Source organism: Mauremys mutica, chromosome 1, assembly GCF_020497125.1.
Source record: "Mauremys mutica isolate MM-2020 ecotype Southern chromosome 1, ASM2049712v1, whole genome shotgun sequence".
NCBI classification, from domain to species: domain Eukaryota; kingdom Metazoa; phylum Chordata; order Testudines; family Geoemydidae; genus Mauremys; species Mauremys mutica.
This window is the reverse complement of record NC_059072.1, coordinates 91,883,804-91,943,163: the sequence shown is the minus strand read 5'-3', so window position 1 is coordinate 91,943,163 and position 59,360 is coordinate 91,883,804. Positions and strand designations below refer to the sequence as shown.

Genomic DNA, 59,360 nt, shown 5'->3' with positions numbered 1-59,360 from the left:
GAAAGTTCATTATACAGTTCCATGTACACTTATGGCACCATAACAAGTAAGTAAAAATATTTTAAAAGCTACAGACACATTATGTACTTTGTTACAGCATTTTTGTGGCACTCATCACTGTAGTATCTGAGTGCCTCACAAATTTAAAGGTACTTCATCACCTCTAGAAGGTAGATCTCTTCTCCTTTCTCTAGGTAAGTCAATTTCTCATGGGAGACTGGGTGCTAGTGGCTCATTTTACATCATGGTTATTTGGGAAAACTCTATAGGTGAAAATCTGTAGTTGAAAGCCAGTGGGCAGAATCCTTCCCTGTGCTGATTCATAGGGGCTGTAAGGCAGCTGGGTCTGCCCCTGGACATAGGGTGAGTCCCCAGCAGGCACAGCTTTACTCTCCAATCCCACAAGAGCACCCAGTGCAGAAAGCGTGTCAGGATGAGAGCGGGGGTGTCCAATGCATTCCTATGCCTGGTTGTTCCCAACTGCTACGGTGGCCATTGCAGCTGGATCCCAAGCTAGGAGAGCTACTCGGGCTTCTGTGATCTGAGATGGGAATCTGACCCCAGGGAATACGGTGACCTAGGTGCCTTCTCTGTCCTCTTTGTCCCTGCACTGGGCTCAGCACCCGCATAGGGATAAATTCAGCCCAGTGTGTCTCGCAGCACGCTGAGTAGGGCTAGGGGGTTGGTATGGTCAGTTGTATGGAAAGCCATAGTCTGAACACAGGGGAAAAAGGCAAAAGTCACAAATCTATCGTTTAAAAAAATGCCCAAAGGGATGGTTTTATTTTAAAGCCGTTTAATAGTATATAGATAATAGCTTAAAAACATGTTGGACCACAGTCCCAGTGCCTCCTGGTTCAGCCCTGCAGCAGCAGCAGCAGAATGAGGAGGCAGGTGAGAGCCCACAGCTCTCCTTCCTTTAGTGCTGCTTTGCTTCCTCAGCTCTGCCAAAGCAGCAGGAGCAGCAGCAGGTACAGACACTTCCTACCCAGCCACATAAACTTGAGGACAATGAGATTTGGGCTCACTCCGATTTCCTGAGGATGCCTTATAAGCTGAGCTTTCACAAGTAGAAATCTAGGCTCTGCCCACTGAAGTGGCTCTCTTGGGCATAGCAAGATTGGCAAAGGTATGGCCCCTGCAGTAACTGGGGCCTCACCCAGCCAGGCCTTTGAAGAGGGGGACCTTGAAATGCACCTGAAATGCAAATGGCAGCCAACACAGAGTGCCAAGCCCCTGGTGTGATGAGCAGATGTCATGTAGCTCTGCTTAGAAAGCATGGTGGACCATGCAGCTTCTGGGTATCTCCAGGGGTTGTCAGCCCCAGGTGGAGCGAGTTGCTATAGTTCAGCCTGGCAGTGACAGAGTCTTAGATCTCTGTGGCTAGGGGGCTAGCAATGAGTATTGGTAGTTGGCCAGCTGAAAGTGAACCGAGATTTCTGGTTACTACATCTACCCAGGCATCCTGGGGCAAGCAGGTCCCTGAGGCTGGGGGAGGGGGAAGGACCTTGGGCCAGCGGCTGGGATGTCCCATTTTCTCTGTGGGAAATATGGTCACCCTGCAGCTCCCAGCTGCCATGGGTGGAGGGGGAACCCCACAGCTCTGAGTCACCACAGTTGTGGGGGAAACCATGGAGCTGCAGCAGCAGAAGTCACAGCCAGGTCATGGCTTCCATGATTATTAATTTTTTTTTATTGCTCATGACCTGTCTGTGACTTACTAAAAATAACCATGACAAAATCCTATCCTTACCCATGATTGTTGAAAAGATGGCATCAAGCAGAGTGTCATCTGCCTACTGCAAGCAGCAGAGCTTATAGCATTTCACAGTCTGCCCCGGGGACAGGTATTGAGGAGGCAGCAGGATAGGGTGGATAGGACTAAAGGCCTTGGGGAAGAGAAGTTACCCTTCACTACTCTCTGGGGACCTATCCAAAAGGAATAATAGAATCCCAGGACTGGAAGGGACCTCCAGAGGTCTTCTACTCCAGTCCCCTGCGCTCATGGCAGGACTAAGTATTATCTAGACCATTCCTGGCAGGTGTTTGTCTAACCTGCTCTTACAAATCTCCGAAGATTTTTAAGAGCTGATTATGACTGGGAATGACTAGAAGCAGCTTAGAGCAAGTCTAGCTACACTTACCAGAGCCAATGAAATAAATGCCTGCCCCCTCCTTGAATCCCAGCTTCCATCCTCTGCTATTCTTGGGTCATTTTCTATTCCTCATAATCAGCCTCTTTCCCGGCAGTTTTCAAGGCTCCCCGTCTTATGTCATGTGTCATCTCTCTCTCTCACACCCCCAGCACGAGTCATGTCTGAACTCTTGAGAGATGTGCTCCAAATCCCACCCCCGCGCGCAAAAAATACATGTCTCTTTAAATCCAGAGTAGCAGTTATCATCCTAAATCCCTCCCGCCTGCCCCTCTCTCAGCATCCTGACGTCAGGAGGAAGGAGTGTATAACGTGCGAAGCTCAGGGTGCAACATCACACACGCCAAATATTTTCAATTCATCAGGAGCCTCCAGCAGCCCGACGAGAGGCGGGAGGGGAGAGAAGAAAAACCCCGGAGTGAGGCTGAGCGTGAGAGGACCGCTGCTCCCCGCAAGGTAAGAGCGGAGCCTTCATCCACTCTAGGCGCTGAAGCTTTGTAAATTACAGCTGCAGGAGGGGAGGCAAAATGCGTTTGGTATCCTCTGGAATCCTGCCCTAAGAGACGTAGGTGTGCAGTGACTCATCCTCGGAGATTAAACAGCTGTGCTGAGATTGTGGAGAAGGTGTAAAATGAAATGTGAATTAACTTTCCCTTCCTATTTCTCTCTCTCTCTCTTCTCCCCCTCCCATACCTTTAAAAAAATCCTTTGGCATCAGGAGTAGTATTGTGTGTGAGACTTTTTTTTTTTTTTTTTGCTGTGGGTGAATAGCTGTAATTTTGCCATCGAAGACTGGGATCAGCTGGGCTACGTCTCGTATCTACTCTGTCATTTTCAGAGGGGGGGTGCGATTTGTTAAAACCGCTCCTTGATGATGTTTTAAAGAGGGTTTGTTTTGTTTTTTGACTGACTAAAATTGTTGCCTGCAAACAGCAAGTCAGACCTCCGAAGGAGGAAGGAAGAGGGTGTATAGAGACATTAGCTTGAGGTATTAAAACAGCCACTCTTCCCATTAAAAACAAGCTGGGTATCTTTTTTATTATTATGGTTTTTTGTTTTTTTTTTAAAGGGCTAATCAAGACTCCATGATGGCTTCTCTTTCCAACCCCCACCCCTTTGGCACCGATAGCTTGTTTGTTCTCTCTTCCATCACCAGCCCCCAAATCCAGTAGCCTAGCACTGACTGAGGCGTTTATAATCTAGCTTAAAGGTGACATTTCTATTTTACCACTAATCGGGCTGTTCTGTTGTAGACGTGGCTGCTTCTCGGAGGGGTAAGTGTGCTCAGCTCAAGGGAGGGGAGCTTTAAATCTGGAATCCAGTAAATGGCTGATTTATTTATCTTATTGTGATTCATCTCCCTAAAGGAGCAGTTAACATCTAGGACATGTAAGTGAAAGTGCATTGCTTGTGATGTGATTTCACTCTTGCTTGCAGGACACTATAACCAACCCAGGCAGGGATAAGAGGCTTTCATTAGCATTGGGTAGAGACAGCATTTATAAAAACCTGCCAGACACCAGAGCTCTGATCTGACGAGGAGGGAGAAAGGAAGAAAGAATAAGGGCAATCTGTAAACCAGTGCAGCAGACCTGTTTATAGGAACCTATTTATTTGATCACTGCGTTTCCCAGATTAATATCCGTTAGAATAATCACCCATGGGAGCAGCCCATTCCGGCTCTCGGACCAGTGACCTTAAGTGGGTGTGTATATAAAGGGGGGGGGGGTTAAAATGTAATTTTGTTACTGAACTCTGAGGACAAACTAATTTTATGTGTGTGTAGACTTATATCAAGAGAGATCTGTCTGTCTAGACAATTTGTTTTTTGGGGGTGTTAGACCAGCTTCATGTGTGGCTACAGGCCAGAATGCTTCTTTCACTTTTCTCTGCCCATACTACCGCTATCTCCTTGCCTGAGTCCAGGGTGTGTCAAGAATGCTTTCTAGGGTGAAGGAAATACACATGGTGGTCTCCAGTTTGGCAGCATGCTCCCTTTGATGCAGTAGTGGGGGGGGGGGGGGGATTTTCAGTGAAATGTTGCAGGGATCAGCCCCTTCTTAAAACGTATCATCTTTATTCATGATCTGGAAGAGGTGGCAAATAGCACAAGGAAATGCGTGATGGTTCTAAACTGGGAGGAGTTGCAAACACTAGCGACCTAGATAAGTGAGAGAGATGTGCAGGAAATAACTAAATGAGATTCCAGAGGAAAAATAATCTGAAAGCAGCTAGTCTCTGGAAGGGAGAAGCTAGGGAAGCAGGAATGCTCAAACAGACCAAGGTGTGAGAGTGGACAGCACATTAGACGTGAATTTGTGATGGGCTATACCCACTGGAAAGCTGATGCAACTTGGGGTTGGATGTGCAGAGGCATCCAATTAGAGAGCAGGAATGTAGCAGTCCCGTTTATTAGATGTCTTTGGTGCAACCACCCCTGAAATATTGTTGCCTTCTGGGCACCTCCTTACCTGAAAGATCTTGACAAATTGGAGGAAATATGAAGAAGAGCAACAGAGATGATTAAAGGGCTGGAGGCACTGATTCACAGGGGCAGATTAACCAAACTAGCTATGTAGACAGTAGCTTGGCTGAATGACATCTGAGGGATTTTCTTTCTCCCTCCCCTCAGTACAGGAGCAAAGGGGGCTATTATCTTTTCAAAAGCATCCTTGCCATATTTGGAGGCACCCAAAGGGTGTTTAGTTAAAGGAGGTCACAGCCAGCTCCCAAATGAATGTGTCTATATTTAAAAGAGAGATTTTTTGTTTGATAAATTGTGGGCCCTTCCGATGAATGGGACACAGGGAGCTCTGGATGAAAGCTGATGTGTCTATAGCCTGTCTTGAATAATTGAACTAGGTTTTTGCATATTCTTTGGTAGAACAGTCTCTTTTTATGTCAGTGATGCTTGGAAATGTTCCTTTTTCCTTTCTTGAAGTAGCTACGGTAGCTGTCACTCATGCTGCTGCAGGAGAGAGTAAAACTGCAGGGTTCTGGACTATTGCACTGTTTTTAATGAAATATAAGGGTTGTTTGTTTTTAATTAGAACACAGGCTGCTGAGCCTGCACCGCCAAATGAGCTCCGAGTGCGAGGCCTGGACACTCAGGTCCTGGCCTCGGATGGCTTTCACCTACTCCTACTGTCCAAGCAAAACCACTGAGTTTCTGTTCTCCTCCAAAGGGAAATGCCTGGGGGGAATGAGTCTGTCAGCCCTAGGCAGGGAGCTGTACTGGAAAACCTCTTGACTTCTTCCATTTCGTGGAGCTGCGTTGGTGCACACAGCACTGTGCCATGGGAGTGACCTGGATTCCCTTCCCCTGGGCAGGTCTGTTGTTCAGATTTCCATTGCCAAGGCTGGTAGAGGTTGAAACATTTGTGAAGGAAGCACTGTTAGCCCCATGGCAGAGGGGAGCATGGCTGTTGGGGGTGTAGAAGAGGAGCAACACAAGGTGTTTTTCTCAACAACTCTCCTCCACGTTGCCTGATACAGCTCTTACGCGCAAGAATGTGGCTGCTGGGATCTGAAGGGGAATCTTGCTGGGGAGGGGTATGAAATAGGCTTTCTCTGTGCTCCCAAGCCCCTCTGCATCTCCCTCTGGCCAGATGGGAAGAGCAAGGACTCTTGTGCTGATACATTCACAGCTTTTCCAATCCTCTAGTGCAGGAGTTCTCAACCTTTTTCTTTCTGACCCCTGCCCCCTCCCAACATGCTATAAAAATTCCACTGCCTACCTGTGCCACAACTGGTTTTCTGCATATAAAAGCCAGGGCTGGCATTAGGGGGTAGCAAGCAGGACAGTTGTCTGGGGCCCCATGCCACAGGGGCCCCCACAAAGCTACGTTCGGCTTCAGCCTCGGGTGGTGGGGCTCATGGCCCCGAACTTCAGCTCCATGTGGTGGGGCTTCGGCTTTCTGCCCTGGGCCCTAGAGCGTCTAAAACACTGGCCCTGCTGGGTTGACCCCCTGAAATCTGCTCATGGCCCCCACAGGGGACCCCAGACCCCTGGCTGAGAACCACTGCTCTAGTCCATCTTTGCCATGGCTTTAATTTCCTCCGTTCCTTTGTTTGTGGTGAGGCTTCAGATTAGGTTGCGGTCAGTATGACTATCCCATAGTGACCCATTGTGCTAAGGTTTCCACCCTGCTTGACTTTTGAGCAGACTATCCCATGTCTTGGGACCCTTAACTGGTCTCTGGAATGGGGGAGGGCTCTCCTGTCTCTCTGAAACAGAGAGTGTGGATTGCTCCCTTGCAGCAGAGATGGATGTGGAAAGGAGGGTCCCTTCCCTGCTTGTGATGCCCACAAGACAAATACTAGGACTGCTGTCATGAGGTGTCTTGGCATCAGTGGTGCCTGAAATAAACTCAGGGCACTTGAATGGGCCAGTGGGCATTAGCTTCATGACACTGCTGTGTGAAGCTGGATGCTGCCCTGTGGATTTGGGGATGTACGGGGAACACCATATGTAATTGCAGATGAGGTGTAACATAATCATACCTGGCATTCCCACCTCAGCCCTGCCAAATGCCCACACTCCTCAAAAGGAGACCCTGAGATGCAATCTCTCATGGTGGGAAGGATGGACTAGGTGATGCCCTTTGGGCCCTGTCAGTGTTGCTATTTGACTGGCCCTGGTGTCTTGCTAATCTCAGGAGCTGGTGGATTGGAAGTTGCTGGGAGCTGCACAGGCTGTGGGAGCCAGGACACTGGCTGGCTGCCTGGCATCCCTCCCTGCCAGACTGCCTCTGCATGGCCGGGCACTCCCCAGGTAGGGCAGGCAGCACAGCTCTGAGCTGCACCCAGATGCATTTTTGCCTCTCTCCTGAAGGAGCCCAGCCCTACCCTGTGGAGGCAGGCACCAATGAGATGCTCCCTGAGGAGCTTGCTCGCTGCTGCCCTGGTGCTCCTGACTTTGCTGCTGCTCCTTAGCCCAGAGGCAATGGGTGGGATGGTCACATGCCACCCCCCTCATCTTGAAATTGTGCTCCCTCCCATCATCAAGAGTTATGTGTCATCTCTATTGGTAGATGACACCTGGGGGAATTCTGTGTGTGCGCAGAATTCATGTGCCATGCAGAATGTTTTTTCCCCACAGAAAATACATTCTGCTGGAGAGGTGCTGTAGTTATGCCTTTCACCCACCAGGGGCTGCTGTGGCACCAGAACAGAGAGCAGTCACTCCCCAGCCAGTCCCAGCTGTGGATAGGGGAAAGAAGAAGTTGCCTTCCTCTCAGTGCCCCGCTCGTGGGGCCAGGTCAGGAGGCCCAAGATATGGGGGGTGGGGGACACATGACAGACAGCGTGGGGCACATGGGGCTGCTGGGGAGTCACAGACTGGGGTTCAGAAGGGCTAGTGGGGGCATTGGTGCTGGAACAATTTGTACTGGGGGGCGAGGAGCTGAGAGCCATTGAATCAAACCGTAAACCCTGTATATGATGGAAACCTCTTCAAGCCAGGGGGTGCTTCAGCACCTATGTTTGAGCACTGTAAGTTCACACCCAGGCTCCTTCCCAGCAATTACTTGCATCTCCCTCAGCTCCTCCGTTATCCCTGACTTCCCCAAGCCTTTACACCGCTTCTGAGGGATGCGGGAAATATGGTTCTGTACCGGAGTTTAAATGAATTATTACCCAGAGTTCTGTATGAATAAGCCTAGCAGGGAATCTACTTGTCAAAAAACATTTCCTGAATCTCTTGTGTTGTCTGTATTGTTACAGATGTACTTGCTGACAGGTATTTAGAAATAAATTACCAAAATAATTGAAACTGGCATGATTATATTGTTTTGACAAATAAAATATGCAGAACTTTGCCAAATTTTAAAATACTCTGCACAGAATTTTTAATATCTTGGTACAGAATTCCTCCAGGAGTAGCAGCTGTAGAGTGCCATGGGAATGCTGAGCGCTACTTTATATCCCATCAGCTGCCTGTGTGGCTCTTTCTGTGACAGCCTCAATCTCTGCCTCCAGTGTCTCTTCCATGTTCTTACAAAATGTCCCTTCAGCCCATCCACTTAGGCTAGGGACAAGAAGCTTGTGTGGGGGAATCTTGGTTGTCATGGGTCTGCCCCACGGCCTCATAAAACAATTGAAGAATCCCAAAGAAGTGACAACACAGAGATTGACGTGTGGTTGCGTGACGAGGCATCAAGGAACAGGTGGGAGATGCTAATGGAAAACAGCATTGGCTCTGCCAGCAACTTCCTGTGTTTCCTTCTTGGCTAATGCAGATATTTGTGCCTTTTGGAATGAGATTTTTTTTTTCCTCCCCAACACTTGGCTTCTCTTTCTGCTGGAGCTTGCTTACGATGTTCCTCTCTCACGGCCACAGAAGTGGTTGTGATGTTACAGGCATTGTGTTGGGTGACTGACTGCCCTCCAGGATTGACTGGGGAAGGCAGAGAAGGTGGGACCCCAAGGGAGAGGAAGAGACTTGGGCGGTGGGGAAGATAATCCCTTTAGTTTCAAATGCCAATATCTGAGCAAAGGGAAATGATGCTACAATAATCCCAAATGCTGAGCAGGCGGAATATACAGAGATTGTTTTATATAAATTTCAGAGTAGCAGCCGTGTTAGTCTGTATCCACAAAAAGAACAGGAGTACTTGTGGCACCTTAAAGACTAACAAATTTATTTTAGCATGAGCTTTCGTGAGCTGCAGCTCTTTCACGAAAGCTCACGCTAAAATAAATTTGTTAGTCTTTAAGGTGCCACAAGTACTCCTGTTCTTTTTAGATAAATGTTAAGCTTTGTCATTCTATTGGGGTGGGGGTTGCGTGGCTTGAGGACTGTGACTGCCAGTGACAATCCAACAATGCCTTAGGCGGGGGAGTGACAATTAGAACCCATAGGAGATGAGGTTAGGCCAACAGAATATTATCTGATTTGGTGTCTGGCCAGGATCTTATTGTGAACAACCCTAATTTTGAGAAGTGCCCTGGGATCTATAATGACCGCCAGTGACCAGAGCCCTGGCTTCCCGTCCTTTGTAAAGGACTGGGGCAGAGGTGAGCAGGCTTCTACCGTGGTCCAGTCCATTTTGGAGCCCGTCTCTTGAGTCCCCAGCCCCCACCTCTCTGCCTGTTAGGTGGCAGCAATCCCTGGCTGTGTCACGCAGCGGTGCGGCTGGGGGGTTGGCACAGATTCCCCTCCTTCAGCCTTCTGTGTTGTTTTTCAGCACGCTGGGTGGTGTTTCTCAGATAGGAAGCTGTCCCTCTGCCAGAGCTGCGCTCAGTGCTGCGTGTGGGAGGGGAGGGGAGCACACATAGGAAGGGTGGAGGGGCCGTCCAAGGCCACAGGAGCAGACAGGAGAGAGGCAACGCAGTTGCTGGGGCACAAACAAGCCTGGGGGATTGACCCTTGGATCCAGCAGCAAGAGCCTGGCAGAGGCAGAGGAGGTGAGAAATCACTGCTGCAGGGGCTGATCTGGAAACCAGGGGCAGCCAGGAGGAGGGGGAAAGAGAAAGGCAGGTGTTGGCTTTGGCTTAGTCTAGGGACAAAGAGGATCATCCAGTGAGGCTTGTTTGCAGACTCCCTTAGGGATGGAGTCTCCAAGTACAAGTGTCTGATAGACAATTTGATGGCACCCCTGTGAGACTCTTGGCAGGAAAGGGCAAGCCCTCAATGGGAGTGGGTCACTGGAGGGCACCGACAGCCCAAATGAGAGCTTGGGGACAGGTCTGAGGCAGGCTGCCTAAGCTGGTCTGTGGTACAAAGTAATGAAGTGCCATTCTCCAGCAATGAGAGACATGCCACTTCTTGGAGATCACTGTACGTCCCAGGGGAAATCCAGCTTGCTCTTCTGATCTGTCCTCCCCACCTCTTCCCGAGTCTGAGGGCAGGATCTGAGTGTGGGGGCGGACGGAGCCCTCGGACATTGTTAGAGTTCAGATGCCAGAAGAAGGGCAGGAGCTGTTAGTTTATTTCAGACTGATCTGAGTGATCTCCCATTGTGGGAGATCTTGGGGCATTTAATGGTCCTTCATTTAGTCTGACATCCCCCATGGGGCTGCTTCTTGCACTGAGGGACTTTGGGCAGGGGGTGTGTGTGCCCAGTCCCTGTACCTGCCTCCAGTTAGTTCTGGTCCCTGCATGCTGGAGGCGTGACTCACTAGCAGAGAGGGTGGAGGGCGGGGGTAGAAGGGGGACGGGACATGTCTGTACGTGGACAACACTATTTCAGCCTTGATTACTGCACTGCCTTGCTTCCTGCAGGGATTAGGGCAGGCCGGGAAGGTGCTTTGTTGGGACTGTGCCACTCGCTGCTGCGCACGTCCTCTCTGACGTCGCCTTTTCCAGCACACGGATGTTTCTGCCTCTGCTGCCCAAAGAGCAGGTCGCACGGTGTCTGATATGACACCCAGCCTGTCGCTTCTCAGCCGCTGGCTCAAGTGACCCCTGAACTGGCAGTGACTCAAAGCTGCTGACTGTTCTGTGGTCCATGTGTAAAGACTTGTGGTGGGTTGGAGGGGGTGTCGGCTAATTTCCTAACAGACAAGGGTCCTTGTTGTAAAGAGCCACTGACACAGCTGGCTCCCTTCTTGACTATTTGAGCAAAGAGGCCAGAGATTGCCATGAACAGGGCCAAAACTGAGCATGGAGACAGACTCCTCCTCTAGGCCAGATCAGGAGGAAGGCCTGGTCCATGTGGGTAGGGAAGCCAGCAGTGCCACTCCCCACAATGTATCTGTTCTGTGGCTATACAGGGTACTACTCCAATGCTACTACCCCAAGTGCTCAAAGCAGGAGCGTGGCTTAAAAAATTCAAATAATAACAAATACTGGGGTCTTGTTCTTTGCCATCTGAGTTTTGAGCCTTTCGGTGACACTATCGTCATGTTTTCGCGCATTTCTCCGCAACCAGGAAAGCTAGAAACTTTCTTTTTAAAGGAGAGCTGAGATTCTCCTGTAATCCCTTGGCTTCATCAGCTGGAGCTTTATGCAAAATGCCAACTAGTGCAAGTCATCTGATAAAACCAGGTGTTGGCAACACTGCCATGCTCTAGGTCTGGACAGCATTCAATTCATACCCAAAAGCTGCTGCTGCGTTGTCTCCTGAGAACTTCCCCACCCCTCTTCCCATTCACTACGTGAGAGGCAGGGAATGGATCTGTCACTAGATCTAGTGACATATGACCCTACGTTCCCCAAAGATACAGCACCCAAAATGCCAGCTGTATCCTAGCAAAGACCTACGGTGACGTGCTTGCTTCTTCCTGGAGGCTGGTCACATGCCTTCAGAGAAGGCAAACATGGCATATCTGGAGGTAAAATCAGGGTTAATCACTGTCCTTAACTGGATTGAAAGCACTGGTCTCAAGCAGGCACAATACAGGTGCTGGGCAACCTTCCTTGCACAACTCTGTCAATACATTTCACTTGTGAGCTGCAGTATCTCCTGCTACTGCAGACCTGACCCTGTCCTTGCATCTGCCAATATACCTCCGTCTAGACATCTGGAAGGTGCAGATCACTGTGGTGCTTGGCACCAGAATAGGAATGAAGTGATGCAAGAAAATTAGCATAAGAGCCTCCAAAGCAGAAAACTCTGCAGTGCAGCTTACTATGTCCCTTCCTGCTGTTCTAGCCCTGAGGTCCTGCTCTTCCTCCACCCAGCTCTCTCAATGCATTTTGACTAATTTGTTTTCCCTACTGGGGCTCTCTCTCTCCCCCCACCCCCCAGCTCTGCAAGTGTGCTGCTGTTTTACCCCAAGCAGGGCTGGTCACAGATGGTTGATCAAAGCTTTCTTTTGACTAAAAGAAAAGGGGGCTCAGCTAGAGGGTTCTGTCTTGGGCCCAAAGAGGGCTGGAGTAAGGTATTGTGCCCTGATATGAGAGGCCCCATGGCCTGGGGCTATGTCTGACCCTGTGGCTCCATCCCAACTTGGATTGGTGATAGCAGGAGGACACCCACTCCCTTCCTAGAGAGACAGAGGCAGCATTATGGGGCCTCTTCTTCCCTACCCTCCGGAGGACAGCAGGGATTCTGTTTTCTTGGCCCTCTGGAGAAGCAGGGGTGGCAGACTGGGATTCCCCTAGTACTTAACTCAGCAACCAGGATCTACCTGCTTGGGTGAAAGGGCAGGGCCCCTTACACTCTGTCCTGTCATACCCATAATCCCTTACTGGGGTGATTTTATCTGACTTTGGAAGAACCCTGCTAACAAGCCGGTGCAGTTCACACCTCTCAGAGCCACTGTTCCAGGCTGCCTGCAGACTCCAGCAGATGGCTCTAGATTGCTAAACGTGACCCAAGCATAACTAACCATAAGGGCTGGAAACTCTTATTAAAAAAAGCTGCCCTGCTGATGTAATCACATGACTCCAGAAACTGGGGCCCTAGATGCATCTCTGTAGTGCTGTTCTCTTAATCAGGCTGTCTGGCTAAATCCAGATCTGATCCAGGTTTCAGAACTGGTGTGCCCTGGGGTCTCTGTGTGTGTCCTGTAGGCTGTAGCTCTTAGAATGGAGCGGGCCAGAGGAGGATGTATGGTACCATTTTGTAGCAACTGCTGCTTCCCCTAGGGGAGAAGGAAGTGGAAATAGTCCCCTCTACTGAATATAGGAGCCAGAGGGCTCTGGTGCAATCGTTGGAGTGATGGTGCAAGAAGTTACCTAATCCTGACGTTTCGTTTCAGTGGAACTAGATGACATTCTACAAACAGTCAAAAAGTCCCATTTTCCCCCCCCCCCCACGCCCCCCCATGCTATGATGTGAGCCAGTCTGGTTCCAGTGAGAGGAGAACGGTAGGAGGCAGGAAAGGTGGATGGGGCTGGGAGAAGGGACAGTATAGCAAATTTGTGGCCATTTGGAACTTTGATGTCTCTCTGCTGCCCACTATGACTGTTCAGACCTTCCCCTGGGGATGATGGGTGAAGAAGGCTGATCATACTGCTCCAAAAGCACAGCCCCCTATGTCGAAGTAAACGAGAATCTCCACAGATAATTAGCAGTATAAGGCCTATGATGCATCATCATACTCAGAGCTTAAGGCCAGAAGGGACCCTCAAGGTCTCAATAGATGCTTTGCTGTATATCACAGGCCACCAGCAACCCCTCCCCCCTGCCCCCACTACATCTACCACTGAAATTAGCCCAAAGTATTACCAATCCCACAGGAGACTGGCAGAGACCTGGGGGGTGGGGGGGGGGGGAATCACCTCCCTCTGCAGCATGGGGCACAAATCATTTTCAGGTTTAAACTAGAGTAAATGGTGGAGTCTCTGTAACTTGAAGCCTTTAAACCATAGGGTGACCAGATAGCAACTGTGGAAAAAATGGGACGGGGTGGGGGATAATAGGTGTCTATAAGAAAAAGTCCCAAAAATATGGGACTGTCCCTTTAAAAATGGGACATCTGGTCACCTTATTAAACCATGATTTTAGGACTTCAGTAACTCAGCCAGAGGTTAAGGGACAGTCTATTACAGGAGTGGGTGGGGTGAGGTGCTGTGGCCTGTTATGTGCAGGAAGTCAGACTAGATGATCATGCTGGTCCCTTCTGGACTTAGTCTGAGAGTAGACTCTTATGTGCCATAGGCAGAGATTAGGAGAGACCGAGGTGCTGAGGCTGAGGCCCCCACAAGGGCAGGGAAATGATTGTGAGGTAGATACAGATAATCCTGGCAAGTGACCTGCACCCACACCACTACAGAGAAAGGTGAAACTCCCACCCCCAAGCCTCTCGGTCCCTGTCAATCTGACCTGGGGGAAATTCCTTCCCGGTTCCACAAATGGTGATCAGTTAGGCCCTGAGCATGTGAGCCAGAACCAGCCAGGAGAGAGGGAGAGAGGGAGTGGGTGAGAGAGAGGGGGGGTGGGAAAAAGAGAAATATGCTCGGTACCACCTCAGAGCCTGGCCCCACCTATCCAATGTCTCATCTCCAGTGGTGGCCATCCTTGTTGATGCTTCAGAGGAAGGACATTAAAATAAAACCCTCACAGAATTCATTGTGGGAGTGTGTGTGTGGGGGGGGAGAATCCCTTCCTGAACCTGACAGGTGACCCACTGACACCCTGATGCATGAGCTTTAGGAACATAAGGCATCAACTGGAAGTGAGCCCCTGGGGCAGCTGAGCCTTCTCCCCGGCCATCACAATCAGCCCCGTCTTATAACTGCACTAAGAAATTTGTCCAGCACTTTCTTAAGGCTAATTAAGTGGTTTGCCCCCCACAGTTCCTAGTGGGAGGCTCTTCCAGAACCTTGCCCCTTGGCTGGTAGAAGCCTTCTTCTAATCTCTAGCCTGACCTTTGTTCGTGGCAGGTTTATACCCGTTTGTTCTTGTGTCATCATTGTCCTTTAGCTTAAATAGCTCTTCACCCTCCCTGGTATTTACCCCTTCCCTCTAGCAGTGTATTGATAGAGATCAAGCATATTCGCTCTCAGCCTTCTTGCTAGATGCAGCAAGCCAAGCTCTTCCAGTCTCCTGTCATCAACTAGGCCCTCCATTCCCCTGACCATCCTGGTAACTCTTCTCTGCACCTGTTCCAGCTTGAATTCATCTTTCCTGAACGTGAGTGACCAGAACTGTACATGCTATTCCAGATGAGGTCTCACCAGAACAATGGCATTAATGCTTCTCTACTGATCGGTTCTGTTTCCACCTAGCAGAAGGCAGCGTTAGGCATCGGCACTAGCCGGTTCATCACAACAGGAAGTCAGTGAAGGGGATGAAGGATGTGGAAGGGGTCGGGGGCTGGTGAGGAAGCCGGGGAAGGACCCAAGGATGGTTTGAAGTGGTTAGGAACATGGCGAGGAAGCCACCAAAGAGAGTGGGAGTGATGATGAGTTGTGATCTCTGCTTGCCATAGCTGTGCTGGCAAAAGCCTCTCTTGTCAATGTGGCTATACCAGTGAAAGCACGGCTTTGCCAGTACAGCGGTGCCCACGTTAGAAGCGCTGTGCTGGTATATTGGGAAAGCGCTCCTAGCCTAGGCCAGTCCCGCTTCCTAGAATGAGAGCAGCATGGCCTTGGTATTCAGGACCCACGGAAGCTGAGTAAAGGGTTTGGGGGGATCCCAAGTGGCAATGGCAGTTGTTCAGATGGGAAATGGCTAAGGTATGGATACAGGCGTCGTCTAGGCCAGAGCCAGGATGAATGCTGGCAGCATTCTGGGCTCAGCAACTTGCAGAGAAAACAAAACCTGTGGGAGGAGGGTGGGAGTCTTCTCAACTCGGCTTCTTTCTTCCTGAAACTGGAACTGATCTAGAAAACTTCCCCAAAGCCCTCTGCACCTTCTCTTTTCAGAGTGGAGGGAGGGGACCCCCTTTATCTGTGCACCAAGGACTCTGTTCCTTCCTCAGGAGGCTATGCATGAGATTGGAACTGAATTTCAAATCTCTGGCTTTCCTGGGGTGTTAAATGAGCCCAGCTGGAGGTGGTGGTGGTTTAATTACAAATTGGGGGCATGGCGCTAAGCTAGCCTTTCAAAGCTTCATTCCCCAACACATGCAAACCGCACCTACCCATGAGCCCCGCCAAGCCACGTGGTTTCTTTCTCACCCCTCCCCTGGACAAAAGTGACTTTTCCTTCTGGAACCTGACAGCATCATGTTCGCAGCCTCTGTACAACTGCCCTGCTTCCCATGCCCACAGCCTGGTGCAAGCGCTTTGGAGGACAGGATTAACATTCAAAATGATCTGGAGAAATGGTCTGGAGTAAATAGGATGAAATTCAATAAGGACAAATGCAAAGTACTTCACTTAGGAAGGAACAATCAGTTGCACACCTACAGAATGGGGAATGACTGCCTAGGAAAGAATACTGAGGAAAGGGATCTGGGGGTCATAGTGGACCACAATCTAAATACGAGTCAACAGTGTTACACAGTTGCAAAAAAAGCAAACATCATTCTGGGATGTATTAGCAGGAGTGTTGTAAGCAAGGCACGAGAAGTAATTCTTCTAATCAACTCCACTCTGATTAGGCCTCAGCTGGAGTATTGTGGCCTGTTCTGGGTGCCACATTTCAGGAAAGACGTGGACAAATTGGAGAAAAGTCCGGAGAAGAGCAACAAAAATGACTAAAGGTCTAGAAAACATGACCTATGAGGGAAGATTGAAAAAATTGGGGTTGTTTAGTCTGGAAAAGAAGACTGAAGGGGGACATAACAGTTTTCAAGTATGTGTAAGGCTCTTACAAGGAAGAGGAAGAAAAATTGTCCTATCCCCAGAACAAGAAGCAATGGGCTTAAATTGCAGCAAGGGAAGTGTAGGTTGGACATTAGGAAAAACTTCCTAACTGTCAGGGTGGTTAAGCACTAGGGAGGTTGTGGAATCTCCATCTTTGGGGATTTTTAAGAGCAGGTTGGACAAACACCAGTCAGGAATGGTCTAGATAATTAGTCCTGCCATGAGTGCAGGGGACTGGAGTAGAAGACCTCTTGAGGTCCCTTCCAGTTTTGATTCTACGGTGGACAGCTACTCACATGGAGCATGTCCTGGAAATCCACTTACCCACACTGCATGAGGGCATGATCACTTTATCCGAGCTGGTGCCAGCTAAGTTCTGTTTGGGATGATTTCAGGCATGTGATTAGATAAAACTAATACATTTTGTCTCTGGCATATCATCGTGCCGCTACCTCTGAAGGGGTCTGCTGCACCAGAGGCGTAGGAGTCACTCATTCGCTGCTGCAGTGCAAAGGCCTTTGATCTGGACCGTGGCAGCAGTTTAAATGCAGAGCCATAGAACAGTCTGAGGTGTGAAATAAACCCCAGCTCCCACGGAAGCTGCCCTTGGGATTTGCCCAGGACACCCCTCCATTTGGGAAGTTCTGAGTTCTCCCCACATGTTAAAGTGAACGTGGTTTAAAAACAAAACAACCCCCAAAGTGATGCATCCACAACAGCTGCCTCCCGGTGACATCACGTATACACATCAAACAGAGGCCACTGAATTGCCCAACAGGATAGAAATGTATAAAAACAACCTCTCCAAATGCCTCTTGCGCCATCAGAGCTAGCACTACTGTGCAATTGGGCCAAGTGCCAAAAACAGTTGAGATCGCACTCGTATGGTGATTTCAAAATGAGTAAACAACTAGCTCTGGGATTCTGATAATGCAGGGGTGGGGAAACTTTTTGGCCTGAGGGCCACATCTGAGTATGGAAATTGTATGGCGGGCCATGAATGCTCACAAAATTGGGCGTTGGGGTGTGTGTGTGGGGGGGGGGTGAGGGCTCCGGCTGGGGGTGCGGGTTCTGGGGTGGGGCAAGAAATGAGTTCAGGGTGTGGGAGGAAGCTCCAGGCTAGGGTGCGGGGGGTGGGGGCTCTAGCTGGGTGTGCGGGCTCTGGGGTGGGTTTGGGGTGCGGGAGGGTGCTCTGGGCTGGGACCGAGAGATTCAGAGGGGGATCGGGGCTGGGGGTTGGGGCGCAGGATGGCATCAGGGGTGCAGGCACAGGTGCCAACTTCTCATGGCGCCAGTGGGTGCTCGTGCCCCACCCCCCCAGCCCCACCATGACTCCACCCCGGTCCCGCTCCTGTCCCACCCCCATTCCAACCCCTTCCCAAAACCCTGCCCCTCCCTGCCCCTATTGACCCCTCCCCATATACCCACCCCAGCCCCGGCTCATCCCCTGAGCGCGCTGTGCTCTTCCTCCTCCCAGGCTTGCTGCATGAAACAGCTATTTTGCAGCAGCAAGCGCTGGGAGCCAGGGGAAAAAAGCAGCCACGTGTCGTTTTCGGGGAGGAAGCGGAGGTGAGCTGGGGCCTATGGGTCCAGGCTCTAGGCAGTGCTTACCTCAAGCAGCTCCCAGAAGCAGTGGCATGTCCCTGCCCCTCCGGCTCCTATGCAGAGGCTGGGCCAGGCGGCTCTACATGCTGCCCTATCTGCAGGTGCCGCCCCTGCAGCTCCCATTGGCAGTGGTTCCCAGCCAATGGGAGCTGCCAGGGCAGCGCTTGGGGCCGGGGCAGCATGCGGAGCTCCCTGGCTTCCCCTAGGCATAGGAGCCAGAGGAGGGACCTGCCGCTGCTTCTGGGAACCATGCGGAGTGGGGCAAGCCCCAGACTCCGCTCCCCAGCGGGAACTCAAGGGCTAGATTAAAACATCTGGGGGACCAAATTCAGCCCCTGGCCCATAGTTTGCCCACCCCTGTGACAATGGCTCTGATTCTGATTTCAGCTGAGGTCAGATCGCCCACAATAGTATCTGATTTCTCATTCTTAGCGTAAAGTCCGGCACCTGAGTGTTGCCAACTCTTGCAATTTAATTGCTTGTCTCTCCAAATTTGCTGTCTGTCTTAAAGCCCTAGCTTTATTATGTGAGACTTTCTAGCCTTCGTGGCAGCAGATAGAAGCTTGAGAACATGAACGCTAAAGGTTCTAAAAACAGAAGGTCCCCCCACGCCGTCATGATTCCTGATTTTTGACTGTGTGCCGAGTCTTCGTTTATTCACTCTAATTTAAGGTTTCGCGTGCCAGTAATACAGGAGCTTAAAATCTGCATGGAAACCTTTACAATGGGAAACTAGAGAGAGAAACTACTTCTTCCATCCGTGCAAGGTGGATTGGGAAACAAACTCTGTGCTCCCAAAAAAGGGCGTCTGGGTGTTGAGTCAATATCCACTTCTGCTCTGTGGTTCAAATCAAAATTACTTGTTAGCGTTGGCATTAGCATTATGTTAGTATCTAGTGCCCTGACTGAGATGGGGGGCCCAGTTGTGCTAGACACTGTACAGCAGCAGCACAGAGTCCTTGTCCTGAACAACTTACAATGTAAATGGCTGAGGCAAAGGGTAGGAGGGGAAATGGAGGCACAGGGGGTGTGAAGTGACTTGCCTGGAATCACGCAGCAGATCAGTGGCAGAGATGGCAGGTCAATGTTCTATTGCCAAGTCCCAGGACAAGCACGACTTTTCTAAAGCAATAAACTGATGGGTTTCTTTAAAAGTTGGGATCTCTCCGTCTCAGTGATGGTGTCATGGGCCTGGGCATGGCCAGGCTGAGTGGGGAGTCCGGCGAACAGTCACTCTGCAGCGTGTTTCCCTCAAAAAGGCATAGAATCACAGAAATGTAGGGCTGGAAGGGACCTTGGAAGGTCGTCTAGTCCAGCCCCCTGCACTGAGGCAGGACCAAGGAAACCTAGATCACCCTGACAGGTGTCTGTCCAGCCTGTTCTTAAACACCTCCAATGATGGGGGTTCCACAACTGCATTGTGATTTTTCTATTGCCTGAGTATCCTTGAGGGGTCCCTCTGGAGCTTTCTAACATATGGAAAGTGTCTGGGTAAGCCCCTGGTAGAAGAGGAAGGATGGGGCAGGGGTACCTCAGCTTACAGAACCATCACTAGATACCGTTCTAGCTCTTTCTTTCTTGTATGTGGGGGGGAAAAATAGCTTGAGACCATTAGCTTAGCAGCAGGAGATTAAGTGGGAAGGCGACGGAAATGGAGAAGACTGTTAAAAGAAAGAGGTGATGACAACATTGTAGTCGACGTCAATGCCAGTTTGTGAGGCACAGCGTGAATCTGGGATGACAAGACAAAAACGGAGATGATTCTATTCAATGGAACAGCTTCCATGGGGTTCACTTTCCTTTGGGCCAACTCAAAATTAGCCAATTCTACGTGCCTGGATGTTCACAAAGCTTACGTAGATGGGTTGGGAGAGGGGATAAAGGTTTGTTTTCTCCAACGGCCGATACATTTCTGAATGCTAGTATAGAAACTCTTATTCGTATTCCAGTAGCACCTAGATCCCAGCAGAGACGAGGGGGCGTTGTGCCCATACTGACCTCTCAAATCTACTCATGGGATTTAGAAAACAATGGGAGAGATTTTCAAAAGTGCCAAAGAGATTTGGATACTCAAGACCCACTGAAAACCAGTAGGAGTTGTGCTACTTAGGCTAGCTCTTCACTAGAAAAGGTGTGTTGGTATAGCTAGGCTGGCAACCCCCCCGGGGTGGATGCAGCTTAAATTGGCAAAGGAATGTTTTTGCCAGTAGAGCTTATACTGGTTCCCAACGATACTGGTTCCCAACGCAAAATAAGCTACAGTGATAAAAGCACTTTGTGGTGTGTTGGAATGTTATAACAACAGAAAATGTCAGAATAACTGGCTCCAATGGAATTATTTAATCAAAGATTCACACAGCACCACACAGGATACAGAAAGAAAACATGTCTTCCCACACCCTGGGATGGTGAAGAGAAGGTAGTTTGGGCCTTTCCTCTGTACCTGCTGGAATGCTGGCAGTGTTCATTCCCAATCTAACTCCCCAAACCTCTGTCCCTTTATAAGGTGTGAGACAAAGAACTGCCTTTTTGGAGGGAAAAATACTTCCCCATGATTAGTTTCACCCTGTTTTGCTTGTGATACCTTATCTTACCTAATTACTTATGGCATTTCTGTCATGGCTGTCCCAGGTTCCATGACTGAGTTAGACTAAAGGGCTTTCTGATCCGGTCATTATTACTGACAGCTGTGGCAACTGGCAGTTCTTAATGAGTTAAAAACACCTTTCAGTGGGTCATTTCACCCCTTACAGAAAACATTTGCAATCACAAGTATCTCTTATTGCTCAGAGACCATAATTAGATCATAGGCATTCCTTACAAATTACCCAGTCTTATTTATTATAACATACTTCTGTAGGTACCTTTCATTATTTGAGGGGTCCCTTCCCTGGGTGTCTGGCTATATTAGTAAGGTCAGGGTAAAAGATTATACACATTCCATTACTAAATTCATTGTTTCCTTCACCCATTAGGTTCAATTGAAGGACAAAGTACGTTTCCATTTCAGTAGATATAAGGCACTAAATATATTGATTCACAACATAAAAAGGACTTTGGTTAGCATATAACAATGATGAGAGTTTAACATTATAAATCATAAAGCTAATATTTACTACCATCTTTTATGCTCGTACAACCACTGCTACACTAGGCCTTTTGCTGGTATAGAAATGTCACACACAAATCCCACCCCAACTGAATTTACTATATCCGCAAAAGTTTCTAGCGTAGCCCTGCCCTAAACCACATCTGAAAAGTCCCACCCCATCTGTCTAACCAGTGGGAGTTACCAGTAGCTTTGTTCTATAGGATGAAATTTTCAAAGCCTGCTAGGGGAGTTAGCTGCACAGCTCACATTAATTGCAATGGAGGTAGTGGAGCTAAATCCTCCTAAATTCACCAGGCAAGTTGTCGGGAAAATTCCAGCCCCTACATAGAGAATATCTGAAGGTTCCTTCAAGCAGAAGTAACAAGGTTTTGATCCCTCCCGCAGCTCTGACTCTCAGCAGTAAAGGGACTGGAGACGGGTCCCTCAAGACGACAGCAAAGTCAATAAAACTGAGTCAAATGGGCAGCCAGCGGCAGTTCTTGCAGCTCTATCCAGCCTAGTCGCTCTCTGGGTGGGGCCCATCTCTCCAAGGACGTGGGTCCTGCAGCAGCAGCCACAGACAGATATTTTCTAACCACAAGGGGGGGAGAGATTACCTTGATTTCCCCCCACGCACCTTGGATTACAAACTGTACCCAGTGCTTAAGTGATCTGACAAACGTATGTGAGGGGGGGGTCTCATTACCCCCATATGTGTCCATTCACCTGCCCAGCAAGTGATTCTGGGCTCACCAGACTCACCTCTGCTCCTTCTGCGGATCATGGGGTTCTTTACCTCCCTTTCCCAGGCCAGTGAGGGGTGGGAACAGGGTCCCCTCTGCCCCTTCCCAGGCTGGATGCTGCAGGGAGGGAGGGAGGGAGGTGAAGCCGTAACCGTCCTATTGCTCACAGGAGCAGAGGAGGATTTGGGACTACCCAGAGCCGCTGGGTGCTTTCCACTTTCTCCTTTGCCCTCCCCTCTTGTGAGAACAGTGTGGGTTCCGGGCGGGGGGGGGGGGGGGATGAGTGGGTTGTGCCTGCGGCTGTGGGGGTGTGGAGCCCAATCTGGCGGCTGCAGGAGCGATACGACACAGGAGCTTTTGTAAAAAGCTGTGCTTAAAGCATGCCCCACTGTGACCCAGCTCGATTTCAAAAACCACCACCACCCTTGTCCCCAGGTCTGCGACCCATTCCCACCCTGCCTGCACCTCCATGCTGCTACCGCGCACTGGGGCTTTGGGGTCTGTACAGACTCACAGGGAACGCCACCGCCTACCGTGTTGCCAACATCACCTCTACAGCACCTTGCTGGTCTCCAGCTCAAGCACTGGCCGGGCCTGGCCCTGCTCATCTATGAGATAGGGGGCAATTGGCTGCAGCGCACACAGTCTGTTCTCTGTGTGTTAGGGTACGTCTACACTACGGGACTATTCCGAATTTGCATAAACCAGTTTTGTAAAACAGATTGTATAAAATCGAGTGTGCGCGGCCACACTAAACACATTAAATTGGTGGTGTGCGTCCACGGTCCGAGGCTAGCATCGACTTCTGGAGCGTTGCACTGTGGGTAGCTATTCTGTAGCTATCCCATAGTTCCCGCAGCCTCCCCCGCCCCTTGGAATTTCCAGGTTGAGATCCCAGTGCCTGATGGGGCAAAAATCATTGTCGCGGGTGGTTCTGGGTAAATGTCGTCAGTCACTCCTTCCGCTGGGAAAGCAACGGCAGAAAGCATTTCGTGCCTTTTTTCCCTGGATTGCCCTGGCAGATGCCATAGCATGGCAATCATGGAGCCTGTTTAGCCTTTTGTGACTGTCACCGTATGTGTACTAGATGCCGCTGACAGAGGCGATTCAGCAGCGCTACACAGCAGCATGCTTTTGCTTTTGCATGACAGCAGAGATGGTTACCAGCCATATTGCACCATCTACCATACCATAAATTGGTAATAAGATGATTGTGGCTACCAGTCCTTTTGCACTGCACCATCTGTTGCTGTCATAAGTGCCCCTGGCTGCTCTTAGCCAGGGGCGCAAAAGCCAAAATTGGGAATGACTTCCTGAGTCAATCCCTCCTTTTTGGTATCTAAAAATAGAATCAGTCCTGCCTAGAATATGGGCAAGTGTACTAGAGAACCACTGTATCATAGAACCAGAGAGCACAGCTGTTCTGTGTCAGATCCTGCAGAAATTATGAGCTGTATGCTATTCACAAGGGGTGCTCCTGCAACAACCCACCTGTTCATTCTGTTCTTCCCCAGCCTTCCTGGGCTACCATAGCATTGTTCCCCCCACTTGTGTGATGACACAGTGACTTGTTAGGCCTTGTCTACACTACAAGACTATTTCGAATCAACTTAGTTCGAATTTGTGGATTCGACCTTATGAAGTCGAATTTGTGTATCCATACTAAATACACTAATTCGAATTTCTGAGTCCACATTCACGGGGCCAGCATCGACTTTGGAAGCGGTGCACTGTGGGAAGCTATCCCACAGTTCCCGCACTCCCCGCTGCCCATTGGAATGCTGGGTAGAGCTCGCAATGCCTGCTGGGGGAAAAATGTGTCGAGGGTGGTTTTGGGTAACTGTCATCATTCAACCGTCACTCACAAACGCCCTCCCTCCCTGAAAGCGCCGGCGGGAAATCTGTTCGCGCACTTTTCTGGTCGGTTACAGCGCGGACGCCACAGCACTGCGAGCATGGAGCCCACTGCGATCATCGCTGCACTTATGGCCGTTGTCAACTCCTCGCACCTTATCGTCCACCTGTGCAACAGTCAGCTACTGAGAAATCGGGCGAGGAGGCTCCGGCAGCGCGGTGAGGAGAGTGGCGCAGACCTCTCAGAAAGCAGGGTACGCCGGGCAGTGGAGATCATGGTGGCAATGGGTCAAGTTCATGCTGTGGAACGGCGATTCTGGGCCCGGGAAACAAGCACGGACTGGTGGGACCGCATAGTGCTGCAGGTCTGGGATGACACAGAGTGGCTGCGAAACTTCAGGATGCGTAAGGGCACTTTCCTTGAACTCTGTGACTTGCTGGCCCCTGCCCTGAAGCGCCAGGACACCCGGATGCGAGCAGCCCTGAGTGTGCAGAAGCGAGTGGCCATAGCCCTCTGGAAACTTGCCACGCCAGACAGCTACCGGTCAGTAGCGAACCACTTTGGCGTGGGCAAATCTACCGTGGGGGTTGCTGTGATGCAAGTAGCCCACGCAATCGTTGAGCAACTGCTCTCAAAGGTAGTGAACCTGGGAAACGTTCAGGTCATCATAGACGGCTTCGCCGCGATGGGATTCCCAAACTGCGGTGGGGCTATAGATGGGACTCACATCCCTATCCTGGCACCGGCCCACCAGGCCAGCGAGTACATTAACCGAAAGGGCTACTTTTCCATGGTGCTGCAAGGACTAGTGGACCATAGGGGACGTTTTACCAACATCAACGTCGGGTGGGCGGGCAAGGTTCATGACGCGCGTGTGTTCAGGAGCTCTGGTCTCTTTAGACTCCTCCAGGCAGGTACTTTCTTCCCGGACCACAAAATAACGGTTGGGGATGTGCAGATGCCTACAGTGATCCTCGGGGACCCAGCCTACCCGCTAATGCCCTGGCTCATGAAGCCCTATACAGGCGCCCTGGACAGTGAGAAGGAACTCTTCAACTACCGGCTAAGCAAGTGCAGAATGGTGGTGGAGTGTGCTTTCGGACGTCTCAAGGGGAGATGGCGGAGCTTACTCACTCGCTCGGACATCAGCGAAAAGAATATCCCCGTAGTTATTGCTGCTTGCTGTGTGCTGCACAATCTGTGTGAGAGCAAGGGCGAGGCCTTTTTGTCCGGATGGGAGGTTGAGGCAAATCGCCTGGCTGCAGTTTACGCTCAGCCAGACACCCGTGCCGAGAGAATATCCCAGCGGGAAGCGCTCTGTATCCGGGAGGCTTTGAAAGCAAGTTTCCTCGGAGATCAGGGTAACCTATGACTCTCCACTTGCTTTCAAGAGAAACTGACCCTGGGCCTGTGTCAGTTTGTGTCGATTTGGATCTGCGGCTACATGCCTTGTTCTCCAAGTTTCCCCCACTTCCAAAGCACGTTTTTAAGCAAAGTAATTGTTACACTCATTATTAATAAATCTTTCTTTTACTTTGCATTTCTGTTCTGGTGTTGAGACATGGACGCATACTGTGCTGGGCACGGTGTGCACTGACGTACAGACCGCTTCCTCCATAGAGGACTGACATCCTCCTGCTCCTACATAGGTCTCTGGGGTGGGGGACGGATGACAGTGGTTCTGCATGAAGGGGAGGGTTTGCAGGAAGGGGCGAGTGGTGCCTTCTTTGCATAGGGGTTTGGATGACGGCAGTGGGCTGCGGGTTTCTGCGTGGGAAGGGGTGATGGGTGTGGGAGAAGGGTGACTATCTGTCCGTGGATGAGGGCTCTTGTTGGGGCTCAGGGCAGCGGATAGGCTCGTGGATCCGTTGCAAGTGCATCGTAAGGGCAGCCTGCCTTCACAGTAATGGCGTGACAGGCGCTAGGACCCTGGACAATTATACACATTACGAAATGAACAGGGGCAGCATACACAACACAGAATGACCCTGGTGCCTACTGACTGCAGTGTGTGTGTGCCCCGCAGTTGATCCTTTCCCCAAGTCTGTACCCTGGTACTGTAGGCTATACCGTGCAAGTATGAAACCCCTGTCCACCCCATACACCGAAAAATCCTCTGACAGGAAAGACATGACGGAAACAGTGATTAACAGCAAACAGCTTTTATTAATCTAATAAACAGTGGGGGGATGAACCTTGGATTTGGGACTGGCTGAGCCTATAAGGGAAGCACTTCTACAAATTTCTAACGTGAGAAGTGCGGGGTACACGGCCGCTCTGCTCTGGTTCAGTGACAGTTCTCACGTCCTCTACCACCCCTCCGTCTTGTACTTTTGGGTGAGGGGGGGCCAGGACTTCTTGGCTGGTGAGGGCGATTGCAGAGACACTGCAGGGGGGCCCTGTCCTCCAGCCTGCGGTCCTGCAGGACATCAACAAGGCGACGAAGCGTGTCCGTTTGTTCCTTCATGAGACCAAGTAGCGTTTGGGTGGTCTGCTGGTCTTCCTGCCGCCACCTATCCTCACGTTCCATGAGTGTGCGATGCTGCTCACATAGGGTCTCCCTCCAGTGTTTCTGCTCTGCAGCCTCTGCTCGGGAGCAGACCATCAGTTCAGCGAACATGTCGTCCCTAGTCTTCTTCTTTCGCCGTCTAATCATTGCCAGTCTCTGCGAGGGGGATGCCGGGGCAGTCCGGGAAGGACCCGAAGCTGTGTGATGGGGAAAGTTAGTGATTTCCTTGTACAGATACATTTTCGCGAACAGTGAACACCGTCTAGTCAATTTCCATGAAGAAGACCGTACTGGACAACAAGTGTCACGTGGTCTCCAGAGAAGCACAACATTTTGGCCTACGCTCTGATTGGCTGCGCCATTGCACAGGAGAGCGGAGAAGTCGGGAGAGAGAGCAGAATCCCTCTAGCAGAGAGTCCTGGTAAGCCTTACAGTACATTATGCTTATCAGTTAACGGATAGCTGTGCCGTCGTGCTAACGGCAATCTGGAAATCAGATACTATGACCCTTTTGCAGCCACTCCCGACACTGCAGGGGAAAGATCAATGTATGCTTTTCCTGTGTGGCCTACAGCACGTGGCTGCTAAGCGCGGGGCTTTGTTATGCAAAGTATAAGTAAACCATTAAGAACAGTAACTATTCGCTAATTGCCCTAATTAGATGCAGCACTTCAGTAACGAGATTACCCTGAGGCGTGTCTCTCGAGTGCAGAAAGAAAGGATGTTAAGGGAAGCACTTCACCGACCGGGACCCTACGCGGCCATGCTGGTAGAGGCGATGGTTCCCCTGTATCTGAGGATGTCGTGGCGTGGAAGAGTGAGCTTCACCGGAGGACCAAATAGGGCACCTCTTCCTCGAAACCTCCTGCGGAGGGTATTTGAGGAACTGTTTGAAGCATTTGTGGAATTGTCCATGGAGGACTATTGTTCCATCCCAATCTGTGTAGACCTACTGTTCGTTTAGTTTCCCTTTAAAAACTTTTAGATATAGTATTTATAGATAGAATTTATATTTTTGGTATACATGTTTTCGAGCAAATAAATATTTTCTTGTTTATACGACTTACCGCCTGATCCTTCCCCTGACTCTGAGTCCGGGTTCACGGCCGGTGAGGGTTGGTAGGGGATCTCTGTGAGGGTGAGGAACAGATCCTGGCTGTCAGGGAAAGCGGCATTGTGTTCGCTGTCGCCTGCGCCTTCCTCCACGGACCCTTCGTCGTCTTGCCCATCGGCGAACATCGAGTAGGAACTGTCCTGGCTCACTATGCCATCCACTGAGTCCACGGTCAGTGGTGGGACAGTGGTGGCAGACCCACCGAGAATGGCATGCAGTGCCTCGTAGAAGCGGCATGTCTGGGGCTGTGCTCCGGAGCGTCCGTTTGCCGCTCTGACTTTTTGATAGCCTTGCCTCAGGTCCTTGACTTTCACGCGGCACTGCATCGCATCCCGGCTGTATCCTTTCTGTGTCATGGCTTGGGAGACCTTCTCGAAGGTCTTTGCATTACGCTTGTTGGAGCGCAGCTCCGACAGCACAGACTCCTCGCCCCACACAGCGATCAGATCCTGGACTTCCTGGTCTGTCCATGCTGGGGATCTCTTTCTATTCTTGCATTGGGCTGACTCCTCTGCTGGAGAGCTCTGCATCGTTGCAGGTGCCGCGGAGCTCGCCCCGATGTCAAAGCAAGAAATGAGATTCTAACTGTCCAGACAGGAAAAGGATTTCAAATTTTCCCGGGTCATTTCCTCTGTGGCTGCCAGAACATCCAAGCTCGGACTGCTGTCCAGAGCGTCAACAGAGTGGTGCACTGTGGGATAGCTCCCGGAGCTACTAAGTTCGATTTGCATCCACACCTAGCCTAATTCGAGCTAGCAAGTGCGAATTTAGCGTTACTCCACCTGTCGGGGTGGAGTACCAAATTCGAACTAAGGAGCCCCCTAGTTCGAATTAAATGGCTTCCTGGTGTGGACGGTTGAGCGATTAGTTCGAATTAACGCTGCTAAATTCGATTTAAGATCCTAGTGTAGACCAGGCCTTAGTGAGAAATGAGTGGAAGGCAGCCTCCAGCTGCTATGATAGTCCAGACAGGACATTAAGCAGTGTGTAGGGGAGGAGCCCAGCATCCCACTGCTAGTCCAGGGGCAACTGAATCTTTTCTTTACACATGAAGGGTGGGGGCTGATGGAGCTCAGCCCCCTGTTGCTATGATGAAGACGGTTACCAGCCATATTGCACCATCTACCAGGAAAAATTAGGGGCAGGCACCCTTGATCGACCTAACTGATGCTAGTCAGCATGGTTACCAGTCCTTTTGCACTGCCCCATGTGCCAATAGGCTGATGATGACGATGGGTATCGGTCTTATTGTACCATCAGCCATCCATGGCGTGGGGGGAGCAAGGATGTTGGTGTTGAGTGCTGCACCATCGCGTCTATCTGCAGCATTCAGTAAAGATAGGGTGACATGTAAAAGAGTCAAGAGAGGATTGTTTTCCCTTTCACTTCTGGGGGTGGGTGGGGGGGTGCGTAAATTGCCTAGCTATGCCCTGACCCACCGCGGACACTGTTTTTGACCCTAGAAGCATTTGGCGCTCAGCCAAGAATGCAAATGCTTTTCAGAGACTGCAGGAACTGTGGGATAGCTTGAGTCCTCCAGTCCATGAGCGTCCATTTGATTCTTTGGCTTTCCGTTACGCTTGTCACGCAGCAGTGCGCTGAGTCCCTGCTATGGCATCTGTCTGGAGATTTTTAAAAAATGATTTTGAATTTCGTCTTCTGTAACGGAGCGCTGATAGAACAGATTTGCCTGCCCTTACAGCGATCACGTCCGCATCGTCCATGCGGGAGCTCTTTCTTTATTTTGATTTTTAACTGCATCGCCACACATGCTGATCGGAGCTCCACGCTTGGCAAACAGGAAATATTCAAAAGTTCGCGGGGCTTTTCCTGTCTACCTGGCCACTGCATCCGAGTTCAGATTGCTGTCCAGAGTGGTCAGTGGTGCACTGTGGGATATCGCCCGGAGGCCAATACCGTCGATCTGCGGCCACACTAACCCTAATCCGATATGGTAATACCGAAATTAGCGCTACTCCTCTCGTTAGGGAGGAGTACAGAAACCGGTTTAAAGAGCCCTTTATACCGATATAAAGGGCCTCTTAGTGTGGACGGGTGTGGCGTTAAATCGGTTTTACGCTCCTAAAACCGGTTTAAACGCCTAGTGTAGACCAGGCCTTAGACCGTCTCTTTTTCTGCTTTGTACCATAGGCTGAAGTAAGAGCCAAAACTGTGAGCTCGCTCTCGCCTTCCTGTTGCCACTTTCTCCTCCAAAAGACGGATCATCCTGCCAGCCACGCCATGTCATCAGACCCAACCGCCCCTCCGACAGTCCCAACCCTCCACTCCCCGAAGTCGCCTGTCTGGCCCACCTTCCCCTTTCACCGGGAGGGAAGCCGGATCTGGGAGCGGGGCAATCTTCTCCTCCGGGACCTGCCCAGCCCCCTCCCCACCAAAAGAACCAGAACATACTCTGCGTAAGTATCTGGCTTATGTCGCTGAGGGTCGGACGGGGTGGTCACTGCACAAGGGGTGATAGGGCAGAGTATAAAAATCCTGTGAACTGCTCCAATGTGGGGAAGCAATGGGAGAGATTGTGGCTGCTGTTTGTGCGTGATCACACCCAGACACCCATTGGGGCAGTCTCCCTTTGCTGGTTCAACCACAGTAGCTCACAGACAAGCAGGTATTCCCGGAGCTGTGCTGACCTGGATGATGCATACACACAAGGACTAGGAAGCCAGGGGAGGCACGGCCATGAAGTGTGTTTTTGAGTGTGTGCTGCAGACGGGGGAACAGCTTATGTGTAACTGAGCTGGCACTTTCCCTGTGGTCTCTGCAAAGGGGTAGGTCAGGTGTGCATGTACTGTTACACACCAACAATGCTCATGGGGAACAAACTCCAACCCGTGTGCCTGGGTGCCCTAGGCAAGGAGGGGATCTGATGCCTCCACAAATAGCTCCCTTACCCACTCACCCACCCACCCGGTTCCCTACTGTCTTCTCCTCCTCTAAACAGAGGTAGCGGTGTCCACTCAAAAGTGCAAGGCAGGTGCTTCTAACTTCAGCCCCCCTCCCTCCTAGAACCCTCTGCACTAGTTAGTGATACCTCAGGACCTCCTCTGAAGCAACACATGCAAAGGATTCTAGGCTGCCAAGGACCCCTCCCCCCCACACCTCCCCCACAATTGCATAAAAATGGGAGCTGCCCCTTAGCAGGATTGGGGAGCAGATGGCAGACGCTCCAGGGCTGGTGAAGAGCTGCCTGGGACTGGCACTTTGGTGGGTGATTTGGCAGAGTGCTATTCCAGTGGTGCCACTTTAACATATGGCACCCTGGGCTGCTGCCTCCCTAGCCGGTGGCCACCTGACACGGTGAGTGCGTGGCTGAGCCCCGCCCTGCCCCTCCCTCCCGTGTGCAGCCCACAGAGCAGAGGTTGAGAGAAGTGCTCTGTTTGGCATAGGGGGCCCAGCCCTTTCAGTAGCATAGGGACTGATCTACCTGCCCCCCTTGAAGGGAGGCTATTGACTGGCTATGGTCTGTTAATTTTGTAAATAGCTGCCTGATTCCTGACCCAGGCTTTTCCTCTTCCACCCCCTACCTCCCCGCTGCAGCGCCAGCAATACCTGGGGCTGACTGGCTGGGTTTGGGATTGTCCATTGTGGAAAACCACTTCTGGCAGAGGAGAGGGTCCTAAAAATCTGCCTCCTGGTTGTAATTGCAACCTTGATCTTCAGCGAGAACATGATTAACAGTGTCTGTCCTGCTAAACTGAGTGGTGTCTGTGGCAACCAGAAGACCCTGTAAACAACTGACACTTTCAAACAAACTCGCTTCTTTATCCCCAGTGTGCGGTTCTAACTCTGGTATTAAGAGCTTCAGTCACTTTTGGTATCTAGCTTCTTGGCAGATGGAATCTATAAAAGATACCCATTACCCCCTGGACTGCCAGTTCAGTGGTCCTGGGAGCACAAGACTATGATCCTAATGGTAAGGGACACCATGTTGTTTAGAAAAGTGGCGACACAACCCTCTCCTGGGCTAAAGATATGGTGAGACTGATTTGGTCTGGCTCCTTTTAAGTAGCACTGCCCAATGGTGTCTGTTTTTGGAGCCAACTGTGAGACTAACTTCACCTCTTTTCCCCCATCCTCTCTCCTTCCCTAGGACGGCTCGTGCCTCCGCTGGCCCTGTCTTCAAGGGTGTCTGTAAGCAGTTCTCACGCTCCCAGGGCCACGGCTTCATCACTCCAGAGAACGGCACAGAGGACATATTTGTACATGTGTCTGAGTGAGTCCTGTGGGGAGTGGGATATAGAGCCTTTCACCTTGAGGGCATTGCTAGGTCTGGGAGGACTGGATGTCTGAGGGGACTGCCAATGGCACAGGATCCTTTAACTTGGAGGTCACTGGTAACAATAGATGGGAATGACCAGAAATTGTTGTCACTTGATGGCTGTTTGGGGCCTGTAAGAATTGAGTTCGGGCTAGAGGGGCCAGGGGGATCTCAGGTCAGTTTGTTGTGGAGATGTGTTCACATCACACAAATAGTCACAATGACGGGTGTTAGTTAACTGAGGCATGAGGGCTAGCTGATGAGATTGGTTATGGAGGCCTAGGACTGGCTAAAATTTCCGGGGGAGGGACGGGATGACTCCACTTTGCCCTGCCCCTTTCCAGAACTGGGCTCTCTAGGTTGGAGGCATAGTGTGTGTCATCGAAGTGCACACGCTGCTGCTGGCTGGGCAGTGCCTGTTCTGGGGATAAAACCTTCTCCAGGAGTCTGAATCCTGTGTCCCACCGCAGCAAAACATTCACTAAGGCTGGGACTTCCAAAGGGGCCCAGGGAGTCAGGGGCCTGAATGCCACAGGTGTGAGCTTGCTTTTACCCCATTGAAGGACCCCAGATAGCAGGACTCAGCCTGGTGCCCCTCATGGCGTCATCTTGTAGCCAGGGAGAGGAAGGGCTATCACTGCAGCTCTGCCCACCTCTATAGAAAGGGCACAGCTGATGTCAGGTCTTCAGGAATGAAACATTTGTCCCCACTCCCCCAAGAGCAGCCTGTGACCAAGGACATCACTAGTTCCTGATTTATTTTTTTGGCTTAGGTCTCGTTTCAGCCCTAACCATCTGCCATGTCTTCCTCTCTTCCAGCATCGAGGGGGAGTATGTCCCCATGGAAGGAGATGAGGTCACGTACAAAATTTGCCCCATTCCACCCAAGAACCAGAAGTTCCAGGCTGTGGAGGTGGTGCTCACCAACCTGGCCCCGCACACAAAGCACGAGACGTGGTCCGGCCAAATAATCGGCTCCTAGGCTTTGGGTGGAGTCTACATGGGCTGGCTCAGTCTGGAGGCAGGGTGGGGACAAAGTCTGGGACAGCTGGCTGGGGGGGGGGGGGAGGGGCGGGATCACATTTATTGTTTGCAAAGTGACATGTAGCCGTATCCATTCTGTGTCTTTTATAAGATTACATTCTTGTTTGTAACTGTGTCTTCTTGAGGGCGGAGGGAGAGGCAGAGCTGCTCTGGGGCAGATTCCCACTTTCCTACATGTCATGAACTTGTGGGATTTCCTCAAGGATATGTGCAGAAGCGCCTGCTTTGTGTTGGGAGAGGAGAGGTTTGAACCCAGCAGGAGTTGATGTCAAGTTCATCCTGCTGCCTATGCGATCCAAACTCACCCCTCTTCCCTGATCCCAACTCCTTCAGGAAGCTCCAGATCCCCCATGCAGGGGGCCAGGACAGCCAGTGTTCCAGCCCCCTAACTCCCCCAAAGCAGGCGCTAAGGAGAGCCAGGGGGAATGAGGGGTGGGTAGCAATATCCCTGGAGAAAGTGGGCAAGGAGGCCCTCATCATTTGAGGGGCAGGGCAGCCCCACAGCAGGGCCGGTGCAACCACTTACGCAAACTAGGTGGCCGCCTACGGCGCCTAGTGGTTGAGGGTGCCTAAAAGCCCACTCAGGCGAGGAGGTGGAGTGGAGGTGAGCTGGGGAGGGGAGTGGGGAGGGCTGCCCGCAGTAACGGGAGGGGGGGCACACAGGGGAACCGTTCCCTGTCCCAGATCACCTCCACTCTGCCTCCTCCGCTGAGCACACAGCCCCCGCTCTAAGTCTCCTCCAATCAGCACCACAAGCCTGGGAGGGGAGGAGAATTAGAGCAACACCGGCATGCTCAGTGGAGGAGGTGAAGCCGAGGTGAGCTGGGGCGAGCTCCCCAGGCGGGGTTAGCTGCCGTGGGGTGGGGTGGGGTGGGGGAGGGGCAGGGGGCATTGTTAGCTGCCACGGGTGGGCGGGGTTAGCTGGGGAGGGGGGTGGTGCAAGGTGGAAGTTTCGCCTAGGGCACAAAACTTCCTTGCACCGGCCCTGCCCCACAGACTCTTAAAGAAGCAGGTAGATTGAAAGCTCCAGTTAGGGGTTCTAGAGTCTTTCCTGGGACACTCTCACCTGGCAAGAGATGGAATTTATTCCCCCTCCCCTCCAGCCAGTGAGGGGAGAAAAGAGGCAAAATGGCATGTACCTCCCCCAGGTCATTTTATACACCTGCCTGCTGGCTCTGAGCACCTGCAGAGTGAACAGCTGTGCTCCATGGGCTCTGGATCTGGCCACTGCTCTAGTGAGGCTCATTTGCACCCCCTTTGCCTCCTCTCTCTTTAATTTCCCCCAAATACTGGCATCCTGAGCCTGAGGAGTAGTAATATACCAGTGGGATGGATTTTTTGTTTTTTAAGGCAATAGAATGTACCACTGTGCAGGGAGATGGAGGGGGAGTCTTTTAAAATATGAATTAAGTCTCTCTCCCTCCAACCCTTCCCTCAGATCTCCACACATGTGATTGAGATTTGCCAAATCTCATTAGTGTGAAGGAAGATAACCTCATTGTTTTTAGGACAACTTTGAAAACCTCTTCCTGTCTAGAGCACCAGGAGACTTCGTCTCTAGTCTGCATAAACTCACTGTGGGGCTTTGGGCAAGTCACGTAGGCAACAGGCTCAGAAGGGAGCTCTGATTCTTATTTCTTGGTGCTTCAGATTTCAGTGGCCCAATTTGAATCATCTTGGATCTGATGTTCAGAGGTGCTGAGCATCCACAGTTCCCAATCACTTCATCTGGAGTTGTGTGTGTGGCACGTCCGCAAATCAGGGCCTAGGTGTCTCAGTATATGCTTTTCTGAACCTTAATCTCTCTGCCTCCATTTCCCCATTGGGATGATGAAGTCTGTTCTCCCTCAGTCCTACCCATTTTGAGGCCTGCACTTTGTAGGTCCATTAGAAGTACTAGTTGGTATTTACAATCTTACTCATACTCCTTTAGAAATCTTCCTCCTTCAGATGTTCACAGGTCAAACAGCCCTGCATAGATGATTGTGTGGTGGTTATTGTTTTGTGTGTGTGAGAGAGAGAGACAGACAGACAGACAGACAGACACTAGGAAAGAGCATAACAAACCAAGAAGGCAATGGGAATAAATCTAGCCTCTAGTTACTGATGTGCTATCCAGTCATGCAGACTCACCAGATTGTAGACTAGATGCTGTCATTAATCTTCAAGAGTGCTCCTCACTAGCTACACAGCTGGATAAATAGTTTCCTGCTTTAGATTACGTCGATTAACTTATTTAAGCAATTTAATATAATACATCTTTGCAAATGCAAAATGTAAGATTTTTCTTTTTTAGGAGGCACTCTTCTCAAGTTTTCTCTAGCTGGTACATTCTGGTTCCTGCTCCCCCATCTCTCACACACACGCGCGCGCCCATGGTTTGTTCCTGTCTTTGTGTCCTAGTTGTTGTGGCAACTCTCTGTGACTCTGTGGATTTCCATGGCATAATTGCTGTGGTTGCTATGATACCATGGTGTGCTGTATGTACAGGTCACGCTCCTGGGACAGGGAGGATTGTGCCAGGGGTTGACTTGGGCTTGATGGTTGAAGAAGGAACTCTTAATATCCTGATCACATACAGCACCATAGATGCTGCAGATGGAAAAGCCCTGCTAGTTCACCCACCACCCGGTGATTTCTTGCACTGATAATGGATGGATAGCAGAGGTCTGGGCTGGTAGCTACTGCTCTATGCTGCTGCATGGCCAGAAACCTGGGGTTGAAGATCCCTCTGCACTTCTGCTGAGTTTAGAGGTTTTGCAGGTGAAGAAGCACTTTTTTTTGGATGGAGCTGACCTGAGTTTTGGGCTACAGCTCCCCTCCCCTCTTGCTAATGTAAATTCCCTTTGTGTATGTTTGTATTGCTGGCTGTGGGGCAGGAAGTGAGGGAGCTGGAGGAAGGGCATAGGTAGCAGTATGTTCTCAGGGGTAGCAGTCTAGTTGGCTATGCAGTTCATGGTGGGAATTCAGCTGCCGAGGTGTACCTCCTCAGGGTATGGCTACACTTGCGAGTTGCAGCGCTGGTGGAGGCTTTCCAGCGCTGCAATTAGTAAGTGTCCACACCTGCAGGGCACATCCAGCGCTGCAACTCCCTGGCTGCAGCGCTGGCCGTACACCTGGCTCAGCACGGGGAATAAGGATTGCAGTGCTGGTGCTGCAGCGCTGGTCATCAAGTGTGGCCACACACCAGCGCTGTTATTGGCCTCCAGGGTATAAGGATGTATCCCAGAATGCTTTTAACTAAATTACTCCTTGTTTTGTTATGCAGCCTCTCTTTGTTTTGTTGTGAACTCCCGTTGCTACCGGAGCTGCTCTACCGGAGCTGCTTATCTAAACAAACACAGCTCCTGTTTGCTGTGATCAATCTGTATCCTCCTCCCTGCGTGATTTACAGGGGTTGAGTGTTTGTTTGCTTTTTGCTTGACTAGCAGCGAGAAAGGAGGCAGCTGCTTATCTGGTCTGCAGGCTTTTGCAGTTAAAGAATAAGGAGTTGGGTTTTGTTGTCAACTCGGAGCTCCGGGCTCCGTGCACCGGGAGCTGCTTCAAACACAGCTCCTGTTTGCTGTCACCAATCTGTAACTACTGTCAACAATGAAATGAGATAACCCCCTGCCTGTCTCATTCACATGGGTTGAGTGTTTGCTTTGCTTGAGAGAAACGGCGGAGGGGACAGAGGGGGGAAAGGGAGTATGTTGGATGCAGGCTGTTTGCAGTTAACAGTAAGGGGGTGGGAAAATTTTCTGATTTTGCACAGTGTCGGTTCCAAAAATCCACTCTCTCTCCCCCCCGGTCCCTGTCACACTACCCCACACCCCCCTCTTTTGAAAAGCATGTTGCTGCCACTTGAATGCTGGGATAGCTGCCCATAATTCATCACTCCCAACAGTGCTGCAAATGTGGCCAGACTGCAGCGCTGGTAGCTGTGAGTGTGGCCACACACCAGCGCTGGCCCTGCACAGCTGGACGACCAGCGCTGCAACTACCAGCGCTGCAGATTTGTAAGTGTAGCCATACCCTCAGTCACTTCTTCCTCCAGTTATAGTACAGGGGTTTCTCCAGGCACCTCCCCCTGGAGCATACAGGGTCACTGCTACCACACAAACTTAATTCCTGGTCTTCCTATAAATATCCTGAATAGGCAAATCTCGCAATGCAGCTTGTCAGGAGCAGGGAGGGGCTCTGTGTGCAGGGCGTGGCTGGCATGGGTTTGTATACTATGGGCAGACTCAGGCACATTCCAGTGTAAGCATATGTGTATTGACCAGGGGTTTAGCCAGGGCTGTAGCTCTGTGCACACTGATACAATCTGCTCCTCGACCTGAATCAACCCTTTGGAGACTCTGTAATTGAACATGTCCTCCTGAGGACTTATTTGGGCTGGTCCTCAGGATGTTGGCATTTTCCAAAGGGTTAAGCTGCTGGAGCTGAGTGGAAATTGCCCAGGCACAGCAACAACGGTGGCGGGGGGGGGCAAAGTCAATTTTGCTGAGTGGCAAAGGATGCCCTGGGGAGTGGATGGGCTCCCTGGTCCAGAAAGCAAAAGCACATGTGCATGAGCAGCACCCGTGTTAGGAGGCAGTGCTGTCAAGTGGCTTTGTAGGGTGGTTAGAGGGCAGTGTTTTTCCCCTCTTGCTTCTATTACCATGGGAACGTGGGTTCTGCCATAACTCGGAGAGGGGACACCATCCCGCCAGGACTATGCTGAAGCCTAAAAATGCCTGACCCTGCTATGCTTTGGAGCCTGGCCCAGTATCCATGCATTGCTGAGGTAACTGGTGAGATCAGTGGCCCATCAAGTCTGGTTGGTACCCCAGCCCCCCTTTTTCTCCCTACCCAAATGGGTTCAGGCTGTGCCACTGCTACTCTATGGGTGCAGTGTTACACTCCTAGGAGCAAAGTGGGAAGTCCTTGTGAGTCACAAGAGCCTCACTACCCCCGCTCAACTGTTCAAGGAGTGGGGGTTGTTAGAGCCCCATCCTTCTGCCACTGAAGTCAATGGCAAAACTTGTATTGGCGCTGTTGGGAGCGGGATCTGGCCTATCCCAGAGTGATTCATAACAGGGCTTAACACCCTTTAGAACCCATTGGGCTGTGAGCTCCTGCACATGTGTGTGAGAGAGGTGGAGGAAGGAATGCTGTAGTCTGCTCATCTCACGCAACACCTGCCTCAGCCCTTAAGGACAAACTAATCAGGGGACCAGGTTATTCCCTCTTCCCCACTGGAAACTCTGTCCTGAATACTGAGGTAGCTCCACCACATCCTCACTGCTGTTCTTTAACAGCAGCAGCGACCCCTCTCTCCTCCCCGTGGAGCAACAAATGCCAGAAACTGCAGCTCCCTCTCACATCCCTCCTGGATCGGGCAGCTGGCTTGGCCATGAGAAAGTCTTTGGTTCTTTTGGAAGTAAACTAAAAACTTAGTGTTTTTACAACTCTGGTGTGGTTCCCGCCTGTCTGACTTGTGTTGACTTCTGTAACACTGGCAATAAACCATTCAAAGTGACTTTCCCATGAGCCCTGCCTCTTGCATCTCTCTTGTGTGGTGACTCTTTCATCTGCCTGATATGAGCAGGGTCCTCACTGCAGGACTGTCCCCAGGATCCTTAGAGCTGCAGCAGGAGAGCAGTATCTGGCTCCCCTTCTGTTACTAGCCCCTGCTAGCTGTTGCTGGGCTTGGCTGCAGTGGGTTGCACAAGTACTGAGGTACAAAGCACACAGCGCTCCATGGCCACATTTAATATTTTAATGTTTGTTTAAATAAATTTATTTTAAACACTTGAGATCAATTGTACAGGAGCTGCCTGGCTCTATTGTAGATGTGACCAGAGCCACCTGTCTCCTTGGTCACTGACACATCCATCCATGTTCAAACACACACAGCAATAACTCTGAGACACACATTCCTGCTTCATCATGGTAGATATCAGCTGTGGACAGTACAAGGCAAGTCCTCCTGCACCCCATGGCAGGGGGGAAGGCAGAGGGGAGTGCTCATAGGTCCAGCCACCTCGTGGCTACTCAGAGGTATAACACGAAGGAGGCGTAACTCCCTGTTTTGTAGCCCTCCATGGGCTACTGAATGCTCTGTCTCCTGTTGTTGTGAGAAGGGAGAGCTCCCTCTTCATGCCCTCTCCACCTGTCACAGTGAGATCAACCCAGTGGGGTTACAAATACAGAGTTAGGAAACAGAAATGGAAAAAAAACCAGAGATGCTAAATTCTAGACCAACACTTATTCCCATCTTCCCTCTCACATAACAGCATGGCCCCCAGTGCACTCCCTGCTCAGGCAGTGGTGAGACAGCTGGGATGGGGTGCTCCTCACGCTTGTGTGCTGATACAAGCCACACCAGGGTAGGGTGGTCAGGACTCAGATGGGTAGATTCCCCTTCTTGGCTCCTCCTCATGCTGGCAGAGTGGCCCTCTCAGCTGCTATGTGCCCTGGGCTGTGCAGACCCTCCTCTAGCCCTCTGGGAGGGGTCTGACAACTAGCACCTGGTGAGGATTTCCAGGGGGCAGGACGAGTGACTACAGGGCTCTAGGCACAGGGGGTGCACACAAGCGCTTCCTAGGAACATACCCATGGGGTGTGGTCAAACAGAGGCTCTTCCTCTCCTGTAAGCTGCTGCTCAGGCAGGGCACAGGCTCTCACCCATCCTAACCACTGCCAAGGAGCCCAGTCCTGCCCCTTCCCTCCACACTTGCATTTGGGCCCTTGCCCACATCAGTGCAGTAGAGCAAGGCCAGCACTAATGGGAGGCCGCCAAGCAAAGTGACCCGGGGCCTGCTGCTCCGAGGCACTGGGCAGGTGCACACCATGCGCTCAGCCCCTCGGCACAGCAAAGCCCCTTCCCCCCATGGTGCTGCCTCACCACTGCTGCTGTCGCTGCCAGGCCAAGTGGAGGCCTGTGGGCAGGGAAAGGCTAGAACTGGAGGTTTGGCTCAATCTTTGCTTTTGCCAAGGATGGTAGCAGAGTGGGCCCTGCTCTACCCCAGCCAGGCTGGCTGCTTAAAGCCAGCCCAGCCTCTCCACTTTACACAGCCCCAAAAGCAGGGCTGCGACAGCCCCAGCATTGGCCAACCGTGCGGTTTGGAGGAGGGGCCTCCAGAGCAAATCCACAAGCATTTACAGGCAGAGCTGAAAAGCCTGGTGCTGTGGCTGAGAGGTGTAATGGACTCCCCATCGCTGCAGACTGGCATGGGGGGAAGCCCACCACATGCTGAACTGGCCCCTAATATGGTTTGGGCTCCAACAGAGAGGAGGCCTAACGGTAGCCCAGGGCTGGCATGGCATCACCTACTACAGTGGTTCTGAAACTGTGATTCATGGAGGTGCATCTGCTACCACAAGGAAGCGTTATTCAGGCAGCAGGTGCTGAACTGTGCATTAGCGGGAGCCCAGGGCAAGCCGCTATTGGCCTGGTTTTCAGCAAGGCCAGGCGCCCACAACTCCATGTGAAGCTTAGCACTGCTGAGGAAAGGCCCTTTGGGTTCCCAGCTGAGTAGGGAAGCCAGCATTGCCCACCTTGCAGTAGAGGTCCCCTGGGAAGGTGACCCCAGGCGAGTCCCAAGTGGGTGCAGGGCAAAGCACAACGGGGTGGGGAAGGTGTGTAACCCTGTACAGATGGCACAGATAAGCTCCTAAATGGGGAAAGCAGCAGCTGGTTCCTGTAAAGTCACCCACTTTGCATCTCTGCTCCCACTGCACCTATCCCCAGGAACAGTCACCACGCACAGAGCAGCAGCCTCCAGCAAGTTCTCCCAGCTCCCTTCCTCAAACGCTGAGCTCAGTCCCACAGGGTCACCAACAGACATTCCATTCCCAAAGAAGCAAAGGCCCCATTTTCAGGGTGGCTGAGCACCCAGGGATCCCACTGATTTCAAACTGGTGTCACAAGGTGCTCAGCCTCTCTGAAAAGCAGGCTGCCCGGAGCCTGCTGCTGAGAGTAGCAGAACCACACAACAAGTGACCCCCTAGCTGAATCTGTATGTTCAATCCACAGACAACTTGGGCTCTAAAAGGATGAGCCCACCCCTGCCGCCTGAGCTGAGACCTGGAAATTGGGAGCCTGCTCTGTTAGCTAAGTAGCAGGAAGAGACAAACCTCTATGTGTGGTCTTGCCGCTACGAAGAGGCAAAGAGCCACTCTGGTTTACAGGGGCAAGAGAGAGCAGCAATCAAAATGAAAATCTAAAGAGAGAAGGAAAAACAGAAGTCAAAAAGAGCAGGAGAGAAAGAACGGAAAGAAAAGAACTAGCAGCATGGCCTGAGGAGCCCTAGGCAGATGGGCACCTGCCTCCTTAAAGGTGACTGGCAAAAGGGGAGGGGGCAAATTAGAGCTGTTCTGTGCTTTGTTTCCAGCTGGGTAAAGAAGGCTTGAAAGGGTTGGGTTGGTTTTTGTAAAGAGTGGGTTTTTTTGAACTAGAAATCCAGCTCTTGTCTAGGCTGGCAGTCCCAAGGGTGTCTGGTGATGTCATCACGTCACAGCTTCTCCAGACAGGAAGACTTGAGCAATTGAGGGAGAAAAGGGCATAACAGTCAGACTGCTGAAACTGCCAGAGGTTTCTTTCTTAAACTTAATACCCACCCAACTCCAATGCCTAATTAACTCTTGGTTAAAAGAGTGTGTCTTTGTTAAAGTTTCCACTTCCCAACCTCTTCAATTGAGGCGCTAAAGGCAGAATAAACCCCCAGAGATCTCCCAGAAGTCCTCCAGCAAAATCAGAGATCAGCCACAACATTCCTGATGTTTCTAGTGTAAACAAAAACCCAGTGCATCCTTTTTCTATATATATGAACACTAAAGAAATAATGTCCTTCTTTATATACCTCACCAAGCTGGAAAGGGCACAAGCTCATAAGAAGAGCCATAATGGGTCAGACCAATGGTCCATCTAGCCCATTATGTCTTCCAACAGTGGCCAGTACCAGATGTTTCAGAGGGAATGAACAGAACAGGTAATCGAGTGATCCATCCCCTGTCACCCACTCCCACCTTCTGGCAATAAGAGGCTAGGGCCACCCAGAGCATGGGGTTACAGCCCTGATCATTTTTTAAAACCCTCTGCAGGTCACCTTTAAGGATTGGTCCACTGTGTGAAGCCGTCTGAGAACACCTGACATATTGGGGTCCCAGTCTCTGCTTCCTAGTTAAAGGTGCTAACTGATGAGGAGTGCATCCCTTGTGCAAATACGTTTAGAGAGAGAGAGAGAGAGACTGTAGTGACTGGCCCCTACAAATGCCTCATATCAACAGAGCAGGGAACCATCTCCCACCAAGAACTGAAAAGGAAGAGAGTGTTTGGTGTCAGGGAGGAGTCTGGTCCCACACAGCCCACCTGTAAGTTGGGGTAGTGGAAGGTTAATAACCCCCATCCCTATCGCCCCTCCACCACCTCAGTTTAAATCCTTCCCTCACAACCAGCTCTGGAAAGCTTTCTTCAAAGGGCCCTGTGCAGAGTCCTCAAATGAAGGTGGTTTTCATGATGTGGGATCTTGGGAGGTGGGTTGCTGGAGAAGGGGTATCAGAGTCATGATTCATTAGCTCTCTCAGGAAAAAAGATCTCCCGGCACCTCCTGACTGTGTCCTGGGGAGACTGGATACTGTGGCCCACTGTCCGGGGGTCATCATAAATTTCATAATCATTCCCTCCCTGTAGGGGGAAAAGAAAACAAGGAGAAGGGTAGTAATCACAACCATAACCCCCTCTCTAGCTATAGCTTGCTTTATCTTACACAACCTCCAATGCACTGGAGACTCTGTAGAAGGGTCATTCATCTGCCACTAAAATGCAGCCACCTCTGCAGCTGAAGGGGAACGTGGCATCTCATAACAGGCTACTAGCATTTGCTTGAAACACCCGCCTCGCGTGGTTAGCAGGTTTTGATCCTGCTGAGAAAAGGTTCCATGGGGTTTGCTGATTCAATGAAGCAAGTGGCTCATTGCCCCATGTGGCTCTGAGGAGGTGGGAGCGGTAGGGTGAATGTGAAAAATCGGGACAGGGAGTGGGGAGTAATAGGAGTCTAGGTAAGAAAAAGACCCAAAAATCCCTATAAAATCGGGACATCTGGTCACCCTAGGGAGTGGCTCTAGGGAGAGAGAGGATTAGGGTCTGGGCTGAGGTGCTACTGTCAAATCTGTAGTGGGAACGGAGCTAATTTTTATCATCTTGCTGCTGCCAACAAAGCCAAATGCAAAGCCTGAGAAACAGGGGAATATGGGTTGCTGCAGCGTGTGAACTGTGCTAATGGAGTAGGTGGGAAAGGTCCCTGCTTACACTGCTGTTCTGCAGCTATAACACTGTGGAGCAGTTTAGGAGAGGAAGTGAAGAATACCACATCCATCTGAAATGATGGGAGAATTTTAGAGCAGTACAATGTAGTTACCCACACCGGAGCTTGGCTAACACCCATCCCCCTACGTTGGTGGGGATGCCCGAGTCAGTTTATTGCAACAGGTAAGGATCATCCTGTAACTGACTCCAGAGAGTAGGCAAAACCGTTCCTGTTTACACTGAAAAGCCTCTGCGGAAGTGGGCGAGGTTTTGGTTTACATCTCATTGGTTACATGGCACCTTCAGCAGCATAGCCCTTCCCAGACCTGTGCTGGGCCACCAGGTCAGCAATGACTCAGAAGGAAGAGCGCCACCTGCTGAATCCCCAACACCACTTCTTACAGCACTCACCCCACCCCGGAGATGCAAGTTCTGCTGGGACTGCAGCCTGCTATGGTACAGTTTCAGGCACTCATTTGCACTAGAGACCCCCCCCTCTCCCCACTAGAGGGCAGTCTTGCTTGATACCAATTCCAAAGGGAGTTAGGTGAAGTCCCTATAGCTGGAGAAGGATCCCCTGCCCTCTCCTCCGAGAGGCTGCCAGCCTAGAGGTGAGAAAGGCCCCTCCGCCCCCGGTATACTCACCGGGGTTGTCTCGTTCCCGAAGAAGTGGATGGTGTCGAACTGCTCGTCGTTGAGGATGTCGAGGCAGTAGCGCTTGTCCCAGCCCTCAGGGAAGACATCAAAGCTGATCATACCACCTGCCAGCAGGAGGGAGGTTGTTAGGCGAGCAGGCTGGTGTTGGAAGGGTGTGGGGTGAATTCCAGACCTCGCTACCCTGGGGCAGAGGGGAATGTCTGTCCATGTGGTCCAGGCAGGCGCCAGCCCAGCCATGGTGATCGAGTCTCTAATGCATATCAGGATGACAGCAGCTGCTGTTTCTATGGCAATGGGCTGTGATGGCATCATCAAGGCCCTTGTGATTCCAGCCAAGGGCACAAGCAGGAACCAGTGAGGCTGGTGTGGGCGGGGGGAGGTCCTGCTTTGTTCCAGAGAAATCTGCCAGAGGTACTGTACCAGAGTGGTCTGTCCCCTTTCAGGTGTAGTGGGATCTGGGGCTAGCCAACCCTGTTCCATGACATGGCCCCTTTAAAGAACAGCTCTTTAAGGAGGCAGCAGAGAAGCTGGGGGATGGGGGCCAGGTGTTAGTCAGGGCACTACCTCCTGATCCAGGATAAAACCCAGCTGTTGGCTGAGATGGGTGGAAGAAGAGAGACTGGAGCGAGCTTGGATCCCAGCAGGCAGGAGAACTTGACTCTGTGCACAGCCCATGGAGGAGCTGTGGAATCCCTTGGCCAGAGGAATGGTGCTGAGACACCAGGGTAAGAGAAGGCTTCAGGAAAAGACTCCCCAAGGGAGCCAGAACAGAGGTGGGCAAACTACGGCCTGCGGGCCACATCCGGCCTGTGGGACCGTCCTGCCTGGCCCCTGAGTTCCCAGCCAGGGAGGCTAGCCCCCAACCCCTCCCCTGCAGCCACGCTGACGCGCGGGCTGCACTCTAGGCAGCGGAGCTGCGCACTCCTGCCAATCAGAGCGGCAGCGTGTCTGGCTCTGGCCGGTGCGGCAGCCAGACATGCTGCTCTGCATGCTCTGCTCGGCATGGTAAGTCATAAGTGGGCCGGGGGGTTGTATAAGGGGCAAGGGGTCCCGGGGGGGAGTCAAGGGATGGGGGTGGTTGAATGGGGTGGAGGTTCTGGGGAGTGGTGGTCAGGGGACAGGGAACAGGGGAGGTTGGATAGGTGTGGAGTCCAAGGGGGTGGTCCCGGGCGGGGGTTCCTGGGAGAGGGAAGTTAGGGGACAAGGAACTAGGGGGGGTTGGATGGGGGAAGTTCTGAGGGGGACAGTCAGGGAGTGAGAAGTGGGAGGGGGCAGATAGGGGGAAGGGGCCAGGCTGTTTGGGGAGGCACAGCCTTCCCTACCCGGCCCTCCATCTAGTTTTGCAACCCCAATGTGGCCCTCAGGCCAAAAAGTTTGCCCACTCTGAGCCAGAAGCTGCTGTGGGAGTGACAGAGCTCCCTGGCACCAAATTAACTGGAGGGGGCATGGGCGGCAGGTTATATATTTGTGTGGGGCCCGGGCCCCAGCAATATTCAGGGCTGGGCGCCCTGCTCCAGCAATAGTTGGAGCTGGGTCTCTTCCCGCCCCGCCCCCCCCCCCCCCCGGTCCTGCCTGGATCAGCCCCGGCCACCGGTCTCCCCCCGCCGCCGCGACCCTGCTTGGAGCAGGTCCCAGCCCCCGCCTGCCACCCCCCCTCCGCGTGTTCCCCCCCCTCCGCCGCGTTGTGTTGCGTCCCTGCCTGACAGAACGCAGCGCGCCTCTCCCCTGCCTGCTGCCCGGAGGGCTCCCAGCAGATTTGCTGTCTGCTGCCCCAGGGTCCTAGTGCCCGCAAGGCAGGCTGCCCTTACCCTGAGCCTCTCCAACCCCAAACCCTCAGCCCCAGCCAGAGCCCTCATTCCCCCCGCACCATAATCCTCAGCCCCAGCCCTGAGCATCCCCACATCATGAACCCCTCATCCCCCTGCACCCTAATCCTCAGCCCCAGCCAGAGCCCTCATCCCCTGCACCCTAATCCTCAGCCCCAGCCAGAGCCCTCATCCCCTGCACCCTAATCCTCAGCCCCAGCCCTGAGCGCCCCCACATCATGAACCCCTCATCCCCCCGCACCCTAATCCTCAGCCCCAGCCCTGAGCGCCCCCACATCATGAACCCCTCATCCACAGCCCTCACCCCACACTCCAAACCTCTGCCCTAGCCCTGAGCCCCCTCCTGCATCATGAACCCCTCATCCACAGCCCTCACCCACAGCCCAACCCTCTTCCCTAGCCCTGAGCCCCCTCCTGCATCATGTACCCCTCATCCTCAGCCCCACAGTCCTCACCCTGCACTCCCTCCTATCCCCAAACTCCCTCCCCCTTCCCACACACCCCTTCCCAACCCCAAACTCCATCCCAAAGCCTGCACCCTTCACCTCCTCCTGCACACCCACCCCCTTCCCCAGCCCAGAGCCTGCACCCTGCACCCTTCCTGCACCCTAATCCCCAGCCCAGGATCTGCACCCCAGACCTCCCCCGCCGAGCCCCCTCCCAGAGCCTTAGGCAGGTGGGGGCGGAGTTGGGGGGGGCGGAGTTGGGGGCGGGTTCTGGGCCCCACCAAAATTTTTACAAACTTGCCACCCATGGGAGGGGGAACTGGGAACCTAAAGGCCTAGAGGGAGGGTGAAACTGGAAACCGCAAGAGGAAAGGGCTTGGGCCTGAAAGGGCCAAAGGAGACTATTTCCTAAAGCCTTAACTGAAACCCAGGAAGGGGAATGTTACTGCAAGTATTCTGGGCTGCGACCAAGTTCTTGGAAGAACTAGGAGGGAACTAAGGGTTGGGCGCCTGCAGGGCCATGAGGGGGCGTGCTCTGGGACAGGCCCCTGCCACAGTACTTCCATGGCCCCATCCTCACAGTAACCAAGTCCCTCACAACTCCTCTACCTCACAGGGGTGTTGAGAAAAGTGCTAGCATCCCCTTTTACACAGGGGAGCTGTGGCAAAGAGACACTAAAACAACAAGGAGTCCTGAGGCACCTTAAAGACTTAAGATTTATTTGGACATAAGCTTTGGTTTTTTACCCAAGAAAGCTTATGCCCAAATAAATGTTAGTCTTTAAAGTACCACCGGACTCTTGTTACAGACTAACACCGCTACCCCCGATACTTGACAGAGACACTAAGTGACTTGCTTGAAGGTCCCACAGAAAGCCTGGGGCAGACTAGGAATTGAACCCAGGTCTCCTAAATTCAAGGCTAGAGCCCTACCCATAATCCTTCCCTTTAATACATCCATATGTATTTAGGTATGGAAAATATTGTGTCAGCATGCTCTGTCTCTAAGCAGAGCTGGGCAGTGAGAGGGGCTCCTGGCACTGGCAGGGCTAGAAGAACAAATGCAGAGGGAACAATGGATGGGCACTCAAGGACAGTGAGTTCTGTCTTGTTGTTGTTCAGTGGTGTGAGCGGGGGACTTGGTGCCAGGAGCTCCTGAGGCCTTCTGCCAGCTCTGTGCAAAACCCCTTTCAGGAGGAGTCCTTAATTTGTGCCTCCCCACTTTTCGGTACTCCAATCCTTTATGCCTTATTTTTTGAGGGGCTGAGCCCCCGCAGCTCCCATTATCTTCTGTGCTCACTTACAATCCTAGCCTACTGCTGGCAGCTTACCAAAGTCATAGGAGAAAGGACCATTGTTCTGTTCTTGTTCCATGTGCATTTGAGGAGAACAGGACTGCAATGCCTTTGCCCTTCTCTGCTATGACAAATGGTCTGTGCCAATGCTGGCAGGGATCACGAGATGTTCTTACTGGGGCAGCAAAAGAGGATGCTGCCTAGAAATGCAGGCTCGTTGGAGTGCAGAGTGTCGGGAATTCTGAATTACACACAAAGTGGACAATGAGGTGCCACCTCCACCATGCCCCCCCATCTCTCATCTCCACTACACTCCTAGTAATGGGCTTTCCTTTTGAGGGGAGCCTTCCATTTTCAGTCATGCCTACCTTCCCTGCTGAATGGCTTTAAAGAATTCAGCCCTGTCACTCACTCAGCCTGATGGGTCTTTCCAGTGAAGTGGAAGGTCAAGAGTGCTCCTCTCCTGCTGTGCTCCTCGAGAATGGCTGGGGGCTGAGCACTCCTGAAAATCTGGCCATTAAACTGCAGTTTCACTCTGATAAGTGACTGCATAAAATGGCATCACGGGCTCCACATTTACAGCCTCAGTGGCTCCAGATGCAGCTTTTCCTTCTAAATGGAGTAAAGGCAGTTTTCCTAACAGTCACCCCTGCAAACACAAACACAACCTGGGAGCTCAGACTCAGGCTGGGCTCTTCCACTCTCCTGCACCAGTGGATTCAGTGGGATTACGTAGGTGGGACTGAAGGTAGAATTTGGCTCCGCAGTTGGAACTCAGTTAGCAATCCTGTTGCTGCTGTTTGAAATGGAACAAATTCAAGCTCTCTCTCCCATATCTGTGCTGGCTCAGTACAGCTAACAGGAGTAAAATATAGTTAAAAGTTAGTGTGTCACCAGCACATCTGAGTGATACCAGGGAAGCAGATCTACGGTTTTTGTACCACAATCACACTTTAAATAGGAAACAAGGTTTGAGATCTCTCCCCAGGGATGAACATGGGGAGTACACCTCCCAGGGATCTCCACAGGGAGTACACCTCTGCCATTCACTCAAGCAGATGATCTACCACTTTTAAGCAGGAAGCAGCTTGGCATCCTTCCCATCCAAGATCCCTACAGAAAATTCATCTCACACAGGGAAACCCCCCAGTAGCTGTGATGCACTCTGCTCACCTCGAGAGAACCGTAGGCCTTTGCCAGCAAACTCCCTCTGCAGGGCTGCCACAAACTTCTCTCGGATCCTCTCTTTCTGCAGATGGGACGAACAGAAGGACAGCAGGTTTTGAATAACTTATTCTTGATAGGCCTCATTCCATTGACTGTCTAGATTCACCTGCAGGCCTTGCAAGCCTCTCTCTCTGCATCACCAGGTTAGTTTCTCTGCTCTGATCCCAGTTTCCAGGCCCAAATTTCCTTGTTACCCTAGCAGCAAGTACAACCTCTTTCCTCTGTCTCCTGTGCTGAGCACCTAGGACAACTGCTGGGGGGACAAGGGGGATATTCAGCATGGGCTGTGGGGATTCAAAATGGACTCTGCTTTCATGCTACTTTAATTGCTCCCTGTATATGATCCCTCCCCCGGACAAGACTCACACTGCTGTAGCCAGCCCACATTAGCCTTGGTCATGTCAGGATGGTCCAGGTCAGCTGTTGAGCAACCCCAAACCAAGCCCCCCCCCCCCCATTAGCTGATGCATTTCACCATCAACGTTACTCCCCCTTGGAGGTTCAGAGGCCCAGTTCAGGACCCAAAGTCCATAGTTCCCCACTTATATATCTGCCTTCATATCTTGATGTAGTCTGACCCCTTCTGCTCTTGAGGAGGGTAGAAAGAAGCCACCATAGATAGGTTGTTTCAGGCAGTATTTGCCAGGATCTCAGAGCTCTGTTTAGGAGACTGGTCCTGTTCTGGAAGGCCCACTGAGGAGACACCTACTCTGTTTGGGCTGGGGAATTGGGCTTTAGCAAAGCTTTTGATATGGTCTTCTACAGTATTCTTGCCAGCAAGTTAAAGAAGTATGGATTGGATGAATGTACTATAACATGGATAGAAAGCTGGCTAGATTGTCAGGCTCAACGGGTAGTGATCAACGGCTCAGTGTCTAGTTGGCAGCCAATATCAAGCGGAGTGCCCCAGGGGTCAGTCCTGGGGCCAGTTTTGTTCAACATCTTTATTAATGAGCTGGATGATGGGATGAATTGCACCCTCAGCAAGTTCGCAGATTACACTAAGCTGGGGGCAGAGGTAGATATGCTGGAGGGTAGGGATAGGGTCCAGAGTGACCTAGACAAATTGGAGAATTTGGACCAAAAGCAATCTGATCAGGTTCAACAAGGACAAATGCAGAGTCCTGCACTTAAGAAGGAAGAATCCCATGCATCGCTACAGGCAGGGGACCGACTGGCTAAGCAGCAGTTCTGCAGAAAAGGACCTGGACGAGAAACTGGATATGAGTCAGCAGTGTGCCCTTGTTGACAAGAAGGCCAATGGCATATTGGGCTGTATTAGTAGGAGCATTGCCAGCAGATCGAGGGAAGTGATTATTCCCCTCTATTTGACACTGGTGAGGCCACACCTGGAGTATTGTGTCCAGTTTTGGTCCCCTCACTACAGAAGGGATGTGGACAAATTGGAGAGAGTCCAGCAGAGGGCAACAAAAATGATTAGGGGGCTGGGGAACATGACTTACTAGGAGAGGCTGAGGGAACTAGGGTTATTTAGTCTGCAGAAGAAAAGAGTGAGGGGGGGATTTGATGGCAGCCTTTAACTACCTGAAGGGGGGTTCCAAAGGAGATGGAGCTGGCTGTTCTCAGTGGTGGCAGATGACAGAACAAGAAGCAATGGTCTTAAGTACCGTATTGTTCCGAGTATAGGCCGCTCCTGATTATAAGCCGCACCCTTAAAGTTTGGTGCTATTTTAAAAAAATTAAATTTTTAACTTTTTTTTAACTTAAAGAAAATCTCAGCCGCGGCCGGGACTCAGAGGGCTCTGGGCTGTCTGCCGCGGCGGGGAGCCCAGAGCCCTTTCAATCCCAGCCGCGGCGGGGAGCCCAGAGCCCTTTCAATCCCAGCCGCGGCGGGGAGCCCAGAGGGCTCTAGGCTGCCCGCCACGGCGGGGAGCCCAGAGCTCTTTAAATCCCAGCCGCGGCGGGGAATCAGAGGGCTCCGGGCTGCCCGCCACGGCGGGGAGCCCAGAACCCTTTAAATCCCAGCCGCGGCGGGGAATCAGAGTGCTCTGGGCTGCCCGCCGCGGTGGGGAGCCCAGAGCCCTTTAAATCCCAGCCGCGGCCGGGACTCAGAGGGCTCTAGGCTGCCCGCTGCGGCGGGGAGCCCAGAGCCCTTTAAATCCCAGCCGTGGCGGGGAATCAGAGGGCTCCGGGCTGCCCGCCGCGGCGGGCAGCCCCGAGCGCTCTGATTCCCCGCTGCGGCTGGGATTGAAAGTATTTTTATTGGGTTTTTTTTGGCAAGATCCCGCTTATAGGCCGCACCCCTAATTTAAAGACTTAAATTAGGGGGGAAAAGTGCGGCCTATACTCGGGACAATACGGTATCAGTGGAGTAGGACTAGGTTGGATATTAGGAAACACTATTTCACTAGGAGGATGGTGAAGCTAGTTACGTAGGGAGGTGGTGGAATCTCCATCCTTAGAGGTTTTTAAGGCCCAGTTTGACAAAGCCCTGGCTGGGATGATTTAGTTGGGAATAGGTTCTGCTTTGACAGGGGGTTGGACTAGATGACCTCCTGAGGTCTCTTCCAACCCTGATATTCTATGAATGGGACATGATGTCAGTTGACACTGCTGCTAGGCTGTGACTGGAGATGGGCCCTGAGCTGTAAGTTCACTACCTAAATTGGGGGCTGCTGGCTTTGCAGTTCTGGTCTAAGACCATCTCTAGTCATAGCAGTGAAGAAACACCATTGAAAACGAGAGACTCTTCTTGGGACACCTTCTCCAGCACAATATTGTACATAGGGAGCCTGCACCCCTACTTGGTAAGTGGCAGCAGATGAGGTCAGTTCTTTTATCTCATCTACATGTTTCCCATCCTTATCACAGCCTCAGTCTCCAGAGCTTATACAGGCAAGCCCGCAGGCACCAACACAGTCATTGGCATGGATAATACCATGTGCTGTGGTATTACATGGCCAGAAATGGTCAATGCCCCACAACTTAATGCTCAGTCATGGAGGAGGGGAGGGTGGATCTTGGCCAGTTACCTTGTCCAGCTCGGAGAATTCTATTCGCTCCTCCAGGGTGCAGCTTCGGCCAATGGGAGAGATGTTCAGCATTCCGTTGCGGAATTCTATGAAAGTCCCGCTGTGTGTGTGTAGATGTCCAGGTTTTTGTTTTTTTTACAATTGGAAGGGAAAGAGAGAAGGAGCCATTAAAATAGGAGTGGCTTAAAATGTGTAACATAAGGAATGTCTGTAGGGACACTAGGTAGGCTAAAAATGACAACAGGATTATTCTCATGCTTCAGGTATCAAGTGCTCACGCTCTAAGCCCAGAAATAAGCAACTCTCCACTTTTGCCGCTACAGCGCAGCAAGGCACATCACTGGGATATTAACCACAGCCAAGCTTAGCTGATACACAGTTGAGGGGAGTTGCCCCAGAATGACAGGATGTCTTTAGAGAGAAGGAAACATGTCAACCCAATCTAGTCCAGAGCTCAGGGGGAGGGAGCAGTGTCTTGGAAGCTTAGATAATGCGAGAGCAAAGCTTATCTTGTGGTTAAGGCACTGAGACTCAAGTAATGTGGGTTCAATTCTTAGCTCTGCCATGGACTGTGTGTGATACTGGGCAAATCACAATCTTTGTGCCCCATCTGTAAGAAGGGGATAACAGTACTTCCACTCTTCCATCCCCTGGTTTGTCTACTTAGATTATCAACTCTTTAGAACAGAGACTGTCTCTTAAATTGTGCATTTGCAATGCCCAGCACAGCAGGACTCTGCTCTTGGGTGGGGCCTCTAGGTGCTATCAAAATACCGATAATGAGGCCAAGAACAAAGCCAGTGGATCTGCAATTCTAAATGAGAGAGTGACGTCCAGCTGCCTGGATCTGAATGGTACAGAAACAGCAGTTGGGTAGGAGAGGATCATTACCGTTTCTTGGGCAGCTTCAGGAGGGCCATGTAGTTGAGACAGAAGTTGATCAGCTCCTGCAAAAGCTCCTCCCCCAGGTGATTCTGAATAGCCTGTGGGGGCAGGGGGAAGAAAAGGTTAGAGGTCAGATGAAGCCAAGGCTACCATCAACTTGCCACAAAGCACATGGGCTACAAAAGCCATCCAAGATGCCCACTATGGTGATGACTGGACAGAAGGAGTAAGGTGGCTTTGATAGGTGCTGGGGGGATTGGAACTGGCAGACCTCTGGATGGTGGCATATGGCTGGTTCCATCTGGTGCTGATGGAACTGAAGATGGACTTGGTGGAGGAGAGAGGGAAAGAGAGCCCCTGTGGCTTGGTGGGAGACATAGCAAGTGAGCTAGGCCTACCTGTTTGGCGAGCAGCTGCCCATTCTTGTACTGCACAGTCCCATTTTCCGCAAAGACGTAATCAAACTTGTCGATGACTGTGGGGAATGGGGGTGTGGGGCAGGGGAGAGCAAGGTGGGGAAGGGAGATGAAGGCGAGAGAAAAAACATTAGCACAACCTCGTCCACCACTTGGAGACGGAGCAGTGCGGAGTGATGGACGTTGGCTGGATTCAGAGCTCTTTGAGCCTTTACTCCATGGCCGTAGGCTGAGCAAACAGGCCTTGAGCCTCACAGCTCCCTGGATGTTATGCACATTTTACACACGGGGAACAGAGGCACAGAAAGGGGAAGTGACCTGCCCAAAGTCCTGCAGTGAATCAGTGGCAGAGTTCAGATTAGAGCTGAGGAATGCCAGACTCCCAGCCATGTGCTCATTCTCCGAGAGCATCCTGCCTCCACCCCTTCCCATCCCCATCCTCAGCAATGCACTTAGTGGTTATCTAACCCTAGCTTCTCCTCCAGCAATAAACAGATTGTTCCTGACCCTGTAATTAACTTCATGCTCCCTTGAGCCATGATTTGTGTCACCAGGCAGCCTCTCTTTGCTAAGGAGCTAGAAAGAGGATTTCAGAACTTTGCTGTAGATTTTATGCTATTAGAAAAGGGGGAAAGGAAAGAGAGAGGACAGGACATCTGTCCCTTCCCGTGTCTTTCCTTCTCATCCAAGCACTCTGCCCAATCTCCCACTGCTATGCAGGACCTTCAGACCTCCAAAACACAGAGCATGTCCAAGCATGGGAGAGAGTTCGTGCACATTCCCTTTCCATTTACTCGGGCTGTCAGTGGGCTGTGGAGCTAATGGAGGTTACAGCTGATCAGACCTGAAGATGATAGGACTATATTTCTCATGGAGGTGGGTAAGAGGAGAAGGTAAACTCTAAATGGGCCTCTCTCTATCCTCCCATGCTCTTTGCAGGCCCATGACAGCTAAAGCACATGCTGCAACTGCTGGAGCTGAAGACTCTACTCACGGGCTCCATGGCTCAGGCACAGAGGAAGGCACAAACATGGTTGGTTACATGTGCACCTCTGCTCTGTTACAGAGATCAGTTCTGCTGATGTGGATAACTGCAGTTCTAGCTGCCGACTGAGCTGCTCCTGCTCTCAATGGCAACATTTCTGTTGGCTCCAGTGACTTCAATGAGAGTGGAGCAGGCCCTTAGGTAAAACTGCTCCGCTTCCCTTAGGTAAGAGCGGCTGCCTGGGGGCGACTCTAAGCTCAGTAGCACGAGTGGCAATGGTAGCAGTGCAAGCTCTCTGTGGGTATGATTTTTATCATCTCTGTGGGTAGAATCAAACTCAGTGTTCAGGTGTCTACAGCTGCATGTAATTACCAACAGCAGACAAGGCAAACTACCTCCCTCTTGCGCACTCCTGTCCCTGTTCTTTTATTAGTTGTCCCCCGCAATTAGTGGGTTTCTGAGGTCCTGTAGATCCTCCCCTTTAGGCTGGGGGGGGGATCCGTTAGCATGGGGCGGGCTTCCGCCCGCCCCGTTTCCCAGAAACCCAATAGATACATTCACATATAGAGAGAGTGAGGGAGGGAGAGAGAAATAAGATGAAAAAGAATTCAGTTCACTATACAGTTTCAGTTTGCACCAGTGGGAAATCCAGTTGAAATATATCCCTGCAAAGGAGAGTAGCCTGCCCCCCCCCCTCTCTCTCTCCCCCTCTGTTTCCCCCACCTCTTCCCACACTCTCCTGATCTGGGGTAAGGGGAGCGTCTCACCTTCATCCCCTTCCCCCAGCTGCTCAGCTATCTTGGAGTAGTCAGAGCCTCCCACCACGCCGATCTGGACTCTTTCACGCAGCTCCTGAAGGAACTTGTCCACTTCGGGCTCAATTTTCTAGAGGGGCAGGAGCGAGAGGGCAGGTCAGAATATAGCCAGAGTAATGGACAAGCTCTGGTCCCACTTACAGCAGGGCCTCCAACGGAAGGCCATTCCCAGCCAGTAGTGACTGGTCCTTGACAGCGTTTCCCTGCTTGGTGAGCACCTCTTTAGTCCAGGGCAGGGGGGTGCATTGGAATTGTGAATAGCTGCATGACCCCAGATCTGTCCATCATCCCCTCCCCCTGCAGATGGGCTTCCATGGCTCTGAACGAAGTGGCAAGGGATTCTTTTAAAGCCACCTGCCTTCTCTCTGCTCTCACAGCGGCTTCTGTGAGGGGGATGTGGGAGCTGCTCACACATGGAGCTGCAGGCAGCATCCCATCAACCCACACTTCTCTTCTTTGCTTCTGCAGCGTTCAGCTCAGCCCTGGCAGCATGTGAGGCCTAGTCCCACGGCGATACGAATGGGTGCTGTCATCTTCCCAAGCCCAGCAGCACACAGTCATCTGGGGGGGAATGGGAACAGGAAGGGGGTACCACCAGGGCATGGAGGAAAAAATACACTGGAAGGGGTGGAAAAATGATATGGAGGAAAGAAACAGTAAAGGACTGGTGGAGGGGGAAGAGACACACAAGGAAAGGAGTGCGTGTGTATCCCCCCCACACTTGTGAGGAATTATTAGTAAATTGGCACCCCATTCCCCCATGTCCTGTCATTCCATGTCTTTCCCCTCGCCCTGACACACACAGGGGTAACATACACCCTTTTCTGTATTTAACTAAGGGGGTGGGAGGTGCCTATCCATCAATAATCCCTCACAAGTGGGAGAGATCCTACCCAGAACATTTGGGAACTGGGCAGAGAAGTGTGCTGAGGGATGGCTACCCCTGGGGACAAACCAAACTGCGTCACAGAATTCACTGTAAGGGGAGCTGGAGATGAAGCCATGACAGCAGGGTCCATAACAAGTCTCATAAGAGGTGGCAGTCAGGGGCCTGCTCTTGCTCCCTTCCCCTCCCACGGAAGGGTTGCCCCATTACTGCCTAATCCCATTAACAGAACGCCAGCTGAAGCAGCATAGGTCCCATCAAGCCTTTAACAGCCCCCTGCAGGTCTGGCCAGAGTAGTCCCAAGCCATGCTGCTGCAGGAGAGGCTAGGTGTCTCACTGTGGTAGGGTTGGGCTACATGTGTATGCCAGGAGCAGACTCTGCCACCACCCTTCTGTTTTATCTTCCCAAGATAAAGGTAGTTTGCTAAGGCTGGAGGGCTGACTCCACCCAGCAACAGCGCTCTTTGGCCTGGGGACTTGTGTTCTCCTGTATCACTCTCTGACTGATGGGGTGATCTCCTACAGAATAACTAGCTTTAAAGGTTAGCATCTTTAATCACATGGATACTTTGCCCTCTTGTGCAGCACCTTCATGTGAAGATCCCAGAGAGCCTGACATGACAAACACGATTCTAGCCTCACAAGCTATTTGCAAGGTAGGGAAGTGTTACTGGTTTGTACCTATAGATCATGTCTCCACTAGAGAACTGAGCTGATGGGATGATGCTGGTCTAGACACAAACATTTCAACATGTCCATTCAGCATTGCATCCACACTGGTGCTGTTCTAAGCCACTTCCCCTGCAATGTCTTCTGGGTACCTATCCCACAGTTCCCAGCTCAGCTGCCAGCAGCAGTGGATTCTAGGAGATCTCAAAAGGTCACCAGTGGACTGTGGGCCAGTAGGGAGAGGACTATGTGGTCTGCTCTGGTGCTGTCCACACTGCTATCAAACCAATACACGCTGAAATGATTCAGGGTAAATCCAATATTGTGCCCTGCTTAAAGCAAGTCATTTCTATTGGATAAACAGAGGCCCTCATCATGGGCCCCATTATGCTGGGCTTGCGCATCATGTGTGTGTACACACTAGGCTAATCCAAATGCATTTGGCTCACAGGTAAGCCATTGAGAGCACTTACGTGTTGTGGGCCCAACAGGTTTTACAAGCATGCAAGGGGGCCACACAGATCTTGGTAAGGCCCTTTAGTGTAGACAAGGCCATAACATACAGATGGGTAAACTCAGTCCCATAGTGGACAAGGTCACAGTAAAAGAACAGGGACATGGAGTTAGTCTGTGTGTGTGCAAGAGGCCTTCACTCTGCAGTGGGGCTCAGAACGGTTTATATGTAGATGCAGGGCCAGGGGCAGCACTTCATCCTGGAGTGGCTAAGGATGAAGGGATGTGGAGTACAGGTGGGATTACACTGGAAGAGCCAGATGCTTCTAGGCTTGGCCAGCTAGGCCCACCAGACCTGTTCTTGTTCCTTGCAAGGCTCCAGCATCCAGACTGTGAGGAGAAAGCAGGTCTCTCCCCTTTCCCTGCTTCTAATACTGAGCAGATGCTGTAAACTGGTTATTGCATAACAAACATACAGCAGGCAGCAACTGAAAGGAACTTTGACATTAATCAGAGATTTGTTTTCTATTTCCCCAAAAGCCAAAAAAACTAGGATGCAGGGAGGAGATTTAACCCCAAAAGATATGTCTATGCTGCAATTAAAAACCTGTGGCTGGCTGGTGCAAACTGACTTGGGCTCAAGGGGTTCGGGCTAAGGGTCTGTTTAACTGCAGTGTAGATGTTTGGGCTAGAGAAAGTGGTAGGGTCCCAGTCCAGAGATCGGGCAGCCTGAATGTCTACACCGCAACTTAAACAGCCCCTTAGTTGGAGCCCTGCGAGTCTGAGGCAGTTGGCATGAATCAGCCCAGGGTGTCTAACTGCAGTGTAGACATACCCAGTCCCTAAGAGGCTGTTAGACCCTGTCATCTAGCCTGTTCTTGTCTCTAGGTGATGTAAAGATTTTGTCCCAGATATAACCAAAAAGGTGCCCCTACGTGGGCTGTGGGAGGGGCAAATGTGCAGGTCACTAGGATGGTGGCCAGATCTCCTTTATCAAATATTACCAGAACAACTCTGTGTGTCCAGCCAGCTGGGCTGACACCTTGGGATGGCTGCCTATGAAAGGAGCATTATGGTTTAAGGTAAGGCTGAGAGACATCAGTCTGCAGCACAATATAAGCATACTGAATTGGCGGCTTTGAGAAACCTCTGCTTGGGGGGAGGCCTGGGATGGGAATAGCAGGGGATGCAGCACGTTCAGATCATGGCGCATTGGAAGAACAGTGTGGGAGGATGCAGGGATAGCAAAGGTCGTAGCAGGGCAGGAGTGAGAGCACTGGCAGCGCTATGCATGTCAATCTAGGACAGGAACAGCAACAGGAGGACATTAGCAGAGCTAGGGGATCAGGAATGAAAGAGTAGGGGCTGCTGCAGGTCAGAGTGGTGCATTCGTAGAGCTGCATGAGAGGAAGCTTGTCCAGCCCCTGCCCAGGCCCATCTGCCCCTCACTTTTAGAAGCAATACATGCTCTCCATGTTAAATCACTCTACAACACAGAAAAGCTACAGTTAAATCCGAAGGGCCAAGGCAAAGAGAATCCCTGGTGCCAAATGGTTACGTGGCCTTGCACAGACTCCTTCTTCCACCCACGGGGTATTTCATAGAAAGGCAGAGTAGGGCTCCAGACCTGCTAGAACAAGGCCCTGAGCTCGCACAACTGGGCTCCAACCACGGCAGCACTGGCTGGGGAGCGTTAGCATCCCTGGCGGTCCTACTCCCTCTAGCCAGCCACTGCCAGGCGGGGCTTAGGCGGCCTGTTGCCCAGAGGAGGAGATGCCGCAGGAGGCAGGTGGTGGCTTCCTCAGTGGAGGGCGGCAGGGGCTGGGAGTCCGGGCTCCCCCCTCGCTAGATCCGACAGGCTCCGAGCTGGGCCATACGGCGCCTCTGCGCGGGTCCAGCGCGGGGCACCGGGCACCGGGCAGGGACTCCGCTCCCGAGCCCCCTGCGCGCGCCGCACCCGGGGCGGGACGGGACGGACACCTCCCCGGCCGGCTCCTTTCCTGCTCAAGGGCGGGCGCGGGGCGCGGGGCCCGGGCAGGCCGCAGCCCCGGGGCAGGAGGGAGGGGCCCGCGCGCGGGTACCTGGCGAGCCGGCGTGAGGGTCCCATCCACGTCGAAGAGGCAGAGGACGCGCTCCCGGCTCGGCGGCTCGCTGCCAGCCATCGCTGCGGCCCCGGCCGAGCCCCGCGCTGCAGAAGGCGCGCAGGGAGGGCGGGTCGGAGGCGTCGCCCCGTCCGGGCCAATCGCGGCGCACGGGCGGGATGGGATCCGGGGGCGGGGGCACAAGCCTGGCAGCACGTACACCCCGGGCCTGCAGCAGCCGCCGCCTCCCTGCAGCCCCTCGGCGGAGTCCGCTGCGGCCGCCAAGGGAAGGTAGCAACCTCCTGCCCGTGCAGGGCGGCCACAAGGGGCGCGGGATCGCGGCCAGCCCGGCCAGGAGCCCTGGGGGAGGAGGGACGATAAGGCTGCCAGGGCCTCCTGCTTCCCGGGCGCCTCTCCTGCCGAAGGCTCCCAGCAGCTCAGAGACCGTGGGACGTGTTTTATCCTCGCTCGCTACACAGTGGAGCCCCCTTTTCCCCTCCCCCCCCGGCTTGGGTGGAATGGCAGGAGAAAATAAGGGCAGAATTTGGCGCGCCCACCACTAAAGTGCAGCCGTATCTGGGGTGGAGCGGGGTGGCTGTTGACCAGCCCACAGCAGCGCTGCACAAGCTTTCGGGCAGTAAATGAAAACGAAAGTTGCCGATTTTGTTTCTCTCTCTCTTCCACCTCCGTTTATTCAAAGTCTTTAAGCAATTGCACATATGGTAAATACAGCAGCTGTTCAGAGCTCAGCAAGTGCTTTCACTGTGACCGAGCAGCAGATTTTAGAACCTGTTTTTGCCAGGAGAGGGACTGTTAGAGTAGACATCAGTGTCATTTTTTACCCTTTCTGAAAAGTACCCCAGGGGATAGTATCAGTTACGTTTAAGGTCACCCCTAGCTAGTAGCTACAGTTGTGTCAC

The 59,360-nt window shown here is 51.8% G+C and overlaps 2 protein-coding genes across 3 annotated transcripts; one reads left to right on the top strand and one right to left on the bottom strand.

Moving 5' to 3' along the window:
- The first annotated feature begins 2,298 nt into the window (after nucleotides 1-2,298).
- CSDC2 (cold shock domain containing C2) lies at nucleotides 2,299-33,126 on the top strand. The gene is given in 5 exon segments (XM_045002546.1): nucleotides 2,299-2,548; nucleotides 2,551-2,609; nucleotides 29,365-29,630; nucleotides 31,322-31,444; nucleotides 32,309-33,126. Coding segments are annotated over 5 exon segments (846 nt in total). The 5' UTR covers nucleotides 2,299-2,313; the 3' UTR covers nucleotides 32,472-33,126.
- A 5,140-nt stretch (nucleotides 33,127-38,266) lies between these two features.
- Nucleotides 38,267-58,554, bottom strand: PMM1 (phosphomannomutase 1). 2 transcript variants are annotated; one of them, XM_044984031.1, is made up of 9 exons: nucleotides 58,441-58,545; nucleotides 54,710-54,912; nucleotides 54,304-54,421; nucleotides 52,534-52,610; nucleotides 52,142-52,233; nucleotides 51,251-51,350; nucleotides 48,204-48,279; nucleotides 43,452-43,567; nucleotides 38,267-42,185 (listed from the first exon to the last, which is right to left on the bottom strand). In XM_044984031.1, exons 2-9 carry the CDS (start codon nucleotides 54,764-54,766, stop codon nucleotides 42,063-42,065), a joined length of 759 nt encoding a protein of 252 aa, XP_044839966.1. In that variant the 5' UTR covers nucleotides 54,767-54,912; nucleotides 58,441-58,545; the 3' UTR covers nucleotides 38,267-42,062. The 2 variants fall into 2 exon arrangements, with proteins under 2 accessions (XP_044839966.1, XP_044839957.1); XM_044984022.1 differs by lacking the exon at nucleotides 54,710-54,912 and having other exon boundaries at nucleotides 58,441-58,554.
- Nucleotides 58,555-59,360: the final 806 nt, after the last annotated feature.

Bases quoted from the DNA above. Each gene is read 5' to 3' on its own strand.
- PMM1 (XM_044984022.1), bottom strand. From the start codon at position 58,521: ATGGCTGGCAGCGAGCCGCCGAGCCGGGAGCGCGTCCTCTGCCTCTTC. The intron at 52,234-52,533 runs GTAGGCCTAGCT...CTGCCCCCACAG, and splicing joins GGCAGCTGCTCGCCAAACAG to GCTATTCAGAATCACCTGGG. The intron at 51,351-52,141 runs GTAATGATCCTC...ACACACACACAG, and splicing joins CTGAAGCTGCCCAAGAAACG to CGGGACTTTCATAGAATTCC.